This window comes from Photinus pyralis, unplaced genomic scaffold (genome assembly GCF_008802855.1).
Source record: "Photinus pyralis isolate 1611_PpyrPB1 unplaced genomic scaffold, Ppyr1.3 Ppyr1.4_LG1, whole genome shotgun sequence".
In the NCBI taxonomy this organism is placed as follows: Eukaryota; Metazoa; Arthropoda; class Insecta; order Coleoptera; family Lampyridae; genus Photinus; species Photinus pyralis.
In genome coordinates this window covers 68,855,401-68,916,498 of record NW_022170249.1, presented here as the reverse complement: position 1 = coordinate 68,916,498, position 61,098 = coordinate 68,855,401, and the positions used below count along the sequence as shown (strand labels likewise).

Sequence of the window (61,098 nt, the reverse complement as noted above, 5' to 3'; positions counted from 1 at the left end):
AATAAAAACTGGTTTGAATAATGGCTCGATACTAAATATGGAGTCAAAAAAATTGAATTTGTTACAAAATGATTGTGTTTTCGTTAATTAACAAATGCCGCGATCGTATATCTGTTGTTAGTTATTATAAGGGATGTGAGAAATTAGCATAAGAGCCCAAATATCAACATAAATAACTCGACTCTAACATACAAATTTTATTTTTCCGAATTAATATCTATATCTTATCACGATAATAAGCACAGCCCAATTAGAGTTTTTTATTTATACTTTACTAGACACCTCGTAAATGTTAGATTAATTAATGTTAATTACGGCGGTAGAGATCGTCGTCAAAAGATAAAAGATGGCTTTCGAACTCTAGGTGGAAACTTGAGACTGCTATGACCAATTTCGTAAAGAGCCTTAAAACGTGTATGTAGTTACTCTGCGGTTTATCGCGTTATTCGAATACACAAAAACCGAAATGGTGCAAGAATGTGATTAAAGCGCCGAATGTTATCTCTTATGATAATTTTACTTTATTTGGGGAATACTAATGGAAATTCGTGGGAAATGAGTACCTAGTTCTTGCTGATCTTCCACACCACTTTAATAAGCCGAAATTATTTTTATTACCAGTAGATAAAATATTGTATTTCCGCTGATTGTTCTTAAAAAATCAAAAGAGTAAAATTCAACTTCATCTCTTTAACTTTATGATGAATCATCAATAAAATACCTAATTCTTAGCACCTCCTCAACCGTTTTTAACATCCTCGAAATCAACATTTTGATGAATAACCTAACAAATTTTCTTGAATGTAATAACTAAGCTTTGAAACAAAACGCTATTGCTCTTCAACGTTTTTGGATCGTACAAAAGCATTTGATCTTGTTTCCCAGTAAGCTAATAGTATATTATATACCAAGGAACTAAAATGTGTGTTTTAATCCCGAGGGATTAGGATGCACTTTAGTCCTGTGGTATATAGGTTATTTTTTGTACTCCGGTAATCAGCTACGGCAATTTCAATGTTAAAGTGCAAATTTGAAAGAAAAAATTTGATTGATTGTAGGATCAATATACCTGGTAATGTCAAATTGTGACCGTATAACGATAAATGTCAGTTTGATTTAAAGATCCTAGTTTAAAACTACGGCGTACAAATGATCGTTTAAAACTCTGAAGAACAAGCTAGCTATAAGGAAACCTACTGCCTTCCAAATTCAAAAAGATATATGGAAAAAGGTATAATAAGTATAAAATATGGTGCAATATCAAAATTTACATATAAAGGTAACCATTAATCATTAAATTGTGTTTGACAATTCAGTGTGTACTGTCACTTTTTGTCCCGTGTCGCGTTTTTCTCCCTCCGGGAGAAAAAATTGCACTTTAATCCCTTAAATGAATGACAAAACACGTTGATTTAGTCCACGGAGTACAAAAAATATTATAATTTTAGTGAGAGTTGCACTAAAATAATTGAACCTATTCGTCAAATATAATAATATCAAAATGCCTATAAATGACATCGAAGCAAACGTCACTGTATACGACACTAATACTTCTAATAGTCTCGTATAAAACATCTAAAACAGATCTAATGCCATTTCGAATATAGAAACGTGTTATTGTTAAATGAAAATAAAAGACAAATGATTTAGTTAAAACATCTACGAGCCCAGTCACACATGTATTGGACCAAAACAAATATGCAACACAATTTTCTGAATTAGAATTTATTTACAATTAGACTTTCCTAGCGACTGCGTCCGCTCTATATTGAGGGACATATGATAACGAAAATCCAACTTACATAATGTAAAAAAATGTAAATACATCGGTACGCGAAATAGCAGAGTGCGACATCAACAAAAAAGAAGTTTTTAAAAAAGATCCCATAATCCGATCGGGCCCAATTGTAAATCTAAACTAGCCGTTCAGGAGGAGTCCAGTCACAACACGCGTATAGAAGAATATGTACATAAAGATTATAAATTTAATGAATACAATGAAGCCTATTTGATGCTATGTGGTTTTTCCAATTCATCAACAATATCTAATACTTTTATCGTAATAATCGTAAAGTAATTTCTATTAGTTTTGGTCCAATACATGTGCGTTTGCGCAGCTTTTCATGAGAACATTTCGATTTAGAAAATATGCCCGAGATCGTAATTACACTTCCGGATGACGTTAGTGATATTACTGATTGCGATTCTGGAGATGAGGAATGACACTGACGACTTGAAAGAACCAATACTTGGCCGAATCAGAATTTTTTTTAATGAAAATCTTGATAACATTTCAAGAAGATTGAGGTGCAGAAGATGTGCATAGTAAACGCAAAGAAATAGGTTCGGTCCGAAGCAATTTCGTTTTCTTTATACAACCGGTAATAATGATCTTCCCGAACATGACAAACTTGGAAAAGGCCGTCATTTGATTAACGTTATAAATGCGCAATTCATAAAATACGCCCTTACTTAATAGTGCGGTATCGTTAATTTCAATCTAAAGCCTAGTTTACACACTACGATGTGATTGTCAAATTTATTGTGCAAATAAATTGAAAGAGGTAATACTGTCTATATGTAACAATTTCTTGTCTCAATATTCACTGTCAATCGCGGTATAGTGCGTTTTCGCAATGGAGGAAGTACTGTTGTGGTCAGTTTATATCGTTTGTTTAGCCATGAAATTGAAAAAATAAGAAAGTAAGGTAGTACCGACCGACTGAGCTATATCCAGGTGCATTTTATATCCTAATATTGTGTCCTTGAACTAACCTCTACTCTAGAAAACGATAACTCGGATTAAAGAAAGCTGAATTGACCTTTGAACGCCACGTTGATCTACTTCCCAATATCACCTCCAGGAGCGACGTAGCGGAATGAGCAACCTTTGACCGATAGCTTGAACTATCTTTCAAGACCGCGTAAGCAACTCTTAGACTCGACTTAATTCGCAAGGTCACCACCAAGAGACGAGCGACCGTTAAATATTCACCTTTACCTACTTTTTAAGGTCACAATCACGTGCCGAACGACCTTGGACTGGTCCAGAGCCGGGTCTATATGGTGGTGACCTTTGAGCTTCACCTCACCCTACTTTCCAAAGTCACCGCCAGGTAGCGAGCGACATAACCTTTAAAGCAAATGCCCTTAAGCTTCACCTTGACCTACAAGGTCACAGCCACGTGGCACGCGACTTTCACGTCGACCTAAGTTGCCACGTGGCACATTACCTTGATCTACCTTCCAAGATTGCAGTCAGGTGGCGTGTGACCTTGAAGTGGTCCAAAACCGCCCCTATTAACTACTAGTACTAGCGGTATACCAAAAGATACTGCATTTTCTTATACCAAGGTGCCACTTGGTACAGCTGTTCCTTAGAGCCATTTAGACGATTTGGCCCGAAGAACACGTGACATTTTCCGTGTGGGTAGATTTTAGAGGGGGTGGGGGTGATTTATTGTAACATTTTTTTAAAAACTAAATATGGCCTAGAGACGAGATCTGGGTGTCGATTTCGTATGATTTTAACCCGAGGAAGCCAATGGTAGCGCCAGAAATGTAATCCAGATACAGGAAGTCCGTGAAAAGCCGCCATTTTTAGAAAATGACAAACTTTTGATCGAATTATATTTCTAAGGCACACCGGGTCGTGTAAGGTGTCTAGAGTTAAGTTTTTGGGGTCAGGGAATTCATTTATGATAACAAAAATAACCTACTGGCATCGGAACTGCATGAGAGGCTTCCCTACTGCACTTCTTGAAGACGTCGCACGCGGTGAAACCCAAGATATCACATTAACAAAACATAAAATATATTAAAACATGGGGTAAAAAGTTTATAAGCCTATGAAGGATCACCGAGTACATCGCTGACCTCCTCCGAGATTGCGTTATCACCACTGAAAAAGAATTTCACATACCGGGTGAATATTTTAAAACCGAACTTAGGAAATTAACATGCGAAAAACGTTTTTTGCCGATCGTTGCCCCCCATGTTAACTTAGACGGTTTGTAATGACACCAATCAAAAGAAGATTTTTTTCTCATCTAATGATATACGAATTAGCTTATTTTCAGGTGTATTTCTCATTATTTTATCAAAAATTCGGCAATAAATCCAATTAGCAAAATCATGTTAAGCCATGGAAATTTCCTAACGAATTGAAATAGGTATTCAGATGCACGGAAAACAAATATCGCGTACTAGAGTAAACATTTCCGCTGTAAACGTTGTTTATTATAAATACTTCTTCCTCAGTGAACCGCATTTTACAAAAAAAATTAATGCCAGGCCAGGCGTCATAAACTGATATTGATTTCGACGTTTGAATCTGCTTTTTGTCTTAGTCATGGCTTTACATGATTTTGGTAAGTGGATTTCTCGAGTTTTTGATAATATAGTAAGAAATACACCTGAAAATGAACGAGGAAAAAATCTTCTTTCGATTGGTGTCATGGTCAACCCTCTAAGTTAACATGGGGAGCAACTATCTACAAAAACCCCTTTTCCCATGTTAATTCTCTTTGTTCGTTTTGGGAATATTCACTCGGTATAAATATTAAAGGTTCGGTAGTAAATTAGGTATATCCGAAAGTATACGATATTCTTACCCTTTGTTTGAGCAATCTACCATACATTTTTGGCATGCCGGGGAACATGGCAATCCGTGTCGCCGGCAGCTGCACCGAAGGGTCTCGCAGCCTGTCGCGCAGCCACACCTGTTCAGAGCACGGACTGCCTTCCATACTTGTGGCAGCTTGGACTACAGAACCTTCCTGCCTTTGGCTTCAAGTGTCCATCCCCATCCTTCTGGACTTGTAGAGCTTCTCATCACCTGGTTTGCACATCCCCAGATATGGCCAGCGACATACGCCGCTGTCCTTACGTGCTCCTCCAACTCGTGCTGCGGCGACACGGATTACCATGTTCCCCTGCATGCCAAAAATGTATGGGAGATTGCTCAAACAAAGGGTAAGAATATTGTATACTTTTGGATATACATAATTTACTACCGAACCTTTAATATTTATATGTAAAATTTATTTATTTATTATCCCTCTCTTGTTCTGAGCCCTCAACAGGCATGCGCCCAATTACAGAGTGACCCGCATCATGCTATTTAGAGGTGCCTTTTCAGTGGTGATAACGCAATCTCAGAGGAGGTCAGCGATGTACTTGGTGATTCTTCATGTATATAAATGTATAAGCCATACATTTTTTACCCCATGTTTTAATATATCTTATGTCTTGTTAATGTGTATTTTTATTAAACAAAATAATATAGTTCTATTCTCTATTCGCAGGGGAGCCCGACCGGGCAGCACTTAGGCACACCAGAGGCCCATTGTGCCTACCCCCTTTTTTCGCAACTGAGTTCAGAGCCCGTTCCTCTCAATGAAAGATAGGACCCTGTTTAGCCTAAGTTGCTTCACCATCCTCGGTTCCAGGTATCTGTCTCCAAGGAGTTGATATCTGTCCCTGATCAAAGCGTCACAGTGACAGACCACATGCTCGGTAGTTTCATCTGCCTCGCCACAGAACCTGCACGTTGACTCCTCCGCGAGCCCAATGTTATGCAGGTGATAGTTGACCATCCAGTGTCCCGTAAGGACACCAGTGATCTTCCTAAGCTGGCTTCTATTCAGTTTTAGAAGCTTAGAAGACCCCGATTTGCCAACGGGCCCTGTTAGAAAGGCCTTGGACTGTCGGAGTCCGGTTACTTGTTGCCACTGAGCCTGGAATTGACTGGTCAACCAATCTTTAATCCTGGCCCTAACAACGGAGGGAGCAATCCCTAGGGTAGGCTCGGGCCCGATGAAGACCCCACCACTGCCTTCGCGAGCCAACTCGTCCGCCCTTTCGTTGCCCCCTATTCTGCAGTGCGCTGGCACCCAAATCAAACTTACCCTATAATAATATAGTTAAGTTTATATATCACAACTTTGGAATATCTTGGGTTTCACCGCGCGCGATGTCTGCAAAAAGTGCAGTAGGGAAGCCTCTCATGCAGTTCCGATGCCAGTAGGTTATATTTGTTATCAAAAATGAATTCCCTGACCCCAAAAACATAAGTCTAGACACCTTACACGACCCGGTGTGCCTTAAAAATATAATTCGATCAAAAGTCTGTCATTTTCTAAAAATGGCGGCTTTTCACGGACTTCCGGTATCCGGATTACATTTCTGGCGCTACCATTGGATTCCTCGGGTTAAAATCATACGACATCGACATCCAGATCCCGTCTCTAGGCCATATTTAGTTTTTAAAAAAATGTTACAATAAATCACCCCCACCCCCTCTAAAATCTACCCACACGGAAAATGTCAAGTGTTCTTCGAGTCAAATCGTTTAAATGGCTCTAAGAAACAACTGTACCAAGTGGCACCTTGGTATAAAAAAATGCAGTATCTTTCAAGAATTTCCGTTATACCGCTAGTACTATACTAATATGCTGTGGGTAGTTCTTTTTTCGGCCATTTAATTTTGTATAATCTCACTTTACCTCTTTTATTCAACCCGTCATCAAATAAGGAGAGGTAATTCAACTAATATTGAGGAGTTACTGTACGCGACCAACCTCAAACATCTTTACGTCGAAGTCTCAGCAACTGACACATAAGCAAGTCGCAACTCCAGCAACACTAAGTATTAGCCCTTCAAACCCATTTTTATTCACACATTGCAATCAGAAATATTATATAAATAATATTACGTAGCACATCCAGAAAGTAAGTTTCCCTATTTTTTTGTTTGAAAGTAAACGTATTTATCCGGATAAATTGCGCATGCGTAACATATCTATGGCGTAGCAAGCATATGCCGCCCGGACAGGTTCCGACTGGTGCCAGTAGCATTATAGCAGTAGCCCACAATGCAAGGGCGCCGCCAGAGAGGGGCCAGGAGGTGCCGTCGCCCCCCCTGGGAAAACGTACGTTTTATAAAATGCACATTTAATAATGCAAGACCAGATAAACGGTCTTACATTTTATTCCTTATGTAGGTTTTCAGTCGTTTAAATGACGAAAAACGTCTTTCAGCAGATACCTGATACCACACTGTAATGTGTAGGTGTACGTAACTCAGTAACTGTACGTTTGCTAAACAAAACGATTAGTAAACAATACGAGCGTCGACTGTCGAGGTCGAGCGGAGCGTTTTCGCCTTGCCTTGCATATTTCAGTTCTATAAGTTACATCTTTTGTTTAATGTTGTTCGACAAGTTGAGGTACTTATTTCAGGTTGTTCTAAATATGTAAAGTCGAAAGTCCTGTAATTTGTGTCTGTGCATAAGTTAATCTAATAGTTTTTGTTTTGCATTCGATAGTACTTACCTCTACGATCTACTAGCTACTAAGTAAAAAGTAGGTAAGTTTCAATTATTTTTTATCTATTTGCTAACACCAATTACATTACCAAATCCTCAATTTTCGTTTTTATTTGTTACCTAGTGATTTATATAAATATATCTTGTTTCAAGAACTTACAATGAAAGATTGAATTTTCATTCCAGGTTTTTCTAAAATGGACATAAGAATTTTTTTTAATAAACGGATTAAAATCGATAACAACATTAGTAACACCACAAACCAGTCACCTGATCCAATTAATATTGAGTCTGAAAATGAGAATGCTATAAATGCCAACTCACACAACTACCCTAATAATCAAAGCCCAGCAGGCCTATCCAGTTTTTATGAAAATGGTAACGCTTGTCCACCGAAAACTTCTACTCCTACTACTTCCATAAATTGTACATCAGATACAGATATAGGGCACTATGTAGACACAAAAAACATATGCAATTTGAATGATAGAACAAAATACTTATTTTTGCAAAATCCTTGGAAACCAGAGAAGGGATACAATTTTAAACAAGATGCTCCTGATGGAAAAAGACCTTTTCTTTATGAATGGTTTTGTCTTTATGAGTGGGTGACTTATTCTAAATATTATAAAGGAGCTTTTTGTAAAACATGTGTATTCTTTAGACCCCATGTATCAAGAGGTAGTCTACTAGGCGCATTTATAACCCGTCCCTTTAGAAATTTCAAAAAATTTCACGAATGTGCTAAATCACACATGGCATCAGAATGGCATCGCGGTTCATCAGAAAAGGCCGGCAATTTTTTGTCCATCATGCAAAATAAAACACAAAGTGTGGAGTTACAAATCAATGACCATGTTAAAAAACTGATTGAAAAGAATAGGACGAAACTTAAATCTATCATTTCAACGGTAGTATTTTGTGCAACCCATAACCTACCACTAAGGGGTAAAACTGACGAGCATGCTATTTTTAATGATCTCCTTCACTTTAGAGAGGAATCGGGTGACGCAATTTTGGAAGAGCACTTGCGAAGCGCTCCAAAAAACGCAAAATATATTTCTCATGAAGTACAAAATGAGATTATAGATACATGTGCTGCAATACTTAGAACCGACCTTGTAAATAATATAAAAAGTAATGAAATATATTCTATTATGGCAGATGAAAGTATGGACATCGCCGGTATCGAGCAACTATCCCTTGGTGTTAGGTTTTATGATAAAAAAGATAAAGTAATAAAGGAAGAATTTCTTGGTTTTACGCCCCTTCACCATGGGCTTGATGCTGAAACCATCGCAAACGCTATTACTAACACGTTGACGAATTGGGGATTAAACTTACAATACGCTGTTGGGCAAGGTTACGATGGTTGTAGTACTATGGCTGGAAAAATCACCGGTGTGCACAAAAGGATCAGTGAAAGCTTCCCTATGGCAAATTTTTTCCACTGTGCCAGTCACCGACTTAATTTGGTGATCAACGATCTAAATGCAGTACCACAGATTAGAAACACAGTTGCAACTGTTAAAGAAGTTACTAAGTTTTTTAGGGAAAATTCGCAAAGAAGGGCAGTTGTGGGATCTTTACAAAAGCTGTGTGAAACAAGATGGTCGGAAAAATATAAATCAATCAGAAAATTTCACGCAAAGTTTGTGAACATTGTTGAAGGACTTCATTTACTTTCCAATGAAGGAAACAAAGACACGAAACAGAAAGCGTTTCAACTTTATTCTGCAGTGACGTCAACCGTTTTCATTGTTTGTTTGGAAATTGTAGCCAAATACTCAGCACAACTAGAAATAGTAGCTCAAATGTTACAAGGAGTAGAAGTCGATCTAATGCGAGTTTCAAAGCACATCGAAAGGCTGGTAGAAGTATTGGGTGCTGATAGACAAAACGACGAAAATGAATTCACTGCTTTAATGAAAAATGTGGCAAAGACAGCTGAAGATTTAGGGCTCACGTTGACTACACCTCGTGTGACCAAAAAGCAATGCCATCGTTCCAACGTACCCTCATCATCAGGAAGCATGAATATAGCAGATTACTACCGAAGATCTGTTTTCATACCATATTTGGATTCTCTTATTCAAGCTTTAAGAGAGAGATTTTCCGATAGAAACCAAGAAGCATTTGAACTTTTTAACCTCCACCCTAAAAATATGAAAGCACTAACAAGAAAAGAATATGAACACTCTTTGGAAGTTATTTTAAGGAGTTACGGCAGTCTTCTGGACAACTTTATGACAGAGGGACTCTTGTGGTATGATCTCTGGACTCGCGATAATGCCAGTGCCGAAAGTGTAAACAAGATCTGCTTGGTAGAGCTACTGGATCACAATCATGCATTCTTCTTACCAAATGTGAGCAAGGCAATTCAAATAGCAATTACCCTGCCTCCAACAACGTGCACGATCGAAAGATCTTTTAGGTAGGTACCCAAATATATTTTCTATTTGTTCCTCTCTATGTTTGAATGTACTTAATAATGATTTTGGTGCATCTATTTTACTGAGTTATTTACTTGTTTCAGTACTTTGAGACAAGTAAAAACTTGGATACGAAGCTCAATGGCGAATTCCCGATTAAGTGGACTATGCTTGATGTCGGTGCATAGGGATTTGATCCAACAATCAAAAGATGCATTTATAGAAAAATCCATTGACTTGTTTGCAATGGAGCAACGGAGAATGCAGTTTTTGTTTAAATAAACGAATGTAATATTAATAAAGTACTAACCTAGTAGCTAGTAAGTGTTATATTTAAATAAATAGTTCACAGCGATTAGCTATATATGCACAGAAAAATACAGACAATTTTATCTATGGCTATAGTCACGACAATGAATTTTTTGAATACCCTAATATGTTTATCTGATACTATGCCAATGAAATGATTAATGATTTTACGTATACATAGTAAGTACAACTACAAGTGAGCGAATATGGCGAAAGAGATTTTGGGGTAGGCATCCTAGCATGAACCGATCGTACTTGCCCCCCCTGATAACATTTTCTGGCGGCGCCCTTGCCCACAATGGCAGCTCTTTACACTTTCTTACACATACAAATTTAATAAAATTAAGAATAAAAAAAAACAGTATTTTAATCAGAGTAACCAGCACGACCGTATTATTGATAACCTCTTTCTAAGCTATGCTCCAACATTTTTATCTTTTTCACCAAAAACCAAAGCTACTTTAATAATGGAGACGGTCCAAATATTTGGTCGATCTCGACTGCAGGAAGTGGATGCTAATAGATAGAAATTGTGCATCACGAAATCGGTCTAAGATATCATAGACGTGAGGCAACGGATAGGCGGCACCTTCAGTAACCACATTAATTTTTCGATAATTCCGCGATGCCCAAGGTGAGTTCCTACTGCGTATTCGGAGCTAGCTTCATCCTCTTCCAGAAATCAATTTCTAATATTAGAGTGGGAGGCATATAGGAACAGATATTGACCCGACGACTGAACATTTATCCCCAGTGGCAACAGCACAATTATTTTGTATAGGTATGTAGGTGAACTAAACGATCCCATCCCTTTTTCCCTAATAGGGTTTGACACACCCGAATCTAGGAGCCGTAGCATTTCCTGACCGAATACAGAGATTTGGAGGTATGGCCGTTCGCCTTCTTCTAATTGTGCAAATAAAAAGTCTACATGAGACGAGACTTCTTGTCTGTTGACAGCAGCTTGGTTTATTTCTGACCTCTTCCCTCGTTCCCTGTGCACAGATGGGGCAGCTGCACCTTGTAAAATTAGGTTCGCCACAGCGAAAACAATGCCTGCTGAATGGATTATCACACCACCAACTTCGCCTGCAATTAAAACCCTTAGGATCTCTTCCCTTGCGATTTTTCGTAGTTAACTTGAGTTATCTGATCGCTATACCGGGTGGTGTCTAGCACGACGCAGCATAAGGATTTCAATTGTAATTTCTTTATAGTCAATTACTAGCTCCCCTAATTATTTTAGAGCGAAAGTCTAAATACGTTTTTTTTAGAGAAAAAAATACTGCATCTGTTCATACTATTACTTATAATTTTCCGTTTTTCAAAACCGTAGAAATCGACAAAATAAACAGGTTCATTTTACAATAAATCAAATATGCCTTGGAAATTACCTAAAAAAACAGCGATCACGTTTCATTATTTGCCTTTGACGTATATTAAATTTATACTTGTTTATAAATTAGTTACAGAACTGCAAGTGCAATAACGTTCAAAATGTTCGTCAAAACCATCAGGAAAACGACAATACATTCAACGTTTTGGCTGCAGTAGCGGAAAATCCGAATATAAGTTTAGGAGCAAATCTTCTTCAAATCAGTTTTTTCTTCGATTATGTATATATATTATATTCCGGAAAATGATAAACAAATAGTATCTGATGCAGATGCAGCTTACATTCTCTAAAAAAACATTAGATGCCTTTTATTGCGTCGGTTAGTTGAAACAGAATTAAATATGAAAATCGTTCGACGTCAAACAACAATAACTTAGATGCGATGCGCTTGTAGTTTGTTAAAAGATTCCAAAGCATCCCTGATTTATAAAAATGTAATTTTTTATTTTGTCGATTTCTACGGTTTTGAAAAATGGAAAATTATAAGTAAAAGTATGAACAGATGCAGTATTTTTTTCTCCAAAAAAACGTATTTAGGCTTTTGCTCTAAAATAATTAGGGGAGCTAGTAATTGACTATAAAGAAATGACCATTGAAATCCTTATGCTGCGTTGCGCTAGGCACCACCCTGTATACATAGCAAGCGGTAATTGTCAGTATGCTCCAAAATGACAGTCGGGCTTACGAACGAGTCAGCCGTGGTACAATAGTAGCTATACATAGATCTGCAATGTGGCAAGACCATCGGTTACATTAAGAGTAATGCTAATTAAATCAATGGGGTGATATATTCACGTTGCGTATAGCAAACAAAAACTATTTGTAAAATATTTAGTCTGGGTCTTTTTATTCTCAAACGCTGTGTAGCTAAAAATACGAATAAATAAATAATGGAAATATAAATTCTAAAGCGTTCGACAGTCGCATTGCCTGTTATTGAATGGAAAGCTATCGTCTTCTATACTTGTGGCCTACTTGGAGCAGGCTTATATCGCTGTCATCATAAATTGCTTGCATGTAAGTAAACCATAAATTGCGCTCACTTATGATAGAGGTAATCAAATAGAGAACGATTATAGAAAATGGAAATATCAACACTAACAGTCACACGATTGGAAATTGCCGTGCTAACTCAAACATTGCTGTCTATATTTATACAAAAACAGTTTCATACAATTTCACGGCGGCATACTACACGCAACTATTCCCCAATGATCACTTTAAAAATATGTAACGTTGCGTGTCAGGTTGATCAAAAACTATAATTGCCTACGCACAATTTATGGAGTAAATCTTGGGTTGGTGTGAAATTGTGTGCAAACAAAGTAGAAATAGGTACTGCATACAAAAGTTGAGCTAGAAGTAGATCGCATTCTGGAGGAAATGAAAGCAACTTAACAAACGAATTTAAAATGACAAAAGGAAATAATAAAAACGTAAATAATGAACACCAAACCTCGAATACATTAAACTCGTTTTATTATGCTTATACGAGTTTATATTAACAAGAACTTTATGACAAGTAATTTAAAAGACCGAGATTTTAATACCTTTTGGTCTATTTAAAATTTTTAGTATTCTTGTTTTATTTGTTTCGACACGTTAACGTTTTTAGAGAAAAAGGCGCCGCGGCGGGCGCTTCTCTATCCCTTACCTTGATTTTAACATTTTCTAGAACTCGTAAACTTTACTAATACGGCTAACAAAAAAATATGCAAGATCTGACACAAAAGGTAAGCAACCTAATAATTTGAAAGTAGCTATAGTAGTAGTTTTTAAGCAGATTGCTAGTGTTTGAAGTTGTGTTGCCGGGTTCATCTGTACACAAAACACGCCATTCCCTTAAACAAATAGTAATATTCTCCTCGGTGTTTTCAAGGTTTGCTATTTGTGCTCCTCGGGCTGCATTGTTATTAAGAATGAAAGAGGGAAAACACGACGACGATTACGATCTAATACAATGATCATTTTCTCACACTGTCGGTAGAAAAATCGCTCATCACGTCCACTATTTCTATCGCTAGATGTAGCTTGCGATGCGGGTAAGAAATTCAAGGTATTTGTAGCATTAATATTGTGCCATAGTAGTCTATATACGAGGTCTGAAAAAAAGAAGTTAGCATTTTGGGAATTATTAGCAAACTGGCCTTCTGTTTAGCCTGTATTCGTCAGTATCATTCCATTTTTTTCTGTACTCCATCTATTTGTTTACTGTTTCTTGTTAATCAGCTTCCAACCCAATCCACGTCATTCCCAAGCCCATCAAGATTGCGTTGAACAATGAGAACGCCTGTGATTCTGTGACTTTCTTAGGAATAAGATTTTCTTTGTCCGTCCAACCACATTACGTTTCTCACACATATTGTGAAAAGGTTTTGTGTGTGTAAAACTACACATTTAAAATGATAACGTTTCCTTATCGTAACGAATTCCACGAACTTACCCACCTCGGGTTCAAGTAGAAGTTCCCCCGTAAGAATTCTGTCGGCATTTTTGGCATAGAGATCTTGCTCCTTGGTGTATGTGAAATTTTTCGTTTATTCAAGGGATCGAAAAGCGAAGCGAAGCTTCGCTTTTCGATCCTTATTAAAGGGATCGAAAACAGCAAGCGAAGACTTCGGCTTTTTCGATCCTTAAAAAGAGACACTCAATCCGTTTACTTCGATTTTCATTTTTAATTTCATTTTAAAATGGCAGCGATTTTGATGAAAATTTTATCGGACCCTTTTTGAGACGATTTCGAATCGATCTCACCGGAGAATTTCGCTACTCTGGAAAAATCTTCCTGAGCGGCTGGGGAGCATATCGTCCGTCGAGGTGCGCGTGCGCGGTTAATAAAAATTTCGCCGTAGCATAGGGCCAATTTTCGGTTAGGTGTAGGGCGTCCGGAGGCGCCGGCGCGGAGGGTGGTAAGGGAATAGATTTTGGGGCAAATTTCTATGGGGTTAAAGAAAATTCCGAACCGGCGACCTACGGGGTAGCTGATCATAAGAAGCGAAAAAAATCGAAAAAATTTTAGAAAAAAAATTCGTAACTCGAAAAACTTCGCGGAACTTTTTTTCGGCGCTTTCTGAGCCGTCGGGCGACGCCAGAGGAGCGTATTTGTGGCCGCGGGTGGCGATTCCATTCTATAGCCCCGTTCGGAACACGCGCGGACCCGGAGGGTCGGCATCTCGGAAAAAGGTGGTTTTCGCATTTTTCCCAACTTTGACGCGCTTCTACAGGGCCGAAACGGTTAGAGTTAGAGGCAAAACGTACAATTGGCCGAGTTGTAGATCTCGACGAGAATCTACGAGACGAGGGGTCCGCGGGATCGCCCTAAACCACCCCCGAGGGGGTGAAGGGTGAAAAACCGGAGATTTTGATAGCGCGTCACGGCGAACGAGATACGGGCTCTGAAACGGATTCGGATACCGTGCGGCCAAGTTTTTTCTTTTCTTTTTCCGTTTACCTCGAGGAGGTAACTCGGGTACGGACAGGCGCCGTGGTACAATTTTCTCCGCCAGGTCTGCAAAAGTCACGGACCGCTTCGTTTGTGTTTTTTACCCTGCAATTAAAGCGCCGAAGAAATTGCGAATCGCCGCGCTAACCGCTTTTTTAATTCAATTGCGAGCTTAATATTTGGAACGGAGAATTTCGGTAGAGGTCTCAAAAATTGCGAGAAAACTACGAGAACGTGTTAACATCGGTTCGGAACGAGTGCGTGATCGATTTGTTGTTCGCAAAATAAGTGTATAAAGTTTACCGTGTCGGTTAACTTGTCAAACGGATTCCGTCAAGTTTTTTAAGAAGTGTTTTTTTAAAGGAAATTAACGTAATTAAAAATGACGGTAAGTGTTCGTAAATTGACTATTATAAACTTCAAATGCTTGATAAGAGTGTGGAGTAAATAAAGTTGCGTTTAAGATAATTGCTAATTTAGCGTATTCTCGTCCGTATCTATAGTGGTTTAAAAGAAGTGTTAAATGTAAGTCCCGATGTAGCTTAGTGTGTAAGTCAAGTTCAGGACTTTCAACTTGACGGATGGCGCCGTAATACGAACCCGATGCGCGCGCGACGTTTTTTTTGACAAATTTTTTGATAAATTATAATCATAATCAATGTTACAATGGGAAAGTTGCTGCTGAGATTTAATTATATGTAGGCGAATTGCATTTGGGCATATTCTTGAAAATTTGAAGTGCCGCTGAGAGAAGTTTTTTTAATAGTTAAGGCTGTCGTATAGGACGCGTAGTTTTTCCGGTATAATATTTTTTTTAAACAGACGCAGACGGGAACGTTCAATGGGAAATATTAGCTCGGAATTATTAGCTATCGTACGCACCGCTCTGGGAAATTTTTTGGTAAAAAAAAAAACCCGTTAGCGTCCGCGATGTTTACCAATTTTCTTTTAATAATTTTTAAAACGTTTTTCACTTAGGTACAATAGGAAAAAGTTTAGCCTATTTACTTTCTCTATTGGAGACGGCCGATCGGAAGGCGATGGATTGGAACTAATCCCCTTGATCGAGGGGGTTATTTCGTTTATAGCCGAGATAAATGTCGGGACCGGAAATTTTTGAAAATTTGTTAATACGATCGTTTGGTCCAATAATTTAATTGAGAAATGATTAGAGATTTGTGCAAGAAGTTTTTTGACATTTTTCAAAAAATTCGAAGAGATTCTGACATTGTTCATAGAAGTGGATTTTACCGTTTATCTATTCCTTAACCTATAAAATAAAACACTAATTACCTGATGTCTATAATTGCGCTAAAATATTTCTCGTCACAGCGGGCCTTTAGAATAAAGAAAAAAAAATAATTAAGATGCACTTCCTTATCGACGTGAATACGTGTCAAAAAAAACTTGAAGAGATAATTTAGCGGTTAAAAGAACACGTGCTCTTGGTAACTGTTGCACAATTCATTAGATATTGTAATTTCTTCACAAATGCCGCCGCCGCCGCTTCGGCAGCATTTGAGATAATGTTGAGATAAACACCTGTAGATATTACAAGTATTTAAAGGGTGAAATGTTATTTTTTCGAGTTAGTTCAAGTGCAGGTTTCAAACCATAAAGATCGTAAGTATACTTAACACTACCGATTTGCATTTTTATATTTCAAAATTCGTTTTTCTGAATTTGTTGTAATTAATAAAGTAGGTATATCATTTAATCAATGGTAAACCTGATCTTCTAGGAATTATGTTAACATATTTTTTTTGTATTTTTCAGAAAATACAATGTCTGTCGTGTCAGGTAATACATAATTGTAATTGTAAAAAATAAAATAGCTAATACTTTCGTATATTTCTTTTAGAAAATGAAATTAGAGTTGCCGAAGAAGTGATGGTGGAGGTCCATCGGGACGCCGAAAACGTCGGCGACGTCCCAAAGACGGATGTGTAAGTTAACGACAGAATCAAATTTATATTACACAAGCATTTCTATTTATACACGTGTTTCTTACAATTTTTCTTTCTGTAGAACTCAGAACCGTACTGAAAATCGGAGGGGACGTGGACGTGGGCGGGGACGTGGGCGAGGACGGGGACGTGGGCGAGGACGCGAACGAGAACCTAGGCCACGAAGAGAACATCGTGGTCGTCGAGGAAGACAAGAAGCAAAAGTAAGATTTAAAAAAAATAAATTTTAAATTCACTAACACGTCAGCAGAAGCAGGTAGTTATAAGATTGATTGATTGTTTCTGTAAAATGTAAATTCAAAAATTTCAGAGAGATACAAAAAAAGTAATTTATTTCTATTTTAGAAGACCATCAGCCCACCGGCTCCACCGACACCGGCTCCGCCAGCATCGGCGCGTCAAGATGCCCCCTCACAAGGGGGCAATACATTCACATTTCATTTCAATTATTACTTTAAATAAATAAACATACATAAATTATATAACGTGTTGAGATTTTATCCCGATCTGTCTCGTACAGGCCACATAAATTGAACCATCAAATCTAAAAAAATTATTACTACCATATCCTAGTCCTTATTTCATTTACATTTAAATTTAAAATGTGTTACAAAAAAGATGCAATTCTATCCGTTAAAACACCTCTCGATTCACCGTTGATCTCAGTTCGTCAAACATGTTTGAGAACGGAGCAATCTATGGTGGACAATTGGCACGTCGACTCAGTAATTCATTGACATATCCATAAGTCGAAGGGTGGAGTGCGACAGGTGTTTAGACATACTGTTGACAGAACCACTTGCGAAATGTCAACTTACACCGCAAGCGTCACGTCACCTGCGGCAGGTAGATGGGTTATTGGTTCATATGGAACTGTCTACACGAAGATACTTTTCCATTAGCCTCCCGCTGCATTGAGAATACTATGCCAAAAAGACATATCACTACGAAACAACAGTTTAGAATGCTCAAAGTTTATGAAGTATATTTGACATGAATTCTTCCCTGTAAGTTTTCTAGTTAGTTTTAAATCGTACCACGTAACGAAATAATCAAGAGAATAAATAATTTTGCGATCGTTTCCAAACTTTGCTTTTTGTATTACCATGGGTACATTTTTATTTTACTATAATAATTATAGGTTAGGCATTAAATTTTTATAAAATTTGCCTTTAGACAGACAGTCCACAATTTGTCAAAGAAGATTTTATTTATAAAGAACAAATTTTATACTACCTTATATACAGGGCGTATTACAACAAAATATACAAATTGGTTTAATAATATTGATAACGCCAACGCTAATTCATCATCTGGAGAAGATAATTAATAGCAATTGTAAAAGTTTGTAATATGAGGTGTGATCGTTATATTTGGGTGGCTTACTCGAAACGTAAAGAGACGAACTATTTTTGGTAAATTGGTTTTAATAATAAGTCGATCGTAGGTAGACGAGACGATAAAACTGGCTTACTTCCTTCATCCATCGATGCTACAATTAAAGTTATGTTATTTTGATTTGATATAGATCCATAAATCAAATTCGCAATGAATATGTGGATAGCGATCAACTTAACTTAAAAAACCTTCCTCGTAATTCGTTGATGATCCTTGGGTTGTAACAATTCATGTTCAAAAAATAAGTTAACGGTTACCCGATTTCAAATTTAATTACCATGGATTTTATGCGGAGATGTACTTGATCGGCTTTATGGTTCAGTGGTAGAGCACTGTACTATAAAACCGGAGGTCGGGTGTTCCGAATCAGGTTTTCCTAATTCGTAAGGTAAATACCGGAGTAGTATAAAACAACTTAAGACCTTCTGCAGAAGACCTCTAAATAGTATTATGCGGGTCACTCTGTAATTGGGTGAATGCCTTTCGAGAACCCAAAACAAAAGGGGGATAATAAATAAATAAATTTATTCGAATTTACAATTTGTTATTATATAGGTACCTACTACAATATAATTTTTGATAATCTCACATTCGAAAAAGTTCAAATATTGATATATACGCTTTTAAAATTCAAATTGAATAATAATATTTATTGTCCCAACAGATACATAGAAGCTTTCAAAAAAAGAACAAAATTATATAGCTACAGCTCAAGTGAGTGCAATATAAATAAACGTTGCCGTTAACATAATGATCGAAAAATAAAATTGATTTGCCTCTAAGCTACACAAAGCAATATTAGATTCGAATGAACATGAATAATACCCAAAAATAAAAATAATTTTGTCGTGAGGCTACATAAATGATGCGGAAAATTATATTTACAACAGCATCAACAACATATGAAAATAATGATAAATTAATTACATTTAGCAACAATAGCTTTAAGTTAGTAATACAGATATTAATAAAAATCAAATACCCAAAAATAAAAATAATTTTGTCGTGAGGCTACATAAATGATGCGGAAAATTATATTTACAACAGCATCAACAACATATGAAAATAATGATAAATTAATTACATTTAGCAACAATAGCTTTAAGTTAGTAATACAGATATTAATAAAAATCAAATACCCAAAAATAAAAATAATTTTGTCGTGAGGCTACATAAATGATGCGGAAAATTATATTTACAACAGCATCAACAACATATGAAAATAATGATAAATTAATTACATTTAGCAACAATAGCTTTAAGTTAGTAATACAGATATTAATAAAAATCAAATACCCAAAAATAAAAATAATTTTGTCGTGAGGCTACATAAATGATGCGGAAAATTATATTTACAACAGCATCAACAACATATGAAAATAATGATAAATTAATTACATTTAGCAACAATAGCTTTAAGTTAGTAATACAGATATTAATAAAAATCACATGTTATAAAATGAAGAATTTTTTAAAGCGTTTGTTCGACATTGAGATAGGTAAATGAAAAGTTACTACATGCCTGGATGACAGACGTGGAACAAAAAATGTTATACAATTGTACAAACATGTAAAGTCAATATTATTTTGCAATAAAAATTACATAGAAAAAGCAACACTTATACACTTCCTTCTTGTATACTTAAGGATGCAAATTGAAATCTTTCCAACAGAATGTCATTTGCGTAATCTGTCACCGGGTAAAAGCGCTAACTTAAGTATTTGAAGCGAGACGGTTGAAATTAGTTAGGTGATGAATCTACAAAAAAAAATGAAAATTACTACAAATGAAAAAAGTAGGTACCTTCTTTTTTTACCTGATGTTAACAACGGCATGCCATGCAATACTTTGACAGGCGAATGCACAGCAATTCGACTCAATTAAAAAGAAGAATCGGAAGAACGAATAAGCAGAAACTAAATGATTTGATAATACAGGATTATTACAGATAGATGATGTTATCGATTTCGATTGAAAATAAAAATGGATTGGTATGTTTATAATATACTAAATATTTTTCCTAAGAATGTATCTATCTTATTTCTTTGTATGATAAATAAAACTAGATTAATGCACGCTTGCAATTATCAACATTATTTGTAATAACCCTGTATAACGTATTTCAAAAGGCGAATCGTCTTCAATTGCCATCATAAATCTGAAACGATTATTACGTACCTACAATAAAAATAAATATTTTATTTTCAATTATAACTCATATACGCACTCAACTTACTTCGAATGGCACGGTATATTTTTTTCAACCCTGCTGCGTTCGGATGTATACCATCACTGAAATTTTCCAAATTAATACCACATACAAAATATCATATATGAAACTTACCGTTCGAATATACGTTCCACATTCTCGCACTGAAACAAGGCGTACAAATCGATAAGTTTAAAAACATCACGGCGATTAGAGCATATATCTCTAATCGCCGCATTGTATTGGGACAATTCGATTTGTACGCTTTGCCCAGTACGGATCATGGGAGGAACGGTGCACAGCAGGGCTCGATATTGTAACGTCCATTTCCTTAAGGTACGTAATAACCCCTTCAAATTTCTAATGGCAACGGAAGCCTTTACGCCTCTTGAAATATCGTTCGTACCAATCAAAATAACCAGAGGAACATTCCGTGGCACAAACCATTTAGAAGCTGCATTACGCGACCTCTCGATTCTTCGTCTTAATTGCGTTATAGTTTGGCCCCCGATACATAAATCCACCAAACGCTTGCCGTGCATCCACCGAACTTTCCGTTTGCACACCGTTGCCAACATCCTTCTTAATATACTGTCTCCCAAATAAAATTCCATCACTACAAATGTTGATAAATATAATAAGTTACTATCAATCGTTAAGGTGATTCAAAAAATACTTACCACGATTATTAATAAAAATTAGAAAGGAAACACACAAACACACACCTTTTGTATTATAAAATGGCAGACTGCGTGTCTTCCACTGATCTCAATAAAAATTAAATAGAGATTAGTGGTGTCTCCATAATAAAAAGAAAACGTTTACATTTCTTAAAAAAATCCCACAATTTAACGTTCCCATTTCTTAAACTTCTTAAACTGTATTTCAAACTTTTATAATAATAAAGGAAGGACCGAAGGACTAGCTAAAATTGTGTCCAATATGGTTTTTTCGGTATGATACCGGTGATTTTATTTTGTTTCGCTCTACTCACCCCATTTTCTACAAATTCTATTGTAAAAATAAATTGGAAATTTATTGTCCGATTCGTTTTGTTTTTCTACCGCATTAAGCGACGAAGATTACCGAACGCACGTTAACCGACGTACGATCTTAGACTACTCTTTCCTTCTCTAAGCGTACGATGTAGGACGGTGGCGCCACTTCATTTCCAGGCAGTGTTGCCAACCGTACCATTATAATGGTACATGCGCCATTATCGAAGTATGTGTACCAGTTTCCATTGTAATGCAAGAGGTACGCATAATTGTACCATTTCACAAAATTGTACCATTTTTTGTAACATTTTTAAGAGATTTAAGTGGATATTAATTTTTAAGTGGAGACAGGTGGTGCAAATTTAAGTAAATGCGGGCAGCGGTGCGCCACAGCCACTGCCGAGTGCCGACTGCCGAGTCCTGATCCACTCTTCTCTTGTACGCCAAAGCATTGCCAAAGCAAGTTTAGTTTTTTCAGTTGTTTACTGTTTGTTTGGTTGACAAAACACGATTACATTGTGTGGATTCGCAACTACAGTGATCTACATAGATGTAACGGTAGCATAAGAATAAGCCCTTCGTGTGCGTGTGAGCGATCGTTTGCACGCTCCTAAACAGCCATTGCATGATGTGTTGCCTAAAATTTGAACACAAAACCCTTTATAAGAGCACCGTATTAAAGTTACTTTTCATTTAGCTAAAACGTCTTAACTTTAGCACCCTGTATAAGATTGCACATGGTATACCATTATACAACATCATTGTGCCATTTTTCCATGAAAGTTTTACCATAATTGGTGTTTTAGTTAGGTTGGCAACACTGTAATTCCAGGGCATCCATTGCGATCACGTTTCGTCTTTGAGAAGGTGTTCAAGATTTTTCATTTACGTCCATCGGCCCATTTATATCGTTTTTAATTGTATATTTTATTGGTAAATGAATTACGGTATACGATTCAATTTATGGCGACACGTATTTTTGTAGATTTCGAAGAAATTCTTCCACCTCGTGGAATTTCGATCTTTCGTGGGATTCGATCAATCGTGGGAATTTTACTCATTTTTTTATCGTTCATTTTATATTGTAAGTGACAAATCCCTAGTATAATACGCTATGTGAAACTGAAAAAAACACTTTTGTTAAAAGATTTTCAAGGTTACCTTCGACATCAATTATGAGGCCCCCGAAGAAAATTGAAAGGAGCGGCATTGAGTTTACATAGATGCCAAAATTCGAAGACTAGGTAGTATAATATGATTTATTCTGATTAACGAAAACTATTCTTTTAGCTTCGAGTACTCGATGTCAGTCAACAATGTTCCCTGCCGGCCAAATGATGTAGAACGTGTGGATCTCGGTTCTGGTAAAAAAAAAAAAACATAATTTTTTTAATTTGTGTGAAAGACGGGTGATGCGGACTTTCTTCAACTTCTCAGGGCTTCTGACTCCAAATATCTGCCATCGTGGAAAAAATTGGAAAAGGTAAGAATATAATTATACAAGGGAAAAAGTACTAGATTTTTACTCAAGGTTGTGTTATCAAAAAACCCCGAGGCTAAAATCTAACATTTTTTTCCCTTTTTTGCTTGCTAATTGTCGAAACGCATTGGTGCGATTCTCAAGATATGAAAAATACATTACTAACGAACCGTTTTCGATAATCTTTTTAAATTTTTTATCGCATTTTCATACACCAAATGCTTTATCTTATTTTATTCACATTTGTGAATTTAAACTGATACAGATTTTAATTTTTGTAAGGTAAACCATTCCATGTTAATTCATTTTTTGTTTGAGTTTTTTAGGTCCGTTCTTATCATCGAAGGTACCACCGTCTACAATATCAGTCTCTATCTTCGTAACGCAAGGAATATATTTTTTTGATAATTTTACGTAAATGCGAAATCATTTAAATTTTTTTCAAGCTTCACTAAAAATTGTGTACCGATGTTTCTTAGAAAAACGATTTCGCATTCACGAATTGTTAACGATCAATATTAATACATTTTTTTCAATTTATAGATTCGCTCTTCACGAATAAAATTCTGCGCAACAGAATAGGTACTATCAAAAATGGACAGGTATAGAAAAATAATGTTTGTACATTTAATTATTTTGTTCTATTTTTCAGTTCCACCTAAACAGACGACCGCGACCTTACGAAGAATTCTCACCTGCGAAGATAATTATTAATCAATATTTGAAATGTAAATTTTTCTTTAAATACCTAAATCATAATAAATGTAAAATCAAATTTCGAATTTTTTTTACTCTCCAATTTGTAAATAGATGCGTTCATATATAATATGTAATTTTGACGGTATTAATGCGAAATATGCTCACTCTAGCGTAGACTTGAAATGCGTTGGACATTAGGTTATTTGTATGTTGAAGAAATTTTTTTTAACTTTTTTCGTAATACAAATTCAAACAACAATTATAAATGAAGCTAAACAAAATGTGACACCAAACAGCTTTGCACATTAGGTTATTTGTATGTTTAAGATTATTTTTTAACTGTATCCGAAATAAAAATTCTTAATAACCCTTCCCCAACTAAGTAAAATAACCGAAGACTTTCGATTCTTAACACACGCGCCTCGTATACCAATGCCGAGCGAGCCGAAGGCGAGTTCGGCATCACTTTGGCCCTCCCTTAGCTTGGGGCATTAGGTTATTTATAGATTTAAGAAATTTTTTTTAACTTTTTTAAAATACAAATTCAAACAAAAACTGAAAATGAAGCTACAGTGTGGCACCAAACAGCTTGGGACATTAGGTTATTTGTAAATTAAAAAAAATTTTAATTTTTTTTTAACTTTTTTGAAAAACAAATTTAAACAAAAATTATAAATGAAGCTAAATCGAATGTGACACCAAGCACCGGTGGATATTAGGTTATTTGTAGATTTAAGCTATTTTTTTTAACTTTTTTCGAAATACAAATTCAAACAAAAATTCTCGAGCTCGCCGTTCTCGCGACGAAAACGGCTCGCATTTTTCCTCCATCAATGTCGAGCGAGCCGAAGGCGAGTTGGGCTTAACGAGGGCTCTCCCGTAGACCCGCCTCTCCCCGTTCGCGGCGGCAAACGACGCTTACTTACGGCCCTACACGCGCCCACCTTTCCCCGTCATTCATCTAAACCTAATAAAAAAACGGAGATCCTTGCGAAAACGAATAACAAAATACTGTTTCGCTGATATTAGTTTCGGCCCGATATACTTTCTACAGGTTAAATCGAAATTTTAAAAAAAAGTTTCTTTGTATCTCGCGAGGCTTTTTTATACCTACATATTTTATATATACTTCTTTAAAATACAAATTTAAAAAAAACTGAATATGAAGAGTGTGGCACCAAACAGTTTGGGACGTTAGGTTATTTGTAGATTTTTAAAAATTTTTTTAAACTTTTTTGAAAGACAAATTCAAACAAAAATTATAAATGAAGCTAAATCGAATGTGACACCAAGCAGCGGTGGATATTAGGTTATTTGTAGAATTAAGAAATTTTTTTTTAACTTTTTAAAAGACAAATTTAAACAAAAATTTATAAATGAAGCTAAATCGAATGTGACACCAAGCACCGGTGGACATTAGGTTATTTGTAGATTTAAGCTATTTTTTTTAACTTTTTTCGAAATACAAATTCAAACAAAAATTCTTTATAACCGTAGCGATGTTTCCAAAAAACAAAAATATTCCTCATAAATTAAAAAAAAAAATGTCCAATCAGTCTGATCAATATCATTTTCTTACCACACCAACACTGAAACTGAATAATTGTCTTTGTAGAACAGTGAACAGTGCGAGGCGAAGCCGAGCTATGGGCCGTTACAAATCAGAGCGAGGCGAGGCGGCCGGAGCCGAGCGTATTTGTCATCAAACCCAAAAAATGATAATAAAAATTAAAAAATCTTATGTGCAAATTTGGATTGAACAAGCTGAATAGAAATTTTCAAAAAAAGGCATTTAATATAGGTGATGTTTCAAAAAAACAAAAATATTCTTCCCAAATTCAAAAAAATTATCAATTCAGTCTGCTCAATATTATGTTCTTACATTACCAAAACTGAAACTAAGAAATTGTCTTTGTGCAACAGTGATCAGTGCGAGGCGAAGCCGAGCTATGGACCGCGACAAATCAGAGTGAGGCGAGGCGGCGAAGCCGCCGGAGCCGAACGTATGTTTCATCAAAACCAAAAAGTGATAACAGTATTTAAAATCTTATGTGAATTATGTGCAGATCTGGATGCAACAAGTTGAATAGAAATTTTCAAAAAAGTCACTTTGTATAGGTGATGTCTTCATAAACAATATTCCTCACAAATTCATAAAAATATCAATTCAGTCTGCTTAATAGCATTTTCTTACCAAACCAAAACGGAAACTGAGAAATTGTCTTTGTTCAAACCTCATAGTGCGTGTTGACATCTGACAAACGAAAAACATAAATCATTTTACACTATTTCTTGCAGTAGTGTGGTAAAATGAAAAGTGCGCGGTAGGTAGGTTCATCTAATTAAATTGTGCAAAAATCGTATTGCGCCGAACATAGATTACATCTCCAAAAATTAATACACAAACGTATAATACCCCTCTTTTTGGCGATATATGTGCAAAATATACTCACTCTAGCGCAGTCTTGAAATGCGAAGCATTTTTACCAACCTATGTAATGAGATTGACCATTGACATATCGATGCTTTTTTGAACCGAATCAAATTTCTTTTCCCGTTTTAAAAAATTGTAACAACCATTAAGCAAAAGAATAACAAAAAAAATAAAAAAAATAAAAAAATAAAAAAAAAATTTTAAAAAAATTGACAAACGGTAAACCACATAAAGAAACAAAAAAATAATAAAATAATTTTAAAAAAAAATAATAAATTAAAAAAAAAAAATTAAAAAACATTCTATACGGTAAACAACAAAAAAAGGCGTACGTTAATTAAACGGCGCCGATAGGTCCGTAAGGACCTATCTAGTTATATATTATATATTATTGTTTCGTTTACGGTTTTTCATGTATACTTTGGTTCGGCTTTCGTTTAAGTTAATAATTCTCTGCGTACGTAAACTTTTTAGTGGGGTGAGCACGTGGTGCGTGCAAGCATGCTATTAATCGTAAGTTTTGAACAATTATAGTTATAATTAGGCTCTATAAACATTAATAGACTTACTTTGTGCATTTTTTGTCGCAATGGAGGCCAAGACTGATTTAGGTCCTAAAGTTATTGCGGAAAATGTCAGTATTGTATCTATTCTTAACCGGTGCACTATACTGCTCTCCTTTCGATTGAAAATTCCTGGTGGCTTCCATTTATTTATGTTTTCTTTTCCTAGTCTTAGTTTATTATTTCGACGTGCTCCATTTTTGTTGCATATCATTTTTAAGCGCATCTTTAAATCTTTCGTAAGATCCAGATCTCTGCGAATTTTGGTTTGGTTAGTTTCTTTTGCCTCAGAGGCAGCATGGCGTGCTACTATGCCCCATAATAATATATGTTTTCTTGTTTTTGCACAGTTGCGCTTTCATTCGACATTATTTTCTAATTAAAATAGCATATGTACAGGGTGACCAAATAAGAATGCGAGGTACTGTATCTGGGAACCTGTCCATTGTAGATGCTTGCGGTAAAAAAAGTTATTACTAAAACGGCCACGAGAAAAACCTGGAAAATATTTTTAAGTTTCTGAAATGGCCGCTAGGGGGCGTAACTGCAATCTGGAATCTAAAAAGTTATGTTTCTGGTATTCCGCTATATTAACCTAACAAAAAATGCCCGGTCTTTAAAGTCGACGATAATCTGAACCTTTTTTGTGTGACAATTTTGCTTGTATCTCTAAAAATAAAGTGGTGGTGAGTATTCAAAGGTTTCCGTAAAGAACACCCTGTATCTTCGAAACGGCTGACCCGATTTTAACAAACTCGGGTTAACTGAAAAGAGTTATTCTTCGGATACAAATATTAAAACATATCGCCGCTTGAGGGCTTTTCTCGACATTCCGACAAGAATGGATAATTTTCTAAAAAAAATTAAATGCGTTGGTTTGATTTTTTTTCTTGAAAAATTAGCAAAATGATGCCTAAACAAGCTCGCGAAAACCGCATCTCGATATCTTGTTCCTAACCTAAAATTTAAGCCAAAGAAAATTTTATACCCTCAAATTTTTATTTTTTTTAAGATAAAATTTTTCCGAAATTATTTTTATTATATAATTTGTGACCCTAAGGAGGATCGATTTAAAAAAGGAAGCTTTTAATGTCGCCGTAAATGCTCGAAATGCTGACCATCACGATATACAGGGTGGTGACTTGCGTCACGCATCATAGGGATTTCAATGTAAAATTCATAACATGCGATTATTGGCTCCCCAAATTATTTTAGAGCAAAAATGTATTAAGGTTTTTTGTAGAAAAAATTTTTTTACGTCAATAAACCCTATTAGTTTTCAATTTTTTACATAATAAAGACGGAAAATTGGAAAAATAAAACCCGCATCTTTTTCAATAATCTGCGATGCCATGGAATTTTCTAAAACAAAAAGATATCCAGTTAGGTATCAATTAGCAGCAGTTCGAAATGGATTTTATGATCGACTTGGTTACTGTCTTGCAGTTAATGGTGACTTATTCGAACATTTATTGTAAATTGTTATGTTAGGAAACCATTTTTAGTAATTTGATCTTTCTTTATGTTGAATTCGCTGTTCTAAATATAATACTTTTTGATAGAATTTGATTTGTTTTATAGCAGACATTCCATGGCATGACGGATATTGTAGTTTTTGTATTATAAAATTCCATGGCATCACAGATTATTGAAAAAGATGCGGGGGTTATTTTCCCAATTTTCTGTCTTCATTATGTAAAAAATTGAAAACTAACGCGGTTGATTGACGTAAAAAATTGTTGTCTATAAAAAATCTTAATACATTTTTGCTCTAAAATAATTTGGGGAGCCAATAATGGCATGTTATGAATTTTACATTGAAATCCCTATGATGCGCGACGCAAGTCACCACACTGTATATCTATCTATACATATATATCNCTCAAACTCGAACATAGGGATTTAACATGGAGTTGAACGTTTTTGCGGATTTCTGCTCGCCAACTTATTCTACAGAAAAGGTAATGGTATCATTGGAAAGAGAAAATTATTGCGCATCCACTGATACTAACAACAAGACTAAAAATTGAAATTGTAATGAAAAATTTTAAATCGTTTTGATTAAAAATTCGACAGTATTTTCCAAAACATAGTAGGCTTGAAACAGTTTGTTTATCAATAAAAATTTGACGTTTACGCTTTTGTGAAACTGAATTTACGGAAAGATGAATAATTATACCAACGAAGAAAGAGTTTTTATGGTAAAAACCTTTTATAGCGGTGTTAGTTTGCGAAGAGTTCGAGATTTGTTTGCCGTTGCGTTTAATACGAGACCGATACCATCAGCAAGTACCATACAAAAATATGTAGAAAAATTTGAAAATCAGGCAAATATTTCAGTAGAATCAGAAAGTAGGGGTGGTGAGCATTACAAATTTTATTTTAAAACATGTTCTAAAATGACATCATATCATAGGATATCGACAAGGGGATGACCGCACAGAAGAGCAAGTTTTGGCGATGATAAATGCAGACCCAACGTACAGTTTGAGGCAAATTTCCCATGAAACTGGTTTATGTAAGTCGCGGGTATGGATGATATTAAAGAAATACAAATATCACCCTTATAAACCACAATGTCATCAAGAGATTTTTTATGTTGACGAAGAAAGTAGGAGTGCATTTTGTTATGAGATACAAGAGCGCGCTAACAACGATCGCCGCTTTCTATCGTCGATATGCTTCACAGACGAGTGTACCTTTACCCTCAATAATGAACCCAATGTTCAAAACACACGTCATTGGGCTCAGGAAAACCCTAGGCTTAATATTTCAACCAGAACTCAGTATCCTCAAAAAATTAATATCTGGGCTGGGATTTTTAATCATAATATTATCGGCCCATTTGAAATTGAAGGAAACTTAAATTCAGAAACCTATTTAGATCTTTTGGTAACAAAGGTAGGACCCGCATTGGAAGACGTTGCAAGAGAAAATCAGGAGATCTGGTTCCAACAAGACGGCTGTCCTGCGCATTTTGGTTTAAACGTTAGACATTTTTTAAATAATTCATTTCCAAATCATTGGATTGGTAGAAGTGGTACCATAAATTGGCCAGCCAGATCTCCAGATTTGGCACCTTGCGACTTCTTCTTGTGGGGACACCTTAAAAGTAAAATTTATAAAAGACGCCACCCAGATATTAATTCTTTGAGAGAAGCTATAGTTACTGAATGCGCGTTAATTACTAACAGGGAGTTAGCGAATGTGCGAAATAGTTTTTACAACCGACTGGGATATTGCTTAGCTCAAAACGGGGGGTTATTTGAATATTTACTTTAATTTGTTTTTCCTTACTAGTATTTTTGTGTATTTTTAATAAAAATCGTTCGAAGCCTTTATTGCTAACATACTATATTGGTGTATTATAGAAATAATTGCCAAAAGACTACGAATTGAATACACATATTAATTCCCTATGTTCGACTTTGAGAGTGGACACCCGGTAATATCTCAAGATATCGAGATGCGGTTTTCGTGAGCTTGTTTATGCATCATTTAGCTACTTTTTCATTTACAAAAATCGAACCAATGCATATAATTTTTTAAAGAAAATTAACCATTTCTGTCGGAATGTCGAAAAAAACCCTCATACGGCGATATGTGAAACTAACAAAACTTCAAATGTTATAATATTTGTAGCTGAAGAATAGTTCTTTAGAACTAACCCGAGTTTGTTTAAATCGGCTTAGCCGTTTCGAAGATACAGGGTGTTCTTTACGGAAACCTTTGAATACCCCCTACCACGTCATTTTTAGAGATACATCAAAAATTGTCAAACAAAAAAGGTTCAGATTATCGTCGACTTCAAAGACCTGGCATTTTTTTGTTAGGTTAATATAGCGGAATTCATAGAAAACTCAATTTTTTAGATTCCAGATTGCAGTTACGCCCTCTCGCGACCATTTCAGAAACTTAAACATATTTTCCAGGTTTTTCTCGTGGTCGTTTTAGTAATAAATTTTTTTACTGCAAGCCCCTACGATGGATAGGTTCTCAGATACAGTACCTCGCATTCTTAGTTGGCCACCCTGTACATAGATCCCCGTTTACACGGAAAGCATTTCCTGTACCTCCATCTGTTTTCGACCCATCTGTATACATCCAGAGAAAATCACGAGGTTCGTTCATTTCCAAGTGATATGTAGAACGTGATATTTTTATTGTGTGTTCTAATAAACACCTTCGGGCATCGTCCAAGGAGGAATTGTTTTTCTTGCCCAAATAGAATTGAGTAATTGAGATGGTTGGGATGTGCTCTAATTCAACAGGCATATAGGAGAACCTTGTAACGTTATTTTCTTGCCAATTGATATTACCGATTTATAATTCCGCTTAAGTAATTATCTGTATTGTGCTGTATTTATATTCTCACGCCATCTAGGTATTTACGTTGAAATCCACTAGTTTTAGATGTAAGTTAATTCCTGTAGTAAATTTGTTATTATCTTAGTATAGGTTTTTTTACGTAGCTCTTTGTTTTGCCGTTAGAGGCTACCCTAATACACGCATTATCCCTTTCTGCACTTAATGCCATCCCCTCTTCTTTAACTTGGTCATACGCATTCGCTGTACTTCTTCCTCTTGAGTGAAGCTTTTGCTTTCGCATCGCTCACATATAAATGTTTGCTTTTGGTACGCCATTACTTGTCTACCGTAAAGGATTTATTGTTTTGGCTTTACCGTATTATCTTTGGAGTGGTTTCTCTCTTGCTTTTGATGTCTGTGGTGGCTCCATTGAATTGTTTTTACGGAGTTACCATTTGCTCCTACGTCCCAAAGAAGGTACTGCACTTTCAACAATGCATAATAATATTAGCATTACAGTTTTAATGCACCACGATGCTACTAAAGGACGTGTAGCGTATGGGTAAAATGGTTACCCATTACACAACAAAAAGGAAGAAGGAAGGGAAGTTGGGCCCGAGCGATGCCTTAGCAGCGTATATCATTTATTCTGGAAATAACCAATTATGTGTCACTCGACACACCGTATAATTTAAAATCATTGAAGGGGTCCACTTGTTTTTGCGTATGTTTTAAAAACTAGCCACCCCGTACTCCGGTACCGTGACTGTGCGTTTAAGGTATAAATTCCTGTTTTGTACTTTTCAACTGGTGTGGGCTTCAATGCGCAAAAGGTACCTGGATACCTTACTGTGCACATAAAGCTTAAATGGAATACTACAACCCAAAACGGGGCAGTAAACTTTTCCACGATATTGATATGGGAAGTTCCAATCCGACTAAAGTCAATTAGACTATGTCAGAAAAGTTAATTTATGAATCTATTTACATCTCTGCATCATAAATTTACATGCAGATCCTATATTCATTTGTTGGTATGAGTAAATTACATCGCATAGTCTCTCTTCCATTAAGACTCATTTTTTCGAAGGGGGTTTGCGATATGTAGAATCGGTCGCGAGTTGTAATAAATGTACAAAATTTAAAATGTAGAGGGAGCAATTTACAAATTTGTTAAGCAAGAAACGTCACATCGATGTAAATTATTGCAATCCAATCGATAGTTAATGAAACGATTTTAATAGATAATTTTACAATTGGTACCGTGTGCATCCTTTTACTCTATGCAAATAATTTAATCTCAAATAACAAAGCATAATTATATCCTCTAAACCTTTCAATTTAGTAAACAACGACTATGCTTGTCTATCAACCGAATTAATCTATTTTCACTTCTCACAAAACGTGAACAGCTCATGTAGTTTCAAATAACATTAACTAATTATCGGCGTCAAAATTCTCGGTACATCCAACTCACGGAAAGGTTTGTGTAATTGTAATTTAAAACTATTTAACAATAATATTAAAATAGAAGTTGGAATTTAGATGAAAGGCTGCACTAACAAATTCTGTATATTTGTGTTAACTGTAGTTACATACTGACAGTGTAACTCTTGATGCCACGTTACATTTAATAAAAATTATTTTTGAAATTGACGTTGTGCCTTATTTTTTTCCCCTTAGACAAAATTTTTTCAATCACGAGGATTCTTGGTTTTAAACCCTTTTAATAGGAACGTATTTCCACAACCCCTCCTTATTTTCTCAAATTTGCCGCACAAACCGACAACTAGCTCAGGGTTGGAACACAAAATAAGAGCTTGAGATCTTCCACAGCGGTAATTAGTTCTGGGCATATGATCTTAACTTCGTTGCACTTACCAATGGGGTTGAGCGCCACTTAGTTTCTATCTTTACTCTCCCCGTATGAATCCATAATTGGATACACGAATACATAATATTCCTCCAAATATTCAAAGTTATTAATTACATTACTCAAAACTCTTAGTATATTAAATGTGCAATTGAAATTCCAAAATTCACCAACCCCCCAATCAAGAATGAATCAATAATTAGCAACTAATTACTGAATCATAAAACAACTTTCCACAATTAAATTGATATTCCGGGCAAAAATTCAGTATACGGCCACGTACAAGTAAAATGTATAAGGCAACTCTTACCTTGGAATAAAGTTAGATGTTGATGCCAAGAAGTGATATCAGGCATTCACCTGAAAACAAAATGGCCGCTTGTTATCAGCAGGTGGAAAGATAAGCCAGGGTCGTCGGCACCCGTAGATGATGGTGAGTTTAATCCAGGCTTACGAAACCGACCTAAAGAAGGTATACTCTGAATATACGAAATGCAAATGGGTACTTACGATAAAAAGCAAGAATACGAAAGATGACAATTAGAATTCCATGCGTTCCACCTCACGTTTTCAGCTGTTTTTTTAAACGACTGTATCTCGGTACGGCGCCGCCGTATGAATCGATACTACAACCATGCTCGATGCAAATCGGCCATTACATATAAGTTATTAACGTTTTTTTTAAATTGGCTTTGTATGAAATAATCATGAGGAGTCCTTCCCCCACACTTCTCTTTCCATATAAAAAAAAATTTAAAAATTTCACAATTACTGAAACTACTAAAAAATTAATTACAAAAATTTCCTTCTACTTGTAAAAAATCGGACCAGCCATGTTTGCGCAACAAGAGCCGGAAGTATCTTTTTATCCCACCTTACTTTCGATATTCAAGCGTTTAACTTTGTTTCACATCCTGACACGCATGTCAATTAGGTAAGGTTGCTGTGCCAGAAACTCCCGCATACTGGACAGTTTTTCTATGTAATGCTGCTTTTGGCCAAATAACCTTTATTTATTATCAATTGTAGTTCAACAGATATTTACTCATTGAATATCTTAAAAACTCCACAGTAAGCGTTTTATCAAACGCCGCAGACTTTGAAATTGATCCGATTTACTTTTTTCCTGTCTTATTTTATTTTTCAGTTAACGCTCTAGCATTACCTTTTAAAAAGGAATAATAAATTAATAAAATTTTAATTAGAATGACAAGGTGTCCTAAATATTTATACCAACGAATGTAAAATATTAGATCACTAATTTAGATCTAACAACAGAAATTAATCTTGTAGAAGACACAATAATTCAAAAAAAAAGGGTACAAAGGAGGCGCTACCGATGGTGGTCCTGCCCAACCCTCGATGTGATTTATAGTTTTAGATTTGTGAGTTGTAGTTGAAATAGTTTTGATGATCTGACCGCATACCTTTTGTGATAAATGAATTGTTTTATCTATATATTTACTTAAGTTTCAAGATTGGTACCATTTATTATATAAGAAAAAATGTAATTAATCTAAAGGATAAACGAAAACTACTTAAACATGTCTAGAAGCGCTTCGGAAATATTGTATTACATTTAATAAAGCAAATCGTTTTGTACGTAATTCTGTAAACGTAGAAACCTTAATATTATGACCCTTAGATATTGACAGTTAAGCTGGATGACGTACTACTATAAGATCCGGAGCAAGCACGTACTCTCCGGAAGAAAGACCGTCGGTTTATCCTGTCTGTCAACATACTTAACTTTTGCAACATGAAAAGAGGAAAACGTGATCAGTCAACATAAGCGACTTTTTATCACACATCTAGTATCGTTACTATTGGAACTTTTTGACCAGAAGTTTTTATATTCCGCGAAACCCCAAATCGAATCATATGATACCGAATTCCCACAGGGAATAAAAATCCCTTTAAAATCGGGCACTGCAAGGAATTGTAAAATCTATTTTTAAAGCAAGTTTTTATACTTTAAAGTTTTGAATCGAGCATAGAAAATGTGTTTTGGCTCAGTTCATACTTTAATTTCCATTTCTTATCTGCAAATATTTTGCATGTGTACGACTGCTGGCGACACTACGATCAGAGTTTAAGATTTGTAGTGTCAAACTCAATGTGACAGTGGAACTTTTCATATCTGCTTTTCAATTTATTGTTGGTTCGTTTGTATGCATGAAAAATTTTACCCCAGTTCCAAATTCAATTGCTTTTTAACATAATGTCTCTTACGCCAATGCACGATCCGCAAAACTCGTTTACTGAAAAAGACAAATTTTACGTATTAAAGTTGTGTTTCTCGGATGCAAACGAAAGGCGATTACCTCTTAACTTATCAACGTAGAAATTTCTCCCGTTTAAGTATCCTGTCAGAAAGTAGAAATTGGTTTGATATCGATCTAACGTTAATTTAATTAAAGATGTTATGGAAGCTTAAGTTTTTATGAAAAACTCTATGAAAAGTTTTAAAACTTTTCGGAATAAATTTAATTGGGAAAACAGCACTTTCAAACGATTTATGAAATGCAAATTAAAAGCGAAATCATCATTCCTGTAGAAATTGTACTGAAAAATCCGCTCCACAGTTATTCCATCCTAATTTATACTGCGTAAATGTTTATGTAAACAGGATATTTCAACGCTTCGTAATAATAGCAAAACGGGATTATGAAAATGTAGGGTTGTTCGTGTTCTCGATAAACTCCTATGTATACCTTGCTAATAATAAACACTACAAACATACTTGATTGGGGAGTAAAATTAATTAAGGATATTGCGTACATAGCGAGTCGATGAGGAAAAATCTCTACGCCCATAAATTGATCCACCTGTTTCACTTTGGAGTTTGTGTTTGGTTTTTTATAGGCCAGATTTTTGTTGACCCAAAACTGGGTTTAATGATTTGTTTGTGTAATCCGTTAGATTCCATTTGACGTTTCATCACATGAAATTAAAATATCTTCCTCTATAAAACATAATTGCTTCTATCATATTTTATCAGCACTGTCTTGTCCAGTGTCGCAAACACCTTTGATTATAAAGTAATGTGATAACCTTTTATAGTTTAGGGCGATATGTGTCAAATAACAGGCATTATTGTATATCGGCCGAATTACGTTCAGTAGTTTTCATAATACCTACGAAAAGAAATCGATTTCAAATTTAGAAAATAAAAATAAATAATAAACATTATGAGTTCATAATTTGTATATTTATAAAAATGTATGTCAAGTAATATGTGGTTAGAATCGCTAAAAAAGGACCTTTTTTTACAAAAGTCATGGCAAACTACGGTTTCCAAACATCGTAAAAAACTCACCCTGTATATCTACCAAACGACACCACGACAAACTTTTTACGACTTTCCAGCATTTAAATAATGTTCTGACACGGATAGACGGACGAATGGACTGACAGACAGACGTACGGACACGCTGCTGTGAGCAGATGCAATAGAAACATTGTTTACAAACGTTATGGAATTTAACAGGTCAAGGCCGTTATAAGTAACTTATCAATCACATTGATATTACTAGTTACTCAGTTTAACAGATAGGTATTATGAAATAGTTTATTTGTAGTCCGGGAAATAGAGACTGAAAATGGACTATTTCCTGCAAAACGAGTAGTTCCAATTTTCCATGTCATGGAGGATCATCTGGTCGTTAAGATTCCAAGTTTTCGACCACTTGTGCTTCATCCGTACCACCCCTAAAACGCCCTAAGTTTGGGAGATTTTTTATTTTTTCAATCATATCTTTTTAAAGGTTCACTTTACAAAAAAATATTGTTATTGGAAATTAGAGACCATACAATTTTACATAAATTTGATGTATACTTAATTTTCGTGAAATTTTTATTTAAAAAGATAGTGAGCTTCCAATATTTTGAAGAATTCTGCCATTTTTTTTCTATGTATTTTAACAAAATTTTATATCTTATCTCTATGATGATGTGTCGTATGAGAAAATACCTCGAATATAAAGTTATGGTGCTATTAGTTTTAGTACCCTGCACCCCAATTACAGGGGTTCAACCTCTTAGTTTTGCTTTTAGGGGTGGTTGGTATTACAATCACCGTGTGATAATGGCGCTTTCGAATCCAATTATCAAATAAGAAAACTGGTCTCATTTTAGTTTCAGCCTTTCCACCCGCTAAAAGAAGGGATGATTATTTCCATTCCTTATAGTGGTGATCGTTCAACTATAACTCTCGCCAGGAAAGATTGCCGGTCACAGCACACCTTGTGTCGATTTACAATCTTTGTTTTTATTAAGATGCGAGCAACTTCTGGAATAAGATCGTGCCAATGTTGAACAAAGTCTTTTCGTTCAACATTGACACGATACTATCCCAGAAATCGCTAGCACCTTACGAAACACAGAGATTGTAGATCGGGATCAAGTGTTCTGTGACCGGCAATCTTTCCTGGCGAGAATTATATCTAAGATTGTATCGCCTTCGAACTTACAAATCATTATACAATGAACGCGAATAGTAGTAGTAGTTTTTTATTTGCAATTTGTATTACAGATGATATAAAAGAAATGGACCACTTTCTAAAACGCATCGACTACTTTGACTTCTAAGTACCGTTAGAACACAAAGGGTTAGGGTGCACAAACTAGACATCCTACTAATATGCAAAGTTGTTTTACGCGTCATACAATTGGCACCTCTCAAATGTTGGCCTTGATTACTGGAGTAGTGTAATGCCACAAGAAATCCCATCTCTTGTTACACTGTTACATGCAATGACTTCTGTCATTAGATTTAAAGAACAAAGCCATTTCCAGTAGGAACCCACGATTTCGTCTAATTTCGAAGATAAATTTCTCTTATAAGATTAAATAAGCATATAGTATTTCAAAGTTAATTATACTAAATTCAATTACATGAAATTATTTATTATCAAATTTGAAACACATCGGATAAAATTAACTCACGTGCTGGTATATTTACATTGAAATTTATATCTACTGCTTTAGTTAATAATATAAGATATTACACAATCCAATTATAAGCGCAAAGAAACCTGAGAAACTTTCGATTGCTTTTTGAAGATATTTAATATTTATTTTGTTTACGCGGCACTTTTATTGATTGTTGATTATTTTCTTTTAATTAAAGTCGGTAAATAAATTGAGCACCCTTCTTACGATGGTTGCGCAACTGCGTAACATAATAAAAATGGTAAAATAGTTGTATGTGTATTTTTCAGTTTACGTCTATTAGTAATAATAACATGAAAGGAAATTTTTCTTTTTGTCATGTTCCACGCAGTTGTTGTAGAGGCGGTATTTTAAATTAGAATGTACATTAATTTACCCAAAACCTTCATTTTCATGCCTACTTTATGCCAGGAAATTTTAGTTTCCATGACAAGAGTACCTTTCCTGCCGCCTGTCAATTTACAGGCCGCACCTGTCACTTCACCGACCGCACCTGTGCCATTGCAAAATGTGCTGAATCTCCTTTAAATCATCAAGCACGGTAGACGGGTCTCCAGCTACCGTTCCATCATCCAGGAACCAAAGGTTGAGTTCTGACGTCATGGATCAATTACCATTCCAAATAGGGCTGGGCCTGTTGGGTCGCCTTGCTGCACCCCTCGTGTTGAGTGAATTTTAGATGTTCCGTGGTGAAGGATCGTTTCGTCTCTGTAGGCTTGTAAGAAGAAACTGTAATACTGAGGAAATTTTTCTTTTACCATTGTCAGTAAAGTATCCGTCCTGATTTCATTAAATGCGTTTTTGAAATCAATTTTCAAAAATATTTTGGGAGTAGAATGCTCTGCTTCACCCTTGACGCCTACACCCAATGGATGAAGGGAAAATTAGAAGTTCAGGAGTCATTCGTCAGATAACCATTTTTAACACAAGGCGTTTCCACAAATTCCCAACTGTAATGGGCCGGATGCCCATGATCCTGATTTTTTTCAGAGCTATCGGAGACCCCTCGTACATGACTGGACGAATTTCCTTCGGGACTTGGCCAGATGGTTAGTTTCACTTTATCGTCGTGTATAATACAACATTTTATTTTATAGCAGAAGCCATATAAATCATTGTAAAGCTTCTGACAATTCTGAATTTAATTTAGAGACGTCAAAAACAGCAAGCTTAGGTTCTGCCGTCGCGACCGTTTCCATAGAAACAGAATTGTTATATGTTCTGAACGTCATTTTATATCGTATATTTGAAATAAGAATGACATATGTCATTAGAATGCACAATCAGTTGTTTCACTTTATCTATTCTTACGGTTAAAAAGCGGCTTAGAATACTCATTCAAACCTATTAAAATGTCATTGCTATAAAATAAATAAATAAAAGTTTTCGTTGAATGAAAATAATACAATAATATTTTAATATACCTATAAATATATAATATAATATATAAAATATCTGTTTGATTACCCGCGCAATATGTTCAATTATTGATTAATCAAAAAACCACTAAACAGCAGCGGGTCACTCTGTAATTGGGAGAAAGCCTGTTGAGGGCCCATAACAAGAGAGGGACAAGAAATAAAACCTACGAACGAGATTTTCATTCGTACGAGATTAGTCATTAGTCGCGAACAAAAGAATGCCAATGCAAAACATCGTTTGATAGAGGTGGTGGGGTGACGAGTAACGGGGCAAAGTTTCCAGTGGTAGTAATTGCAACAATTATATTTTTATTTATAAATTATGAAGATAAACAATAAATCAAATAAAATAAAAATTATAAAATAGAAACAGAACAAAAGAAAAAAAATAAAAAAAATACAAAAAAATATGGCGCCCAAGATTGTCAAATTATAAAACGTCAGCGGTGTTCAATTCAACATTAATTTAAAATGCAAGCAAACTGTCAAATTCAACAAATGAGATGACGAATGTTGGCTGAAGAAAATGTTGAACATTTAAATGTAGAACCTCATCTGATACCTCAACTAAAGTACGCTCCAATTACTGGTGTCGATGCGGAAAGATGTTTCTCTTTCCATAACCACGTACTAAGTAACAGTCGCACAAATCTTAAGATGGACTACTTGGAACAATACTTATTCATTAATTGTCTTAATACAGCTTATATGTTTAAATAGTTTGAACTAGAAATTTCAATAATTTTTTGTGCATTATTTAATTTTTCATGCATATCTTCATATTTTTTTGCCATATTTTTTGTGCATATGTATGTGCATTTTTGACGTGTTTTCATGCATATAAGTCCGGTCCTTAGTAATCTGTATATAACTATTTTACACTTGAAAATGAAACCAGTTGAGTTCTGAAACATATGTCGCGTTATTCGTCTTTAATTTTCTTTGATCTTTTGATCTTATTCCTGGAATGAAATACTAATCTTCTTCCAAGTCAGCTAACAAGATCGACAAAATCTTTCCGGTACGTAAAATCTATTTAAAATAATCCACGTTGGCAGCTTCGAATTCGAATCCGATCCCAAATTTATTATGGTCGACTTGATTGTTTTCGTTAAAACATGGCTGAAAGGGTCGGATTTGACACAGCTTGCGTCCGATAAAAAATTTAACGTAGTATGTACTTAGTGACTTCCGAAGTAAAAAAAGGCGGTTCGGCACTGCCTAAAGAGAAAAGAAAGTTCATTTTTTACAGAGCCCCAAAGAAAGAAATCCACGGGGTTAAATCAAGTAGACGAGGCGGCGAACTGTCCCCTAGTCCGCCAATCTCCAAGCAAACGGTGCAAAACTTGAGCCATTCTCGTGAAAGTTGTGCGGCGCCCATCTTGTTGAAAGTACGTAGCTCTTGGATATCATCCAAAAAGTTTTCTAAAACGCATGTTATTAAGTTGAGGTAGTATCTTTCTCCATTAAGTGTACCCGCATAAAGAACAGGTCCATTAATTTTTCTGCATATAATACCACACCATACGTTAATATTACTTTTTCGTTGTGGATTACTTGGCCTAATTTTTAGTTACCTGTGCTCTGTAAATTACTTTTTGAAATTACTAAAACTTATTCTGAAATCGATATCTACAGTTTTTAGTTACGTTATTTGTGTCACTACGACTAATTTGTTCATACTATTAATATTATTAATAATATATTATAATATAACTTATTTTAAATTAATTTTTTAATTAATTAGATGATTGCTGTTGTATAGAAATTTAGTTACTTGTGCATCGTAAAGTAGTTTTTTTAAGTTAACGTCACGTTTATGCTTTCATACACTTATTTGCACGGACGATTCGTTGTCGAGTAAAAATTTTGCTTTCCTTTAATTGACGTAAACTGAATTATTGATTCTTATTGAGTATTAATTACGATTTTAGTATTCGATTTACCCCTAGTGTCAAACGTTAGACATTGCTACGGGGATATGTGTTAGTAGTAGCTCGAAATCCACTGAACGAGGGTGATTAAAATTTTAACGGACGCAGTTCCACTTTGGCCTATCCGAGCATGCTAAAACGATCGTCTGTCGCCTCAGGTCATATGATATGACATAAGACGCTGATGCGGCACTTCTTGCGGTACCAATTTTAAATGGTTGTTTTTTGAGAAAATAAGACACTAAATGAAAACGTTGATAATACATCTTTATATATATATATATATATATATATATATATATAAAATAATAATCGCGAACGCTTGATAACTAAGTAAAAAACAATTTTTAGTCGAACTTTCTACGGATATAACTAGGTTACGGTTGGATGAATGAAGCTGATTTTTTTACAGACTAATGGTAGATCTACTCATTCCCCGTGCCCTTCATACACAATACAAGCCAAACAAACTTTCGTCCGTGTAATTAAATAAAAATCTGTTACATTTTATGTCGGAACTACCAATTACGCGTCTAACTTTTCAATTTAATCCAACGAATTCCAATCTGTACTGCTATTAAGTTAAGGTAGAAATGATAGTGTGAATACGACCATCCATCCGTATTTCGGGTTAATAATACGCGCACAAGTTTTGATTGAAATTTCTAAATTTATGGGGTAAAAGTTAAAACGTATATAGCTGGGGAGAACACTTTGTCGTTCAAATCTTTTAACTTGTGTCAGTCGTGCAGAAAACCGCACTTCTGCCGTGCTGATCTTAACGTAATCTAATAAATTAAGCCCTTGAGCTATTTTAAACAATGCTAGAATTTCGATTCTAAAACAGCTTACGCGCATAGATTGCGCTTTACAATCTATTTGTCGTTTTATTGCCGTGTTAAATCAATATTCACCGGTCGCAATATATAGGAAATATTTCGAAAATTCTACAAGTTGTATCGAGAATCGAAAAGTAAATAAAAACGTGCGCTTTCCTTTACCGATAGTTGAACTAGAAAGGTACTTGTTAGGTGATAGGTCTCGAGAGCATCGTTGCTTCTTTGAGAAGATCCTTTTTACGATCTCGTACCCTGAGGGGATGGTGGTGACATCGCATGTAGTAAGCTTCATTGCTGTATTTTTATAATCATATTACGCTCACATTGTGGGATATGTTCAGATTATATTTTATGCATGCATTTTTTTTTATAACAACGAGGTTAATAAAATATTTCTAGATCTAACGCGGGGTGTTAAAAAAAATCAATTCGTCACGTAAGACTTGTTGCGTAAATACGGATCTGGACGAATTCAATGACTCACAATCAATTGGATCGACAACTACAGACAATCGGATAAGCGTAATGAGATGGAAAAAGAATTCTTTGAATACCGGACGGGATTCATTAGTAAGATAAGTTAAAAGCGGATAAAAAAGGTCAAGGAAACAAGCACTGCCGTTTTAATTGGATTATTACTTTGGTAGTTGTTTTTATTGGACGTGTATCAAGGGAAAGCTAATTAATAGTATAGTTTAATATAAAACCAATACAGTTTTTTGCCTTTCTACTCGTAATATGAGAACCCGCAATGTGAAATTCGATTTAAAGACGAGGATAAAGATGGAAATTAAATCTTCTCTTTAAAAACTATTGATGTGGTCGATAGAGGGCGTAAAATTCCACACTCAGAAAAAGCATTAAATTTTGCAGCCATGCTTGATAAATAAGCCGGCTCACCTAACTCAGACCAGTAAATTAGATTCGACTAAAACCGAGGATCTCCGACTTGAATCCAGGTTCGGACAAGGAATGTTTGTAGTATTTGCTGGGTCGAGTTGCAGAACAGCTTCGGCTGAAATGGGCCGCCTATAACTAATCACCAGCATATAAGGGGTGGTTTTTAACAGATGAAAAGTTAGAAGATGAAATGAGTAATCTTTTAAGCAATAACATTTTTTAATTAAAACGCTAAGATAAATTATTAATTTTTTGAGGGCGATTCCCACCTGCAACAATTTCTTATGTACGTTCAAAATCACACTTTGTCTTACAGGATGTTTTGTAGGAAGGATGATTCGAAAATCGTCCGAAGCTGCTCTCGATAATAACTCTTGCGCCATTATCGTTTTTTGGAAATCCGAAAAAACATTTGGGAGGGGCCAAGTGAACGTAGCCCCCCCCCCCCACTACGTATTTTGTCGCTTGTAACTAGATCACCTGATACATTTGGTTATGCGCTCAATTGCGCCAGTTGAATTAAAGCTAGCGCCATTACGGTTAAGCCATGACAAATTTCCAAAAAGTTAGGGGGGGGAACTAAACGTTTTTAACAGTTACTTTTTTAACATCTTTCATACGAAATTGTACTCCCAGGTATGCGCTAAAATGTGCCGTAAAATATATCTTTGCGCCATTCTTGTTTTTTGGTTATCCTTAAATATATTTGGGAGAGGCCAGCTTCCACAAATTAGCCATTGCCGCATCCTGTACATAACCGGGCATAACGGGCTAAATTTCAGAGCAAATCGTTGGTGGGTCCAGAACTTACACGACATAAAAATCGTCGTTGCCACACAGCACCAATTCGTAACAATTATGGCGTTGTTTTGCTGAATTCATGGCAAAAACCGAATGAACCAACTTGTCGATCCTTTTCGAACTGCCAAAGTGAGATTAAAATCTACCTTTTTACAAATTTGTAAAAATGCCCTAAAAAGGCTGGTGGCTACTCTGCCCGACGTATCCACTTTGCCCACCCTGCCCCTACACTTGTATGTAACAAAGGAGAACGGCAGATAAAAAAAATAAGACAAAACTGAACGTTTTAAAAATTGAAATTACAAGCACATTTATCTACGCCCGTTGAAGGTGTACATTTATAAGAAATTGAGTAATGAATATTCAGATGATAAAATTGAAAAATGTAAGGAATCAAAGTAGGAGTAGAAATGTTGTTTAATAAGTAGCGACTTTACACAATACCTCCGCATACCTTGTTGAGAGTAATAAATTTCAAAGCACAAGCGTGAAAATAATTTTCAAGGCGGCATATTTAACTGATGTTTATATAAATTTAAAGAAGAATAAGTGGCGTATGAGTGTTGAGTATTCAGTTTCGGATATGAATTTTAAAGAATGTGTGATAAAAATTTTAGTTTACGTTACATTGCTGTTAAGTCCAGACAGAGAAAGAAAAATAGAGGAAAAATGGCGTAAGGGTCAATTTTAGCACAGATGTGAAGGTAATTTATGTCTTACGAGAATAATTCTACAACTACGACCTTTATTAAAGGCAAGGAAAATATTAATCTAGATACAATTCCCCTAAAAAAGTTCGTACTGTTTAGATGTGACTGTGTTTAAACTGAGAGGAAAAATTTCAAGAACAATTTAAATAAGAACCTATTTAATAAAAAAATTACCTATAAGATCGTGTCACATGCTATAGAAATAAATTCAAAAGGATGCCCTCAAGGATCTGTATAGAACCCGCTTTTCGAATGTCGATTTTAATATCAGTTTTATAGAAAATTTAAAATAAATAGCATACGCAGATGATAAAAAATTATTTTAATTGAACAGCACTTTAAGAAACATTTAGAAGCGTCAGAGTAGATTGAAAATTTGGAAAATTGGTGTGTGGAAAACAAGTAGGTAAACGAAAAGCGAAATGGTTAAACGTTTTCGATTAAATTCCCCTATAAGAAACATCTCGGATAAATCGAACTAATTATTTCAAAGGTTGAACAAAAGAACCTTGCTGTTAATTTACAATCAAGCCATCGAACCAGCAATGCTATATGGATCGGCAGGACGGCGAGATATAATAAAGAAATATCAAACAAACAAATCAAAATTGAAAGAACTATTGGAAAAACATTCAAGCGGCTTCATGGGGATAGGGAAGTGCAACCAAATCTAGGCAACCCTTAACGTCTAGGTGAAATGAAAATCCTAGATACGGCGAAGTCCTGCATTACCTAAAAAATGTTAGTTAAAAATTAGAAAGCAAACGCGAGATCGGCGAGATATCTGAGACCCTGTAAAAATAAACCGAAAAAAAATTCTCTGGAAATAAAAATTATTAGGTGTATTGTTTAGAGTACATGGTTCAAGTTCCTGCGCGGGCGCCAATTTATGGCAATGTAGCAGCAGACAGACGAAGTACAACCAAATACTTACATTAGAAATGGAATTAGACATACAAATTTTGTTGCAGTCGTTACACTGGGGTATGTGGGGTTTGTATCCCGAAATATATTTGGTCTTGGTGGTTTTAGAGTGGTGCAGCGGTGGTTCCGACGTAGGTTGAAAGAAAGTAATTTCCTCCCGGTTAAGAATGTGTAAGCTGATAGTATGATCCTGTAAGTAATAAAAAAGTCAGCTAGCAATATACAGAGGGAAAACTCGTCAGCTGGTGTATTTAAATAGGCGATAGATCTCTCTGGTTCCTGCGATACACACTTCAGGGTATCAGCTGGCAATCTTCCCACCCCTTACGAAAATTATTAATGCGTGCATACGAACTAATACTTTTCCTAAGGTGCTAAAATTGCGTCAGTTGTTCCGATCCTGAAAAAGGGGAACCAAACTGATATGAACAATTATCGTCCAATTTCAATTATATTCATATTCGCCAAAATTTTTGAAAAATTACTAGCCGACCCTATAACACATTTTTTTGAAGATAACAACTAATTTTCCGAAAAACAATTTGGATTTAGGAAAGGACACTCGACGATTGATGCTGTCCTTGCTCTTATTAATTCCATTCATAACAGTCTTGACCTTAAAGAATATCACATCACGACATTCCTAGACCTACAGAAAGCCTTCGACTGCGTCTCCCATGCTATCTTACTAAATAAATTACAATTTTACAATTTTGACGTCGACAGTAGAGATTTAGTTAAATCTTATTTATCAGAACGACTCCAGTATGTAACCACTAATAACACCAAATCAGAGTCAACGACAATGCTACACGGGGTGCCCCAAGGGTCAGTACTAGGTCCTGTTCTCTTTTTAATCTATATTAACGACCTTCGCTTGTTTCATGAGCTCACACTGCAATATTATGCTGTTCGCTGACGACACTTCTCTGTCAGTTAGCTGTAGATCTTTTGAAAAGGCAACTTTCGTAGCAGGGATGTGCAAACGAAGGCCACAGAATGGTTCAATGCAAATCAATTATGTCTAAATAAGAACAAGTCTTTAAATGTTACATTTTCACTGTGCAAGTTTGACGTATCCCTCACGTCGCCGAAAGTTAAGTTTCTGGGCGTACATCTTGACTATAAACTAGCATGGCATAATCATGGGGATGAAATTTCTAAAAAAATTAATTCTGGTATTTACCTGTTACGTGCGGCCTCGGGAGTCTTGCAAAAATTCTTAAAACAATATACTTCTCGTTAATTCAGCCTCATATTTCCTATGGGATATTGGTATGGGGACATTCCAGTATAGCCTATCGTATTTTCGGGCTACAAAGGAGAGCCATTAGGATCATTAATAACCTTAAATATAGAGAGCAATGCAAAGACGCTTTTGCATCGCTCCGTATATTAACATATCCTTGCTTGTATATACTGGAGTGCCTTCTGTACATAAAAGCAAACATCGAAAATTTTGAGGTACACTCTACGTGTCATAACTATCAGACCCGTAATAGGGATAACGTAAGTCTACTTTTTGTGAGACTACATTTTCGTGTAACTATTATTGCATACATTTATACAACGTCCTACCTTCTTAAATTACACAACTTAACTTATTCCAATTTAAAGTAAGCCTTAAACTGTACTTCACTGCAAAAGCTTTTTACAGCATCAAGGAGTTTTTAACAAATGATTTTTCTGACTTCGGTGACACTGTTCTCTGTGATTAAGCTGTGCTGTGATATATAGTAATTGTAACCTGTGATATTGTTCGTCTCACATATTTTGTCTGTAATTGTTTTCGGTTGACGAGTGTTAAAAACTTTAAATGTTTTATTTACACAATATACGTTATTATTGTTATTATTATTATTACCGAGATATAGCCACTTGACATGTTTATTTATTCGCAGTATTATATAAACATCATCTTATAAAGTTTCATTTTATTTTCATTACAGTATGCTTTTTTTTTACAAGTCATATAAAAAAATAAAGTTGATGATTTCTCCAAAACGAAACGCTGTATTGAAAATATCAGAAAAAATAAAAACAAAATCAGCAAATTTTGGTTTTTCGGCTATATCTTCGGAAGTCATCGGAACTTTCTGGCTTTCTTTAAAGAATAATAATAACTTTTTCATTGCGCATCTTTTCTCTAATTGCACCGTTGTATCTTCTATGGTTTCGAAGATCTCCATGAGAGACATCCTTACCTTATGGCACGAGGGCAGTAGGTAAGTGGTAACTAAGTTTTAAGTTACCGCTTTTTCTGAAAGTGCTGTTCGCACTGCTTTAAGTTCAAAGTTGGTAAGTTCTAAAATTTTCAAAAATGCAAATCGAAGAAATGAATCTAAGGCAACAGTTTAATCATACGCGATATTCTAAACTTTATATTAGAAAAATAAACACAAATGACTTTAGAACAAAAATGAATTGAAACTGTTTATTCCCATATTCCAAATGTTTAATATTCCAAAGACATTCAAATCCACTAAAACATTTAATTCCACTACTCACAAAGATCAGCTCAGGATTCAAACAAACACAGGTTAAGTAAGTGCTCCATTTCTAGATTTCTAAATATTTAGGAAGATTAGTACACCTAATTGGATGAAATGTATATTTATCTCTTTTTTTCGCATACTCTATATTTATTTTTATAACGTAATTTTTTCTTTTTTCGTAGATCGGAATTCAAAATAGCAAAGTACGTTAAGTGGAATAACAGATGGCAATATCTTATTGTCAATCTGAACTTCGCCTTGCACTAACTTTTTCTTTTGTTCATTTACTTTTTTTTGTTAAACAAAGGCACTATTATAATTATTATTATTATTATACACTGCGACACAAACTTTACTGTGGTATCTTCTTTCCACTTTGATGTCATTTTCAAAAGTAGTATCAAATCTACTATTTATACCTACAATACACAATTCAACTACACACGGCCATTGTTTAAATACTAATTTGGTTAAAATTTATGCAGTTTCAGTGTAGTTGCTGCATGTAAATAGTGTGGGAAAGTTACTTATATTTTTTCCGGAACAATGAAGTGAAACAGTGACCAAAGAATAAAATTTTTAAATGTGTACAAGAAATATGAGGTACTTTGGGACATAAGAAAGGAAGACCACATGAATAAACTAAAACGGGACAATGCGTTCGAACAACTATTAAATAAAATGCCAGAAACAGAAAACATTCGGTGTACTGATATTGGTCCAGGCAAATTGAACTTTTAACAAAAGAAAATTGTTATAGAGCTTTGCCAAGTGGATATGTTAAAATTGTCTATATCAAATACAACAAAAAATAAATACGTAAGCAGGGGAGTGAGGGTGAAAGTCGTATGACAAAATTATGCAATGGAAAAGTTGTAGATCGTGAAAAACTCGATAACTTTCTTTTCAGTCACTTTCTCACATAACCGAAAAAGTCGCGGAAAATCGTGTTTTTTGTTGTTCATTTCCGCAAAAATGATTCCTTTAACGAGACTTGGTTGAAATATACTATTTTATGATTCAAATAACTGAAATAACTACAATTTTTTTCAATATAAAAAATATAAATAAATATAAGAGGTTTCCGAAAGAATCGTTTTTTTTCGGCAAACACTTTTTTCAAATAACAATTGTCCTTCAGATATTTTTTAATTTATTTTATTTTGCCTCTATTATTGAGTCGGCGGTGTTTCAGGCAAGGCTGCTCTACCAACCCAACCCACTACACATTTACAAATATCCATGCCCGAACCCGGATTCGAACCAGGGACCCTTAGCACCATAGTTCAGCTTTAACCGAAATGCGCCACACGGGCCGTAGGGAGTTCTGTTTGGTGTATACCCGTAGTATCTATACTTTTTGATGAAATTGAAAAAATTATGTCTCTATTGAAGCTCAAAAACTCCGAAAACGACTTCAGTAACATTGAATTTTCTAGTAAACGTTGATAATTAGTTTAAATTTTGGAAAGTCGGCCACTAAACTAGCCAGGTCCTCAAATTCATTTCCCGCTTGCGGACAAGCCACTGACAAGTGTCCTTTCTGCTCATTTACACTTGGCAAGTTGTGGGGGCACAGGTTTTACTAACTTCTTTCCTTTTTTATCGTTAAAAATCTGCTTTTTGACTTTCTTGGTACTACTTTTAAACTTTCTGACATTTACTTGCTTCTTGTACGCTTCCATTTTTAACATGAGGGTGAAACCCAATGACCCCGTAGGGTCAAACCGAGGTGCTCTCCCGCTTTTTTAGATCCGCTTTAGGGGTTTATTAAAAGTGGAAGCTCTAGCGGCATGAATAAAAAAAGTGTGGATTTGGGATTTGGATGGCGTCATGGGCTTTAATCATAATTGGTAGTCACTTTTGTGACGGCACCTTTATTAAATATTTCGTTATAATGAAAAGCCTTGCAATCAGATTTTCTGGAAAGGTTGGTAATACCCATACTGGATTTCGGACGCTGGGAGGCTAACTTCACATACGCCCCGTAAGGAGCATGTAATTTGCCTCCACTCCACGGTATTTTCTCTTGGGAAGACAAGTAAAGTAAAGCAGAATGAAATTGTTTATTGTAAAGAGATCACGATCAAGTGCCATATGTAACACATAGCAGAAAGCTAAGCAGAAATAAACAAATACGCAGTATAGTGAAATAAAAGGTCAGATTAAAAGCCGGCGATTCATGTGTTACCTACGTGTTTAATTTGGTAGCGAATTTACCTTTCAATCTTACTGAAGTAAAATTATGTAGATGTAGTTTAGAAACCACAAAATGTACATAACTTATTGAATTATAACCGAGCGCAATTACAATGGTTACCGTTGAACACGTAATCACCTATTATAACAGACAAGGGTTTCTAAAGCAATAAAATGTGGCTGGGTCCACAACAACATTCCCTAGAGAAATTACGAGATCTGCACGAATTCACAATTTAATTTTGTTGTACAACGAAAGAAAGAAATTAATTTAATAACGCTCAATTAGAAAATCTAACTTTATTGAAAATACTCATATTCTCAGCTTTAAATCATAATCATACAACCGCAAAGCAAGCTTGTAGATTAAAATTAAGCTTTTCCATTTCCGGTTACTCTAATGCACTTTATTTAATCCCATTGACCATCTAACCTAAGTTATTGTGTAAAAGAAGTTGGGAAATTTATTGCGGCGTTCAATACAGCTAATGAGGTTTCCTAAGCATAAATCTTCTAAAAAGAACAACAAGCTTAAAATTTCTGAAAACAAAACAAGAGGATTTGGCAAGAAATATACTTCAGTAATTCACAACACATCCAATATCGGTAGATTCATGCAAAAAAGAGACATCTATATCAAGTAAAATAACCGCATATTTCTTATTACTTCAGCTATAAACGGTAATGGCACATAATGATCATTGCAGTCGGTCTTTAAATCTCCAGCGATCCCGTTTGGCACATGGGATAGAGCCAAAAATGAACAATATTTTAGTTTAATTGGGACAATATAGTAGGATAATAACTAAAGTTGTTGATGGGTTTCGTTGACAGTTTGATCCACCAGGGCCCTCGTCAACCTGAAGGTTATACCCTACCTGTCTACCATTCGATTGAAATCTTTCAACATTTCTCCACAGGGGTGCCACCGCACCTGCATCTATAAATGTGCTGCCTTGAATACATTCGCACGTAGTATCGACGGAATATGACGCATCCGGAAAAGGAAATTGACGACACTTCTTTTTAAATTTGTTTTGAAATGTTGACAATTGTTAATTATATTCGTAAACTTTACCTAGTTATTTTTCATACTCATCTCTATATAATCACCGCACTGAGCGCACTTCATGATTTATTATGTGATGTCGAAAATGCAAGTTCGTGGGCATGATAGATTTTATTAGTACTGAAATAAGGTAGCATAAAATATATTGTAATGAACTTTCCAGCTGAGTTGTAGTGAAATTCCCGAACACTTCTGCAAATCTGTGACTAACTTTGAAACAACTTGAAGCATGTTACAGAGGCTCGAACCGATTTAAGTACCTAACCTTTGATCAATGAAATTTCATTTTATTTTATGAACTGCCATTAGTTGCAAATGAGAATGTTTTTTGTACCTGATTAGTGATTAGTACTTTTAACACATTCAGCTATAACAATAAGCGTTATTCAATTAATTGGTTGGTACCATTGTTAATTACTGTGGTATCGTGTTTACTACTAGTTACAGAGAGATAATGAGCGTAATTTTCCATTGTTATAACTAGTAAATTTCCAGGGCATTTGGAGAAATGTTGGTGCTATTTAAAATGCCATCGTTCAGTGATTTAGTGGTAACATGTGCCTGCATTTTTAAATGTTATTTATCGATGATATTGCGTTCAACATGGATTTTCTAGTCTACGGAAAATCTCCTCCACCCAAGTACTGAGTGCAGAAAGACCGCACTTAATTTCTGATTCGGTTGGATTGAAAATTAAAAATATTTGATTTTATGTATACATTTCAAGAGATTAATGCGACCTCAAATTATAGTAAACGCTGATAAATGGTTTTATATAGCGAATATGATCGAAAGTGTAATTGAAAATAATCAAAACGATTTTAATTTTAAAACGTCAAATCCCATAATTTGTTATTTAGATGATCTTCTTTTGTAATGTTACACCATTCAGTTCATTTTGGAGTAGGCTTGACGTACGCCACTAAGTAGACCTATGTTTATTGTGCTTTATTGTTGTCGAAGAGATTTATGTAACACATTAATACTACAACTTCTAGCTTTCAATAAGTTTGTAAACAACTATTGCTTCTGAAGTATTTGTTTTGTCTACTTGAGTGGAATGAAGTTAAAGAAACATATGTCGAGAGATCTTTAGATCTGCCTTTATAAAAGGAAAGTTCTAATGCATATCATGTTTAAGAATCTCGGAGGGTTACGTACGATTCCTTTTTGTATAGCTGGCCAACAGATTTTAACGATTTTTTTGCGAGATTATAATTAAAAGAGGATTTGCCATATAAACGTATTGTTTGCATGCGATGTGCATTGTCGAATGCTACTTCTAATTTTAATTTGGCCTACAAAGAGTAGGTAGAAATTGACTGGGTGAAGGTCATTATCTTGATATCATTAGGTCATGATACCCAAGGTCATCTGGCGTCGCAGTCTTGGGATTTTTCAAGGTCATGTGTAACGTGTTAATTTTCGTCAAATCCTTATGTGTTATTTGTGATGCTTATTAATTGTCCTTTCCTATTTAGCATTGCCCGTGAAATGGCTAAATTCTTGTCACATTCCGGTCTCCTTATCTTGTCACATTTTTCCCTTTGGTCGATCATTCTGATTTAAGCATTATAAAGTATACGATTACTGCCACTTTTTCAAAGTTTTAATTACATTTAATACCTTATTTATTAAGGATTGTGGAAAAACTCGGCTTGTGGCGCCTAGTTCAAGTACCTTTTTTTTACGTTTACGTGTAAAGTTAACCACGGTCAGTTGATTACTTTATGTGACGTATCACGACTTTAAACGTGAATCTTTTGATACCAACTATGTTGCCTACGTTAAAACTGAAATAAGCAACAATAGAATAACCGCTATAACTAAGAGGCTTTAGTTTTAGTTAGGGAAGGGAGGCAGAACGCGATAAATCAGGCGATATGCGCAAGCGGGAAAACAAATGATCGATTTTTGGAGTTTTGAATTTTTTGTGAAATGGTAGTCCGTCTTCGAAGAACCACGCGTCCCCAGGCCCCCGACCTATATTTTTAGCGCCCTGGGCTACATTTTAGTTCGGCGCCCCCGTAACAAAGGTTAAATTCAATTAATTCATTAAATTGCGTACTTAGTGACCAAGCTTCATTAGTCCGGGAAATAGAGACTTGAAATGGACCATTTCCTGCATATCATGGAAGAATAGCTGGTGGTTAAAATCCAAGTTTTCGACCTCCCACCCCTTGTGCTTCCCCCGTACCACCCTTAGAATCAAAGAAATTTGGTTGGTTGGTTAGTTTTTCAATCATATCTTTTTATAGGTTCACTGTACAACAAAATATTGTTATCAGGAACCTTATCAATCGCCACAATAGCGTTTAAAATCTATTCGTACAGTGTGTGTGGGGGAGGGGGGAGGTTGAAGACTAAATTGAAACAATTTTTTAATTTCAAACGTATATTAGAAAGCGCTACAATCTTACAGTGATTCAAATATCCTCACTAGCAAGGGTTGCAAGTTTCATTATTATGCATCCCTTTTGGTAAGGGTGCAGGGTAGGGGGATTTATACCACGATAAATTCAAGATATTTTCTCATAAAACTCTTAATTCTAGAGATAAAGTATAAAATTTGCTTAAAACATCTACATCAAAATTTCAGAATTCTTAAAAATATAACCAACTCTCATCTTTTTTAATAAACATTTCACAAAAAAGTAGTGTATATCAAAGTTGTGTAGAATCTTATAGTCTATAATTTCTGATAACAACATTTTTTTGTAACGTAAGCCATTAAAAAGATATGATTGAAAAACTAAGAAACCAACCAAATTACATGGGTTTCTTAACCACCAAATGACTGTCTATGGCATGCAAAAGAAATCGGAACTACTTCTCATTTTGCAAGTTAACACCCTCTATTCCCTGGACTACGTAGTGTTATTTATTTATATTAATTTTGAAACAAAATGCACCAAGAACCACAGACAAGAGGAATGTCCTACTGGCAGAAATAAACTGTTTTTTTACTACAAGGGTTGAATAATAAGTAAGTGTGGCGACCATGCAGTCCACTGCTAACTATCCTTGTTTCCAGGACGACGAAAATAATAACAGATAAAAAAATCGATTAGTATGAAAGTTGTCAATGTTTTTAAATAAAAGTTTATTAGCAGCTTTAAATCGATATTTAGCGTTGGGAGTGTTAAACATAAAGAATTCCCACATTGGTGACCCCGAACGGGTCCACAGTGGCTGGAGGTAAAATACCATAGTAGTCCAGGCTACATATTTTTTTACAAAAAAAATTAGTTACCGGTTCAAACCGAGTTTTTCATGCTGGTGAAATGATTAGAAATTGTGGAAAAATAATTACAACAGCTGAATTTTTCCGCGGGTGAAGTCCCGGGGGTTGAAAGTGGTATTTTGGAAATTGTGGAAAAACTATTAATTTTAGACGAAAATGATCCATGTAAAAGTTATAGAGAATTAAAAAATGAACAACTTTTGTATCTGCAGTATTTACACATAACCTCCAATTTTCCTAGAAAAACCGGAAAAACCTTTTTTTTTCGATTTTTATTCTTATTTTCCGAAAAAAAGTCGTAGGGGTTTGAAATTTGGAGTAAACATAGCTTCTCTTATGATAAAAAAGGAGACACAATTTTTTGGGCCCGTAAAGTTGAACCGTTTCCGAATTCTCACGATTTCTGAAAAAACCACCTCTTTTTCAAGGGGATGAAAAATCTGAGGTGCGCGGAGTAGCAAAATTTTCGGGAAGACATATATTTTAATAAACAAAAATAAAAAAAATATTATTCCTACAGCAAAAATTCGATAAAATCGCCACCAAAAACTGGAAAAACAGTTTTAAGATATACACGGTTTTTGACATGATAAATCAACGTGTTGGGTATTAGTAAAGATTTTTTCGAAATATGTCTTCTTGCTTTTCTTTAATGTTTGCTTAAATATTCTCTTTTGTTATCTTATGCTCAACTGTTTTAGTTAAAACATCTTTATTATTTCTTTTTTTTTGCGTTTTTACCGCAATAAAAGCAATTCGAAATTAAATCGAATTATCTTGCTTCCTGATTCCTGAACAATTTCTTTTTGTTCACCGACTTCTTCCTGCCTGTTTTATAGCTGATGCAAATCTGCAATAAGTACGTTAGTTTTACCGGCCAAAGTAAATGATTTGAGATGTAAAACCTGGAATAAGCTTCGTGAGGATTTTATTCATAATTCCTGTAAATTAACGATCAACAGGCCCAGCGAAATCGGATCAGCTGTAAAACAGGCAGGAAAAAGAGTTAGTGAACAAAAACAAATCGTTCGGACTTCGGGAAGCAAAAGAATTCGATTTTACTTCGAATTGCTTTTATTGCGGTAAAAATGCAGAAAAAAGAAACAATAAAGATTTTTAAATAAAGGCAGTCTTAAAATTGTTCCCGATTTTTTGCCGCTTTTCTTAACATTTTTCTATTGGAATAATATTTTTTATTTTTGATTATTAAAATGTAAGTCCTTACGAAAATTTTCGTGTAAAATTTTCGTGTAAAATTAATAGTTTTGCCACAATTTGCAAAACACCACTTTCCACCCCTTTCAACCCCTGGGATTTCACCCGCGGAAAAATTCTGCTGTTTTAATTATTTTTTTTTAAATAAATTATTTTAGAGCTATGCCTGGACTAATTCTTTTCAATTTTTCTTTACATATTTTTTTATATAAATAGAAGGTTAATAATACAGGGTCAAAAAGCCGAAAAATTATTCAGAAACTGGAGGTAGTGCTGGAACCGCAAAACAGCTCATGGGATTGGAGGACAGGCTTATAATGTCTATCATTTAGGGGATTCTGAAATCCCTGATAGGCTACGTGATTATTTAATTGCTCGTAAGTAAAACGGTAACTATAACTGTGCTTCATTTTATTGATACATTTTGTTACAGAACCTTCTACAGAAGGTGCAACGCCTCAATTCAAATATTGTGATGAGGCGACCTTAAACTTTCATTTTTAAACGTAATTACACACTGCCTTATTGCTAACTTCAATCCAATCAAATGTAGGTAGTTAATTTTGAATGATTTTTTTCAGATTCGCCGCAGTTAGACTAGCAAGCTGTGGCAGATTTCGACAAAACCATTCTAAAAGTAGCTATGTTCAACATTTTGAGATTTTTACTTAATAACATTTTAATTTTTCAGAAAGAAAAAAGGGGATTGTCTACTGCTAGTAGCGATAATCAGAATGTGACCTTTTCAAAAAATTTTATGCCTACTTGATTTTTTTAGAGCCACTTCTAATTCTTTCTTCCAAGATTTCAAGAATGGCTGGAGCTGTTGCATAGTGGACCCAATACCCATACCTCCAAATAAAGAAATGGAGCACAGTGAGATCCGGTGAGCGTGCAGGCCACCGTACAGGACCATTGGTTGTAATAACTTGATTATTAAAATAGTCTGTTAAGTAATTAAGAACTTCTCTGGTATTGTGAGGCGGTGTTCCATCTTGTTGGAAGTACATTCGCCGTAAAACTATTAAAGGTAAATTATTAAGATGATCTTCGATTTCATTTTGAAGAAAACCTAAATACCTAACCCTGACCTTGAAACAATATTATACTATACGACTAACTATACTATACAGTGTGATTGATTTTGCGTGTCCAATATCTGATAATGCTACATATTAAACAAAAACAAGTGATATAAAAACAAAAGAGCATTAGAAAACAAATTATTTTTTTTTAATAGAACGGTTACTTTTTTTCTGTACTATTCTTAAAGAGCTTGAAATTCTCTCTCAATGGTATCAAATATGTTATAATTACCTTAAAAATTAAAGCTACAGTAATGTGTTTAGAACCAATCGTAGTATCTGTGGAAATTTAAACTGTAACTTTTACCGGAAAAATAGTGAAGGCCTACGACTAGTAAAATCCCGAACCCCTCTTGATGCTTATGGAGCCATGGTAAGTTGAGAAATTTAATAGAACATTCTGTTCGCATTTTCAATTTCTTCTGCAAGTGCGAAGTTGAGAATGTCAACAAGAGTATCGCAGTTAAATAAAACCGGTCGATTATAGCTGTCGTTATTCGGCCGTGTTATGTATCCGTCACGTTATGTTTAACGTGCTGGTTAACTATCGAAAACGTGATTTCATAGACACACCGACTTCATTTTGAATACACAATGTGTTCAAAGGATGTACTTACCAATTGAGAACGACCGACGTTCGTTGTGTTCTATGTTTTTTTTTCTCCTGGGCCGTTAGTGTACTGCCTATTTATGCTCAAAGTAAATCACGAAACAACTATAGGTATTAAATTTATTTTAAATTTTAGATTCCACACATGGTAACACAAATAATACTTTAAATCTTGCATATTTACAATTAGGTTTTCTAAAGCTTATAACTTATTACATTATCTTTTCAAATAGGGATATCACAGTTTGCTATTATTGCTCGTAAATCTAACTATAACTGGGTGGCAGTAAGCTGTTGTGTTGGTAGGGCAACCATAGGCATCCTACTAATGCGATTGGTTAACAGCGGCCGGAAAGCCTATGAACAATGAAATATTGGCGATTTCCAATGTAACATAATTATAAATTTAACCTACATCCATTGAATATCCTTGATCTTCATGGACAACTGGCATGGTTCCTGCAGGTGCAAAGCGAGGGTGCATAGCTCGAATATACGGAGGCATCCGATTAGCGTTGTAGTGAACTAGCTTCGGATGTGGATTAATGTACTGTGGATGAAGCTTGAAACGAAATTAGGTTCACAAAATTACGCGATAGATATTAAAAGAGTAATTAGTGTACATTTTATTAACTCACCAAAGGTCGTTCTACTTGTATGTCATCTACATCCTTTAAATGAATATAGCTTTTATATGGCTGCTGCTGAAATGTACTCCTGCTATTAGGAAGCTTTATATTTGTTGCTAATGGAACAACGTCCGGATTCATCTCCTCCTTAATTGTGAACGTATTTGTGTCCCCATCTACATCATTATCGTCAATTTTAGTTTTTAACGAGTTTTCTTCATTATAATTAGTTTCCATTTTCCGCCTTTTACAAAGACGATACCGCGTAATTGCGAGCAATCCAATCGAGAGCAAAACCAACACTACTACTATACTCACTGTAATTGCCAGAGTTGGTGTAATTGAAAAATTTAATGGGGAAGCTAAAAGAGGTAAAAACAAAGATTATTACGGAAGATTTTTTGTCTCGGTTATAGCGGTGTATAATTGCAGTCCGTTAAACTTATCTTGTTAACATATGTCGATGGATGTACATAATACATTGATGGACGTACAATGTACATTGCAATTTTTAATTAAGTACGTTTTATGTACATACAATGTATGGACGTGTGTTCATTTGAGGCTCTCCCTCGAAATTCGCGGGTTCGAAGAAGGGCGATACAAACATTTACAAATGTGGAAAAATAAAACTATGATGTACGTTGGCGAACTAATATTTTAATGTATTCTGTGGCAATCGATCGCCACAGAATACATTAAAATATTAGTTCGCCGACGTACGTCATAGTTTTATTTTTCCATAAGTTCAGCAACTACTAAACATATTTAAAAATGTATTTGTTGTGTTGCTCGCCAATTTGGATAAATCCTTCTTAGGCGCTTTTTATTAAAAATTAAAAAAAAATGTGCAAAGTGTACTTCGCAATAAACCGGATTATATAGTACAGGACTATTACACGTGATGTTTCTGATTTCAAATAACAATATTACTGGGTTAATGGTGTTTTAAGACCACTTAGTTGGTAAATCGCTTGAGGGTTAATACAAAAATAATGAGAAATAAAAGTGCTTCGATGATCGTTTAAAAAAACTGTCTTGCAGATTTTAAATTCCTTTCTAAGGAGGTACATTTTCGAACGGCCGCAGCAACGGTTTAAATAATAAACGACGAATAAGCCTTTATTTCTCGAACAACAAAGTACACTTACCTGCCAAGTTTTCCCATCTGGGAATAACGGCATTAAGATGTATTGCTTTGCTGCTACCTGCTTCAGTCATTATATATATCTTAATTTCAATTTGTAGTCCAGGATTTAAACCGTAGATTATGAACGATGACTTTGTGGAGGTCAAGTTCCTTAGCAGGTTGTCTGTTCCGAATTCGTAAACTTCTGCTATAAAGCTATGTTTTCGATCTGGATCTAATCTGTGGGTGCAGACTACATTTAGCGACTGATTCGATTCGGTGCTTATGGTGCAGTTGATCAACACGTCCAGTTTACCTATTCAAAATATTTTAAAATTCGAATTACAGTAATTTCCTTAAAATGTGTTCAAAATTATTATTTGTTCGTTTGCTCGTATATTGCTCAGTTGGGCGATAAATTAGAAATTCTTCCGAAAAATGTTTAATCAACAATGATAATTTATTATGTATATTTGAAAACTGCTTTTTAGTAGCCCGAGAGTATAAACATCAGGTTATGCCCGTGGTACATACACAATTTTATGTTTTACAAATAGTTTTCTTCGTCAAAATTCGTTTACAAAATAATTCATTATGTTTGATCGAGTATGCGTGGTTCGAATTTGTTAATGTGATTGAAACCATCCAAACGTCAAACGTAATTTTAAATAATTCATTTCATCGTGAATAAGCAAGAAGTTCTAGAAACTATACGAAATAAGGCAAATCTTGTGATTTAGTAGGTATTGACAATTAATAATTGACGTTTCTAATTTTCAATGACCTGCAAATATTTGTTTGTTTTGCCATTAAGTATAAATGAGTTACTATGGTGATACTTAATGCCCTAGGGCATAAAGTGGTACTTTATGCCCGCGTATCACAGATATAAAATGTGTTATGATAGGTTAGTAAGACATAAAATATATTTACAAAATGTCCCTTTTTATGTGTCAATTAATCGGAAAAGAATTAGATTCGGAAGAAGAAATTGCATTGTGGGCCCTAGATTTCTTCCATAAATACTTAGAAGATATATTTCATAATAGACCTAGCGAACACAAGTCTTTTCGGGATGTCCCATAGCAAACCTAAAATGATTATCTGCGAGATGTGTCGTGATCCCATGGATTGTCAACGGTACACTACTAACCAGCGACGACTAGCCGGCACTATACCGGAGCTTATCTCAAGCCGGCGCCGATCTTAAGATAAAAATGGGGTTGAATCTTCCAAGCAAGATACGGATGTTGAGACGAAATATCTGGATTTTTCAGTAATATTTACTCTAGATGATCTTCCGAAAACCTCCATAGAAGAGGAGAAGAGAAGTGAGGCAGAACCCTCTATTGATACCCTGATCCCAAGTAGATGGAAGACTTAGGCAGGAAATTCACGGTCATAAGAGAAATAGTTCGACAACTGTAAAGGAGGATTACCTGTACGGATATGAAGAAAGAAACTGTGACCATCCCATAAATCTTAGAATACGATACTGACTCATAAATATTTGGTGCAGTGGTGGCCACGCAGATATTCCTTCTGGACGAGGTCAAAGAATTACACAATAGAGTTGATAACACCTCCATTTCTGATACTATGGATAAAATGAATGATTTCAGAACAAAACGCGAAATTGAATAATATAGTACTGATGCTGAAGTAATATGACATGTTGACTAAGGAAATCTCGAATCTGGAGACTAAATGACTGATGATGTGCACGGATGTCTTACTTACAGGGATGTCCCGTGATTCGCCACTTGCGCATCAAGCGCCTCTATGAAGGCGCAAGGAAGCAGGGTCGACGCGCGAGGAGGAAAAGATGGATTGTGCAGGTTGAACCTCGTGTCTGCCATCCGGACCGCCAACTGATTAACCCGGGTCCTGGACCTTGCTGTTCACCTTCACGGCAAATTAGTCATGGTCATCTGCAACGTTCAGGTGTACTGGGAAGGGCAGCGACCTTTGGTGCCATAATTATGGCAGGTGAAGAAGTTAGTGTACGATAATCCCAGGTTCTGGTGGGCGGTGACCAGGTGCGAAACTCATGTTTCTTCCGCTGCTGCTTGGTACCTATGGCATATGCAATACAACTACCGCC

General features: G+C 35.3%; 5 protein-coding genes and 1 long non-coding RNA gene across 9 annotated transcripts in view; 4 read left to right on the top strand and 2 right to left on the bottom strand.

Annotated features, from left to right (window-relative positions):
- Positions 1–7,632: 7,632 nt before the first annotated feature.
- Positions 7,633–10,130, top strand: LOC116169622 (zinc finger MYM-type protein 1-like). 2 transcript variants are annotated; one of them, XM_031485774.1, is made up of 3 exons: positions 7,633–7,932; positions 7,993–9,762; positions 9,865–10,130. In XM_031485774.1, the coding sequence occupies exons 2-3, from the start codon at positions 8,084–8,086 to the stop codon at positions 10,040–10,042; spliced, it is 1,857 nt and encodes a 618-aa protein (XP_031341634.1). In that variant the 5' UTR covers positions 7,633–7,932; positions 7,993–8,083; the 3' UTR covers positions 10,043–10,130. The 2 variants fall into 2 exon arrangements, with proteins under 2 accessions (XP_031341634.1, XP_031341628.1); XM_031485768.1 differs by having other exon boundaries at positions 7,633–9,762.
- Positions 10,131–16,419: 6,289 nt separating this feature from the next.
- LOC116169663 (transcription regulatory protein SNF2-like) lies at positions 16,420–17,353 on the top strand. Its single transcript, XM_031485813.1, has 4 exons — positions 16,420–16,707; positions 16,769–16,853; positions 16,936–17,077; positions 17,220–17,353. Exons 1-4 carry the CDS (start codon positions 16,692–16,694, stop codon positions 17,334–17,336), a joined length of 360 nt encoding a protein of 119 aa, XP_031341673.1. The 5' UTR covers positions 16,420–16,691; the 3' UTR covers positions 17,337–17,353.
- Positions 17,354–19,925: 2,572 nt separating this feature from the next.
- On the bottom strand, positions 19,926–21,315 carry LOC116169648. Of its 3 annotated transcripts, none has more exons than XM_031485807.1 (4): positions 21,163–21,315; positions 20,618–21,098; positions 20,510–20,565; positions 19,926–20,451 (listed from the first exon to the last, which is right to left on the bottom strand). In XM_031485807.1, exons 2-4 carry the CDS (start codon positions 21,094–21,096, stop codon positions 20,444–20,446), a joined length of 543 nt encoding a protein of 180 aa, XP_031341667.1. In that variant the 5' UTR covers positions 21,097–21,098; positions 21,163–21,315; the 3' UTR covers positions 19,926–20,443. The 3 variants fall into 3 exon arrangements, 2 of the variants coding, with proteins under 2 accessions (XP_031341667.1, XP_031341654.1); XR_004145023.1 differs by having other exon boundaries at positions 19,936–20,031; positions 20,090–20,451; positions 20,618–21,315; XM_031485794.1 differs by having other exon boundaries at positions 20,618–21,315.
- Positions 21,316–23,047: 1,732 nt separating this feature from the next.
- LOC116169673 lies at positions 23,048–23,739 on the top strand. The gene is made up of 2 exons (XR_004145027.1): positions 23,048–23,562; positions 23,613–23,739. It is a non-coding gene; the product is annotated as an uncharacterized LOC116169673 (long non-coding RNA).
- A 4,804-nt stretch (positions 23,740–28,543) lies between these two features.
- Positions 28,544–29,993, top strand: LOC116169638. Its single transcript, XM_031485784.1, has 2 exons — positions 28,544–29,017; positions 29,073–29,993. Exons 1-2 carry the CDS (start codon positions 28,822–28,824, stop codon positions 29,936–29,938), a joined length of 1,062 nt encoding a protein of 353 aa, XP_031341644.1. The 5' UTR covers positions 28,544–28,821; the 3' UTR covers positions 29,939–29,993.
- Positions 29,994–57,356: 27,363 nt separating this feature from the next.
- LOC116166322 (hemicentin-1-like) overlaps positions 57,357–61,098 on the bottom strand; it is a 50,916-nt gene continuing 47,174 nt past the window's right edge. Inside the window, exons 15-18 of the mRNA XM_031481256.1 lie at positions 59,017–59,310; positions 57,875–58,227; positions 57,652–57,798; positions 57,357–57,593 (exon numbers count right to left, since the gene is read on the bottom strand). Of these exons, the coding sequence (XP_031337116.1) occupies positions 57,507–57,593; positions 57,652–57,798; positions 57,875–58,227; positions 59,017–59,310 (881 nt within the window). The 3' untranslated portion in view covers positions 57,357–57,506. The remainder of the gene's footprint in view (positions 57,594–57,651; positions 57,799–57,874; positions 58,228–59,016; positions 59,311–61,098) is intronic.

Excerpts from the sequence above, each read along its gene's own strand:
- LOC116169663 (XM_031485813.1), top strand. Across the intron at positions 16,854-16,935 it reads GACGTCCCAAAGACGGATGT|AACTCAGAACCGTACTGAAA; the intron begins GTAAGTTAACGA and ends TTCTTTCTGTAG. Across the intron at positions 17,078-17,219 it reads GAGGAAGACAAGAAGCAAAA|AAGACCATCAGCCCACCGGC; the intron begins GTAAGATTTAAA and ends TTTCTATTTTAG.
- LOC116169648 (XM_031485794.1), bottom strand. The coding sequence starts at position 21,096 with ATGGAATTTTATTTGGGAGACAGTATATTAAGAAGGATGTTGGCAACG. Across the intron at positions 20,566-20,617 it reads GTGGAACGTATATTCGAACG|TGATGGTATACATCCGAACG; the intron begins GTAAGTTTCATA and ends GGAAAATTTCAG.
- LOC116169622 (XM_031485774.1), top strand. The coding sequence starts at position 8,084 with ATGGCATCAGAATGGCATCGCGGTTCATCAGAAAAGGCCGGCAATTTT. Across the intron at positions 9,763-9,864 it reads ACGATCGAAAGATCTTTTAG|TACTTTGAGACAAGTAAAAA; the intron begins GTAGGTACCCAA and ends TACTTGTTTCAG.
- LOC116169638 (XM_031485784.1), top strand. The coding sequence starts at position 28,822 with ATGAATAATTATACCAACGAAGAAAGAGTTTTTATGGTAAAAACCTTT. Across the intron at positions 29,018-29,072 it reads AGAATCAGAAAGTAGGGGTG|GATATCGACAAGGGGATGAC; the intron begins GTGAGCATTACA and ends ATCATATCATAG.